The 71,856-nt window shown below is 45.8% G+C and overlaps 1 protein-coding gene across 3 annotated transcripts; it reads left to right on the top strand.

The window, feature by feature from the left end:
• The first annotated feature begins 24,410 nt into the window (after positions 1-24,410).
• Positions 24,411-66,973, top strand: Nab1 (NGFI-A binding protein 1). 3 transcript variants are annotated; one of them, XM_057758736.1, is made up of 8 exons: positions 24,411-24,670; positions 34,326-35,160; positions 45,399-45,532; positions 46,869-46,920; positions 56,063-56,152; positions 58,127-58,283; positions 60,856-60,972; positions 63,542-66,973. In XM_057758736.1, exons 2-8 carry the CDS (start codon positions 34,345-34,347, stop codon positions 63,628-63,630), a joined length of 1,455 nt encoding a protein of 484 aa, XP_057614719.1. In that variant the 5' UTR covers positions 24,411-24,670; positions 34,326-34,344; the 3' UTR covers positions 63,631-66,973. The 3 variants fall into 3 exon arrangements, with proteins under 3 accessions (XP_057614719.1, XP_057614716.1, XP_057614718.1); XM_057758733.1 differs by having other exon boundaries at positions 58,124-58,283; XM_057758735.1 differs by lacking the exon at positions 24,411-24,670 and adding an exon at positions 24,955-25,032 and having other exon boundaries at positions 58,124-58,283.
• Positions 66,974-71,856: the final 4,883 nt, after the last annotated feature.

Below are 71,856 nucleotides of genomic sequence, written 5' to 3'. Positions count from 1 at the left end.
TTTATTCTTTTTTAATTAAAATTTCCACCTGCTCCCCGTTTCCCATTTCCCTCCCCTCCTCCCAAATATTGCCCCCTCCCCCCACTCCCCTCCCCCTATCCCCACTCCTCTTCTCCTCCCCCCACACCATTCCCCCTCCCTCTCGATACTGAAGAGCAGTCCAAATTCTCTGCCCTGCGGGAAGACGAAGGTCTTCTATCTACGTCCAGGAAGGTGAGCTTCTAAACAGGCTAAGCTCCCACAAAGCCAGTTCATGTATTAGGATTGAAACCTAGTGCCATTGTCCTTGGCTTCTCATCAGTCTTCGTTGACCGCCATGCTCAGAGAGTCCGGAATCAACCCATGCTTATTCAGTCCCAGACCAGCTGGCCTTGGTGGGCTCCTAATAAATCAGTTCCACTGTCACAGTGGGTGGGTGCATCCCTCGTGGTCCTGATTTTTTGCTCTTGTTCTCCCTCCTTCTGCTCCTCATTTGGACCTTAAGAGCTCAGACCGTTGCTCCAAATTGAGACTCTGTCTCTACCTTGATCCATCGCCAGATGAAGGTTCTAAGGTGATATGCAAGATATTCATCAGTATAGGATAGGGTCATTTCAGGTTCCCTCTCCTTAGTTGCCCAAGGTACCAGCTGGGGACATATTCCTGGACACCTGCGAACCCCTCTAGAGTCAAGTCTCTTGCCAACCCTAAGATGGCTCCCTTAGATAGGATATATACTTCGCTGCTCCCGTATCCATCCTTCCTATATCCCAACCATCCCAATCCCCCGAGCTCCTCCCATCCTCCCCTTCTCATATTTCTCATCCCATTTCCCCTTTGCCCCATCATCCGCATGGAGAGGGGGAAGTAGACAAGATTGCAGGGCAAAAATTCTTAACACAAAACATTCAGGAAATCTGGGACACCATGAAAAGACCAAACCTAAGAATAATAGGGATAGAAGAAGGAGAAGTCCAACTCAAAGGCACAGAAAATATATTCAACAAAATCATAGAATAAATCTTTCCCAACCTAAGGAAGGATATCCCTATGAAGGTACATGAAGCTTACAGAACACCAAATAGACTGGATCTATATATATCAAAATGCAAAACATACAGAATAAAGAAATAATATTAAGAGCTGCAAAGGAAAAAGGTCAAGCAACATATAAAGGTAGACCTATCAGAATTACACCCTATTTCTAAAGGAAACCATGAAAGCCAGACGATCCTGCACAAATGTGCTGCAGACACTAAGAGACCACATATGCAAGCACAGATATCTATACACAGCAAACCTTTCAATCACCATCGACAGAGAAAACAAGATATTCCAGGACAAAACCAGATTTAAACAATATGTATCCACAAACCCAGCCCTACAGAAAGTACCAGAAGGAAAACCCCAACCCAAGGAAGCTAACTGCACCTACAAAAATACAGGCAACAGATGACCCGCCCCCCAGGAAACCCAAAGAAGAGAAACACCGAAACACTACTACTGAAAAGTACAGGGATTAATAACCACTGGTCATTAATATCTCTTAATACCAGTGAACTCAATTCACCTGTAAAAAGACACAGGCTAAGAGAATGGATATGAAAACAGGATCCAGCCTTCTGCTGTATACAAGAAACACACCTCAATCTCAAAGACAGACATTACCTCAGAGTAAAGGGTTGAAAAAAGATTTTCCAATCAAATTGACCTAAGAAACAAGCAGGTGTAGCTATCCTAATGCCTAACAAAATAGATTTCAAACTAAAATCAATCAGAAGGGATGGAGGACACTTTATACTCATTACAGAACAATCTATCAAGATAAAGTCTCAATCCTGAACATCTATGCCCCAAATACAAGAGCACCCACATATGTAAAAGAAACATTACTAAAACTTAAATCGCACGCCAAACCCCACACACTAATAGTAGGAGACTTGGTCAACAGAAAGAAACTTAACAGAGAAATAAGAGAACTAACAGATGTCATGAATCAAATGGTCTTAACAGACATCTATAGAACATTCTACCTAAACACAAAAGAATATACCTTCTTCTCAGCACCTCATGGAACCTTATCTAAAATGGCCCACATACTTGGTAACAAAGCAAACCTCCACAAATACAAATACAGATATATAAAAAAAATTGAAGTACCCCCCTGTGTCTTATCGGATTACCATGGGTTAAAGTTAGAATTTAACAACAAAACTATTCTCAGAAAGCCTACAAACTCGTGGAACTTGAACAGTGAACTGCTGAACCAACCCTGGGTCAAGGAAGAAATAAAGAAAGAAGTTAAAGGCTTCCTAGAATTCAATGAAAACAAAGGCACAGCATAGCCAAACTATGAGACACCATGAAAGCAGTGCTAAGAGGAAAGTTCACAGCACTGAGTGCCCACATAAAGAAAGTGGAGGAAGCTCACACCAGTGACTTAACAGCACATCTGAAAGCTCTAGAACAAAAAGAAGCAGACTCACCCAGGAGGAGTAGAAGACAGGAAATAATCAAATTGAGGGCTGAAATCAGCAAAACAGAAACAAAGAAACCAATACAAGGAATCAATGAAACAAAGAGATGGTTCTTTGAGAAAATCAACAAGACAAACAAACCCTTATCCAAACTAATCAAAAGGCAGAGAGAGAACATCCAAACTAACAAAATCAGAAATGAAAAGGGGGACATAATAACAGACACTGAGGAAATTCAGAGAATCATTAGATCATACTACAAAAACCTGTACTCCACAAGACTGGAAAATGTAAAAGAAGTGGACAATTTTCTGGATAGATACCATATACCAAAATTAAATTAAGACCAGGTGAGCAATTTAAATAGACCTATAAACTGCAAGGAAATAGAAGCTGTTGGCAAAAACCTTCCCCCCAAAAACAAGAAAACAAACAACCCAGGGCCAGATGGTTTTAGTGCAGAATTCTACCAGAACTTCCAAGAAGAGCTAATACCTATATTCTTCAAAGTGTTCCACATAATAGAAACAGAAGGGACATTGCCAAACTGTTTTTATGAGGCTACATTTACCCTGATACCAAAGCCATACAAAGACTCGACTAAGAAAGAGAATTACAGACTAATCTCACTCATGAATATGGATGCAAAAATACTCAATAAAATACTGGCAAACTGAATCCAAGAACACATGCTTGTCATAAATTAGCAGAGGTCTTCTAGACACCCAACACTTCTCTAATAAATCGTCCCTTAATTAGAGAGCTAATTAAAGCCTTAGTCCTTTTAAAAAACATCGTGATTCAGTGCACTTGGGCCACTACAAGAAAAATCCTGCAGGTTAGAGGTTTTAAAGAGCCGACACTCACTTCTCAAGGCCCTGGAAGCAGAGAAGCCCAAAAGCAAGAGGCAGAACAAGTGGATGAGGGCCCGCTTCTAATTCACACACTACAGTCTGCCCGCTGTGTCCTCCCTCTCTAGCTGACCAGGGTGAGGGCTGCCTGGAAATGTCCTGATTGAGAGTTCTGCCTTCAGGCTCCAACCATCTCCAGCAAGCCACACCTACTAATAGCACTATGCCATTGGGGGCGGGGACATCGAGTTTTAACAAATGAGATTCGGGAAGACACATTAGGTCCAGAGTCTTGCCATGCAATGAGCAAAGAGCTCCTAGGTTCCCTTCCTCACCCTGGAAATGATCGTTAATTTAAAAGTTAGTTAGGGCTAAAATGCAAAGAAACACGCTGAAATTGAAGTGAACTCTGGGAATGCCCTTTTCTAGTACCATGTTAGGAATGTTTAAAAAAAAAAAGCTGTATCTGTGGGTGTCTAATGATTTTGGCAGTTAAGTGGTGCCCTTCTTTTGAATTGTTCACAATGCTTTAGAGCATTTACTTCGGGAATTGTCACAACAGCCCTGTGGGTGGCAGGCATTGTGCCACCGCTCAGCACAGCCATAGGTCAGACAGGCAGGGTTGCAGCTCCCACAGGCGTATCTGCAGCATAGGTAGGTGTGGGGCACAGACGGTCCCCCTGATAACACTCCAGCAGCAGCTCCTGGAGTGGCTGGTTCCAGCGATCACCTCTCTGGCGTATATTAACGGCGCTCCCGTAATCACGGGTTTTCCCAGTGTGTCTGCCGTAGCCCACACAGATGGCCGCACCACACAACACAACTGTTTCAGATGGTGATAGGGAACGCGTGGCTAACACTTCCTGAGAAAACTGGATTAGACACTGAAAATTGAACCTCAGCTTTTGAAAAAAAAAAAATCGTACTTGGTTTCCTGCTTCATTTCCAGAAAAGCAAAGGGACACCGAGATGAATTTCTGAGATTTCCAAATTCATTTTGAGATGGATTCCTTCTGCATGCATTATGCCAGATGACTTGAGAACAAATAAGGACTTTATAGTAAGAAAGTATTACCTTTTCCAGAGAGTAAAACCAGAGACCAAAGGAAAAACTGGTTTATTTACATAATGGTACATGTCTGGCTTCTTTAATCTGAAGTAAATGTTCAGGAACTGGTGAGAACTCAGTTGCCACACAAGCACTAAGCCTGGATTAGATATTCAGAATACATGTAGAAAGAGAGTAGCTCATGTTTATGATCCCAGCAATACAGAGGCTTGATGGCCAGCCAGCCTAGCCTGCGTGGCGAGGTCCAGGCCACTGAGGGAGCCAATCTCCAAAGACAGTTAGATGGCTCCAACAGAGGGTGCCTCAGGTTGACCTCTGGCCTCTGATACCCCCCCCCACAAGCACAGGCACACACACATGACCCTAATGTGTACACAGAGAACAGGTGGTCAAGGCTGGAGAGATAGTTTGGTGGTGAAAACGCTTGCTGTCCCACCGTGAGGACTGAAGATGAGACACCCAGAACCCACAGAAATGCCAAGTAGGCAGAGATGGGGGCCCCAGAGTGCGCTGTCTTGCCCCATTATGGAGGTCAGATTTTCACAGCGCCCCTCAATGAATGAACAGTGGCAGAGTGATGAGGGACGATTTCTGACACCAAGTTTGGGGCTCCACCTGTCCACACACATGCATGGGCACCCACACCATGTGTGCTCACACACATGCATGGGCACCCATACCCACCTGTCCACACACATGCCTGGGCACCCATACCCACCTGTCCACACACATGCCTGGGCACCCATACCCACCTGTCCACACACATGCATGGGCACCCATACCCACCTGTCCACACACATGCATGGGCACCCATACCCACCTGTCCACACACATGCATGGGCACCCATACCCACCTGTCCACACACATGCATGGGCACCCATACCCATCTGTCCACACACATGCATGGGCACCCATACCCACCTGTACACACACATGCATGGGCACCCATACCCACCTGTACACACACATGCATGGGCACTCATACCCACCTGTACACACACACATGCATGGTTACCCATTCCCATGTATGCTTACACACAAGCAGACATGCATACACACGTGCACATACACACACACACACACACCACATACACACAATGGAGAAAGAATAAAAGTCCATACTAATAGATCTGTTGGGTAGTCTCACCTTTTATATTTTATATGCGATTCGATTTTCCCTGCTCAGCTCAGAGCGCGGGCAGGGACACTATGCAGCCGCAGGATCCATTTCTCCTCAGCTGGAGTGTGCTTCTGGGTACTAACGCAGAAACCGGCACATATTGTGTGCCCGGAAATATTTTTTTCAGCAAATGAATGTCACGGTATTTTGCTTTGTAAAATTGTCTTTGTCTGGTTCCATAGCTGAAGTTAAATTTATCATAACAACCCCACTCAGGAGTACAGTTGGCATATTGGTACCATCTTTTTGTTTGCCCAGATTTCTTCAATTTTTAATTTTCTCTCATTGGACATTCACAAACAGACATTAAGCTTTAAGATTTCCACACACCTCTGATGGGAGAACTTCTCGAAGTATTCATGTATTCCTTAACTGATTTTAAAAAGGCTATATTTATGTCTATTGTCATTTTGCATTTAACACATCCTAATGTTACAGCGAGACGTCATTGTTTTTTCTTAATTATTTTTTTGACTTAAGTTGCATTTTTGGACATCTTCCCTGATTTTATTTCCCACATCTCCACGTGAAAGTGCCGACAGTTCCTACCCTTGCCAGTGTTCTTCCCGCAGATTTAGAGGGGACAACCTATTTGTCCTTGATGCCGCCTTCCTCTCGAAGACTTCCCAGCAGAGCCGGGACTTTTTTAGAGCGAGCACACACAGGCTCTAAGGGCATCTGCCTCTGTCTTCAACTTTACAAAAATAAAATAATAAAGCGACTTATTTCCTTCGCACATTTAGAAGCCAGAAATAGATGGAGACGTACATTTTCAGACTCTGCGCCAGCCTAATGAGGGATCCGCAGACTGTGGGAAGCTGGCCAGCCTCGCCCTCGCACCCTGCTGTTCCAAGTTCCTGGTCCCTCGGTACCTGACCAGCCCAGGCCTAGATATCAACCTTAGCACCGAGGTGCTGTCCAGAGGCCCCGGATGACTCTGGCCTGGATCCTTTGCTCCACGGGTTTCTGCTGTTTCCCGTTTTGGATTCCCAGGCTGAGAGGAGAGGGCCCTGGGGTCAGACCCCTCTGTTGTACGGGCTTCTTAAAGCCAGGACCAGAAAGCAGCGTTTTTTCCGCTTCCAAGGAAGTGAACTGAGATCCAGGGGATACGGAGCCCACGTAACTGCACCAGCAGGGGCTGCGGCACCCCAAACCTGAAGGGGACCTCCCTGAAGTCACACAAAGAATACTGCAGCTCTGCGAAGCTTTCTCAACAGAAGTTATGAGCACCGAGCCCCGAGGGGGTTGATTGTGTGGTGGTGCTGGGGGTGGGGGTGTGATATGGGCACTCACTGGCCGAGTATGGTATTGGCTGGATGCCCCAGACTGTAGAGACAGGTCTGCAGATCTTGCTAGCAGCTAAGAGGAAAAGGGAAATTAGCTTTACAGGGAGAAAAACAGTACCCGGAAAGACCAAGCCTCCCCTTCCGCTGCTCCCATCCCTTCTACCCTGGCCTGGGAGAACACAGCAAGCTTACAGCCCTGTATTTGGATTTCTTTGAAATATCAAGATACTGAACTACAATCAAGTGGTGAGACAGAGTTATGGTCAACCGTCTGGTCTGTGCCAGGATGGTACAGTGCACACTTAAAAGCTTCACCTGACCCCACTGTCTCTGCCGAAGAGGCGAGAATTCTAATGTTCTCTATATGCTGAAATGGAAGCTTCCCAAGCCAGGGAAAATAGGTCCTGTCCATTGGGTGCTTTTAATATGGTGGGGAACCTAGAAAATTGGCCCTGTCCAGGGTGCTCTTAATATGGTGGGGAACCTAGGCAAGTTAAGGGTTCCTTGGGTCAAAGGATTGAGCCACCCTTAGTGCCGCTCTCCACCTAAACGGGGTTCGTTTGCAGACCGCATTTGTTCAGTAATCGAGGCCAACCGTCACCACCAGCTACAAAATCTCAAGAATTTCTATCACATGACGAGCCTGAATTCTTCTGAAGATGTTGGATGCGAGCCGCCTTTCGGGAGGAGCCAGAGAGAGTCTTCCAAGACGCTCGCAGATCCAAGCAGATGACAGATTGGAAAAGAGCGAGCCCAGCACACAGCCTCTCTGGCTCCGCTGCGGAACGGCTCCTACGGGATCCGATCCCGTCGAATGTTCGACCACACTGTTTGTGTTGACAGTACAGCAGAGTTCATCTGTCCAGGAAACAAACCCTAATTTAGGCAACACCGGACCCAGTTGGAAGGGGCTTTCTAAGATAAACGTAATCTTCATATATGAGTATTTCCTTACCAATGTGGATTATATCATAAAGATCATAAAACTAGACACCCTAAAATTAATTGGCTACTTATAATCAAGGGCATATTACATGCAAAGGTCTAAGGGCTATGTCGTTTCAAACAGCATTTACAATTAGAAGAAAATTGACACACAATTAATATAACAAATACCTATAAACTCACCATCCACACTACATCACCCATAGAATTAGACGTCTCCAACTGGAACAAACCCCTTCCCATCTCGACCACTTATCCAGCTCTTAAATTCTCTCCAAACGTTTATCATATTGCAAACGTGATTCACAGGTATTTATAATGTGTGTGAAGACTTCAGCTCTACTGTAGAAAATAAGAGAACTATAAATGAAGATAATGAAACTGCGAATTAAAGTAGCTTACATAAACAAAATTCATAACTGACTTCGAGTGTTAATGAGGCCTGTCACACGTAGTTAGAACGTAATCAGAATGGAGCAAGAGAAGCCAGGGCCCGCCAGCTGTGACCCATGAAATATGCAGGAGACCTGAATCATCCAGCGCTGGTAAGCACTGGAGATACTTGGGGTGCAGGAAGCATGTCATCCACAAGGCGTTGCCGGGCCTGCTACGGGCTCCTCACATCCTCTGTACGCGCGCGGAAATCATCATGGCTACTCCCAAGGCTGACTGGAAAGCTCTGCCAGCCAAGTGCCCTCCCACAGAAGACCGTAGAGCAAGTGGGGCTTTTAATTATAGGAACCCAAGTCTTCGGAGACGCTTGTTCAGCTCTGATCCTGTGAGCACACCCTCAGTGAGGAAGGCGAGTGTGGCAGAGGGGAAAGAGGCAGAACGAAGCACCGAGGGGTCATGTTTCCATTCAGCCAACGGAAGGTCTGAAACGCGCTGGCTTGCTCAGTATGCTCCTGTGGTGGACTTTAACCATGTTGGTCAGTGTGGGCTTGGAATGTCTTGCTTTGGTTGGCAAGATGATGGGGAAGCTCAGCCAATCACATTCTGTTTTGGGGGTGTCCCCCCCCAAGGTCAAGATACACAGATAAATCTTGTGGGTGCGCTCCCCGCTTCCTCTTTAGTTTCTTTGCGCTCCTGGCTTTCGCGGGATCTTTGGTCGTGTAAGTTTTCCCTCAATTATTAAAATCTTTTGAACTGAGCTGGTCTGGTTATTTATCAATCGACCACGCCCATCAGCAAGCCTCTCTGTTCTATGGTCTGTAGAGTGGCTTGCTGTCGGTGTGTTTGCAGACTACGGCAGCAAGGTAGTGTTGCATACCGTGGTCATTACGAGTTTTTTTGGGTTTTTTTTTTTTGGTTTTTCGAGACAGGGTTTCTCTGTGGCTTTGGAGCCTGTCCTGGAACTAGCTCTTGTAGACCAGGCTGGTCTCGAACTCCCAGAGATCCGCCTGCCTCTGCCTCCCGAGTGCTGGGATTAAAGGCGTGGCGCCACCCACCGCCCGGCTGATTACGAGTTTTTAACATGAGTGGAAATACATTCTGCACAGTCCCCTCCAACTTGCTGTTTTCATTCAATAATTTGTCTGTGAGATCTTTTTCCGTCTTCAGTTTCGTTCCTTTGTACACTGCACCCAGTGGGCATGTCACAGCTTACCTATGGATGTTTCTGTTGCATCCAAGTGGCTCCCGGTTTTGAAACGCTGTTCTCAGTGCTGCTTTGGATATTCTGGTCCCTGCTCCCCAGACACAAGAGAAGGCAGCGTCTCAAAGATTGTAAACACTTGAGTGCAATTTCTGGGTCAAAGAAATTATAAAAAAAAATACAGTCAACATGACTAAATAGTGCCAAATATGTATGCCAAAGCGTGGTATAAAACTTCTCCTTCCGGGATTGGTAGCGCTGTGCTCCTACTCCTGGGCCATCTTTGAGTTAGCAATCTTCATTCGCTGAGGTGCTGACTGAGTGCACTTGGCTCACACAAAACTTACAATTGTGACAATTGAAAAATCGCATGGCGTTTATCTTTCTTTTCGTTTCTTTTTTTTTTTTTCTTCCCAAGACAATTGCCGATTTCTTCCTAGGGATTATGACTTGGGAGAAAATACAATGTTAGATACTTTAGGATGCAAACAGGGGCACAGGCAAGTCCATCACCCCTGAGCCCATGGCCTGGAGACTGTGGCTCAATAGAGGTCTTACTCGCAGGCTGAGAATGCACTCACCTTAAATAAATAAATAAATAAATAAATAAATAAATAAATAAATAAATCTCGAAAGGTGCTTGGTGTCAGGGCATATCCACCGGCAGGGTTCCTTCCTTGCCCCAATTTGGTCCCTGGATATTTGTCAGGGTAAAGTATTTTCAGATTTAAGAAAATTCCAAAATGTAACTCAAAAAAAAAACAAACCCCACATTCAATATTTTAGGTCACTAGCGCCACAATTATCTTTTTCTAAAGCCCGAAGGGTACGGGTGAAAGTTGTGCAAAGCCTGCGTTTCTGGGAGTCCAGCGAGGCCCTTGAAGAGCACGGCCTAGCAACCTCATCTTCTACCCACTTTGCATCTTAAGTCCTTTAGAGCAAGGCTTTTTTTCGTTTGGCACTTGTCTCCCTAACTTAGTGCTTCCGTCCTTCCCTGCCTCTGCTCCTGTAGCTGCTGGGGACCGGGGATTCATCCTGCGTCTCTCAAGTCCATCCTTCAAGCCTGTGACCCTTCAGGCAAGGCTTGGATGATATTCCACGCTCCCCCACACCCAAGTTAGAACCATCGCTCTTTGATAAAGACAACTGTTTATTTGCTTGTCTGTTCCCTTTGTAGACCAGGGATTACAGAAGGTTTTTGTTTTTCTTCTTCAGTTCTCTTACACAGGTTTCCTGTGTCCCTTGGTTGATGGCCAAATACTGACCAAGTGAATAATCCCCAGAAGGAAACTTCTTTGGGAGACAGCACACGGCAACCTGGACCCCTCCAGGTATGTTTAGATCTGATCAGGCTCTTCCTTGTTAGGAAACAAACTTGGGATGGCAGGAGCTCAGGAGCGAGCCAGGTGCCTGAGATGAAGAGAAAGCCAGTGAAGGGCTTGACGCGGTGCAGAACGGGGCGGGGCGGTGGGCGGGGAGTAGCCGCGGATGCTGTCCAGATCACTGCCAGAGCCCAGCAGAGGAAAGACCAGCGGGAATGTTCTGGCAGTTCTACCCGTCTCTCCTTGCTCAGAGAGGACACTCCCTTGCGGACTCCTGAGCTGTGTGGGAAGCCTAGGGTATTCTCATGGCTTCCACGCTGCCCTGACTGCCCTCACGTGCCTCTGCTTGTCTGAATTCCCCTTCTTGCCTAAGAAGCGCCACCTCATAAGCCAGCGACAAGCCTGTTTCTTGATCCTAACATCAGAACTCCTACTCATCCACAGTATGTGTGAGGAGGAGTGTGGGTTGACAATGCACATACCGAGGGCCTTGTGCTGCGCCTGGTGTTCCTAGCATCAGGGGCAGAAGCGTCTGGGCAGCCTGCCACAGGAAACTTCGCACACCCTCTGCAGTCCTGACGCCAAGGGAAGTCTGCTGTTGGGTAGACCTTGAGGCTGGAGGGGCAACGCGAGGAAAATAGCCAGAAACAGACTCAAGTCAGGAAAGGTAACATCAACACCTAAATGCACCAGCCGCTAGTAAATTCACATCCTTCTACAGCACACGTCTGAAGGTCACAGCTGGTGAGCGTGGGGTAGTAGCTTAAGGTCTGCCGATAAGGCTTGGACCAGAGTTGTTTTTTTTTTTTTTTCAAGATAGGGTTTCCTGTGTAGTCTTGGCTGTCCTGAAATTCGCTCTGTAGACCAGGCTCACAAAGATCCACCTGCCTCTATCTCCCGAGTGCTGGGATTAAAGGCGTGGGCCACTACACCTCGCTCAGAGGTGGCATTTGTAGGAGGTAGGAGATGGTGTTGCACATGGAGTCAGGACCCCCAAAGATCATCATCATCATCATCTTCTTCTTCTTCTTCTTCTTCTTCTTCTTCTTCTTCTTCTTCTTCTTCTTCTTCTTCTTCTTCTTCTTCTTCTTCTTCTTCTTCTCCTCCTCCTCCTCCTTCCCCTCCCCCTCCTCCTCCTCCTCATTATTATTATTATTATTATTGTTATTCCCGCAAACTGGCGTCAACCATCCTACACAAAAGCAAAATGGCAACAATCCCAAGAGGGAGGTGGGGTCTTCTTTAAAGCCTTACTGAGGGGGCGTGTCTAAGGAAGTTAGGTCATACAGATATGATTCACTTAAGCAATTGGAAATCATATTAGGACCTTGTAATTGGCTACGGCTGGTCAGGGGGTTAGTCAGGGCTACACGGTGCCACTTTTGGACAGGCCTGTGCAAGTCCCAGGCCCTGTCCTCGAGCTGCTGTGGAGGTTGGAGATTCAGGCCTGGCCTGGCCCAGCACTGCATGAACCAGGCCTCCTCTTGCTGTCGGGGGTGTCGGAGATGGATGGTCCTTCATTCGTGGCTTTTCCTCAGAAGCTGCTCATTCAGTCTCAGGAAACTGAAATGGAGGCCTGATCTCTGAGGGAAGACTGAGCAGCCTGTTAGGCATTTGCGCGGTCCTTTCAATGGTTGATATAAAATGAAAGAATTGCTGAGACTGACAGCCTCAAAGGGAGCGGCTCTCGGGCGGCGTTCCCCAGAGAACCACGGTGACCTGTGGGTAGACCCTGTGGGGAACATGACTTACGGTATTGTCTGTCTTTCTGCAGGTAAACGGCCACTCAGCCTGCCCAGAGGTCACTCCTCTTGCTCAGCTCAGAAACATAGTGAATGACCAATCCTAAACAAAGACTACTTATGGCTTCAGATTAAAGCCATTCAAGCAAGTAGCCTCTGTGTGTGTGTGTGTGTGTGTGTGAGAGAGAGAGAGAGAGAGAGAGAGAGAGAGAGAGAGAGAGAGAGAACGTGGAGGGGTAGACTTTCAAAATAGTAGTTCTATGGGACTGATTACCTACAAACACTCAATATACATTTGTACCTACTAAGTGCTCAATATACATCTGTGCCTACTAAGTGTTCAATATACATCTGTGCCTACTAAGTGCTCGATACACATCTATGCCTACTAAGTGCTCGATACACTTCTGTGCCTACTAAGTGCTCAATACACATCAGTGCCTAGTAGGTGCTCAATACACATCTGTACCTACTAAGTGCTCAATATACACTTGTTGGAGAAACTCCTGACTTTCATCGCTCCCTTAAAACAGCTCATGAATATAAACAATCTTTCTTTTTCACTGTTAACTTTTGAAGCTGGATTGTAATTTAAAATTTTCTTTGCTTTTCAAATTAATGAATGTTTATTGTTAAGAACTGAAAAATTGAGAGACCCCATCAAATGGTCTATGATGCCGTCACACAGACTAGAGTTTCTAACATTTGGTAAATTCCTGCTGTCCGTAGTCAGAGTTACTATTGCCGTGAAGAAACACCATGACGAAAACCAAGTTTGGGAAGGATTTGTTTGGCTTACATATCCTCAATCATGGTCTGTGGAGGGAAGGAAGCCAATACAGGAATTCTAAACGAACTGGAACCTGGAGGCAGGAACTGATGCAGAGGCCATGGAGGGGTACTGCCTACTGGCTTGTTCCTCATGGCTTACCCAGCCTGCTTTCTTATAGAACCCAGGACCACCAGCCCAGGAATGACACCACCTATAATGAGCTGCCCCCCCCATCAATCACTAATTAAGGAAATACCCCACAGCCTTGCTGTCAGCCGTATCTTATGGAGGCATTTTCTCAACAGACGCTCCCTCCACTCCTGATGACTCTTGCTTGTGTCAAATTGACATAAACCAGCTAGCACATCCTCTCATGTTTTGGGGGTAGGGGGGTCATTTGTTGTTTTGCTATTCCACTTTTACCTTGAGCGATACATTCTGAGCATCTGATAGAATAATAGTGCATGTTAATTGAATAGTTATATTCAAGTATAATTACTGATATAACTGATTTAACCAGCTCAGTGTTTTGAATGCTTTTGTGTTCCCATTTTATAATGTGGTGATAAATATTCTATTCTTAAATATTTATAAAGTTGGGATAATATTCTAGAAGGCAGTATGCTGGATCAGATCTCATGGACACTTTGAAGCAGTTCACCTTGCCACATTGCCCTTCTAGGAGTCACTGAAAGTCCCCAAGCTGCCCAGGGTACCTGTGATATATTACTTAAGGAATGTGTTTGCCACTATTGGAGATTTGACTACAGCAGAAAGAAAACTATAACAATCACAGAAAATGACAAAATCAGAATCCTTAATGTTTTTTACTACAGGGAAGAGCGTGGTGGTGCCCACTCCAGTCCCGGCACTCCGGAGGCAAGGATAGGAAGGTCAGTGTCTTAGCACTCAAGAAGCAAGGACAGGAGGGTCAGCACAAACTGGAGATCAACTAGGTCTACATGGTGAGTTCCAGGCCAGCTAGGGCTACAGTGAGACCCTATCTCAACACACACACACACACACACACACACACACACACACACACATATATACACCACACACATCCATATGTATACCACAGACATACACACACACATATACACCACACACACACACATATACATCACACACACATACACATCCATATGTATGCCACATACATACACACACCACATACACACATCCACATATACACCACACACACATCCACACATATACCACACACATATACCACATACACACACATATACACCACACACACATCCACACACACACCACACACACACACACACATCCACACATATACCACACACATATACCACATACACACACATATACACCACACACACACATCCACACACACACCACACACACATCCACACATATACCACACACATATACCACATACACACATATATATATATACCACACACACATCCACACATCCACACACACACCACATACACACATATACACCACACACACACATCCACACATATACCACATACATACACACACATACATTCACACCATGCCACATAAATATACACATATACACTGACTCTCGCATATTACTGGCATATATTGTTATCAGCTAAACTTGGATCAGTACAAACTCTAAAACTGTAACCGCATAGCTATGTGACTAGAGTCACCCTCGGTGCCCCTTTTTAAGTATCTCAGGTCTATGTAGAATATGTCGCCTCCCAATTTGTTGCGGCAGCTAACCTGACTCATCGGCGTGAGCACTCAGTGTTTCGGTAGCTGCTTGGATGTTCAGTGATGCTAACCGAGCTAGTGTGGGCAAAGTAGTCAGTGCGTCTGACTAGGGCTTGACACCTTTGCTGTGTGTAGATGCACGTGTGGGTGTGCACCTCTCTGAGCGCACAGGTCAGAGGTCAGCATCATTCTCCGTCACAGTCTTTGAGATAAGGTCTGTCCTTGAACAGGGAGCTCACATGCTCCCTAGGCTGGCTGGCCTTTCCAGGGGTCCATCCTGCTTCTGCTTTCCCAGTGTGGGGGTACGTGTGTGTGTGTGTGCTGCAGGGGCTCTGAACTCAGGCTTCCTGCTTTCACAGCAGGGACCTTAGCGACTGAGCTGCCTCTCAAGTCCCTTTGCTTGCTCCTTACGTGTTTATAAGCATAGATATGATCCAGTAAAAACAGAGACCCCTCTCTCTGCGGTTCTCTGGTTAATCTAGTCACCCGGGGTTATTTGCTGTCTTGGCTCCACCCAATCTCTGCCCGGCCAGGAGCACCTTCCTGTTGCTCTCTCAGAAGGAACTGGTATTAGCAGGATTTAGTCTTTTCTGCAGTCTTGGCCACAGGAGCGCTGTACTTGGTACTTTCTCTTTGATTTTCCCCTCTTCCATGACAGCCATGCCCCATTCAAGCAGCTTCTTCTAAGCACATAGGTACCTTCGTCTATCCCTGCCCCTTCCCACCTCCCTCCAACTCTTGCCCACTTGCTTCATAAAAGCCTCTCTTCATTCCTCCCCTCTCCCCTTATTTCTTTGTTCCTTTTATGAAGCAGAAAGGGGGCTTTATTTTGACTGCTAAGTCAAGGAGAGAAACCTTTTGTCAAGGAGAGAAACCGAATTTCTCCCTGTCCGTACACGGAGCTCCTAACTGGGATCTGTGTCCTTTGGGAGTTCCAACCTCCTGATGGAGACAGCTCAGAGACCCATCCGGGAAAATGGGCAGAGGATGCTAATCTCAGCAACTCTAGCTAAGAGGAGCAACCTGGAGCAGTGAGGCACAAGAGGCCTAAGGCTGAAGGGCAAGGGAAAGATGTTAGAACACATCTCAGAGACTAGATTTGTTGAGTTACACATTTGCCGTCACTACTACCTAGGATTGTGTGTTCTGCCCTGCAGATTGGTGGCATATGCTGACATTTATTTCCGTAGCTAGAGGGATTAGCTGACTTCTAAGATCCTGTCTACTTCCCCAGATCACTGTAACAGAATAACTTCCCATGCCGGCCACAAGCCTCTGTAGCCAGTCCTAAGAGTTTCACCATTCCGTTTGCCTGCATGCTGCCTGGCATTGTGTCCAGAGCTCAATACTACCAATTTACAAAGAAACTAATGGAAGCCAAAATTACTTGAATACTTGCATTCTGCGAGGTATTTAAATACATTTTAAACATCCAAAGGAGGTTGAAGTAGGGGAACTTTATAACCTTTACCCCTTAAAATTCTATAGCACCTTTAATAAAATACAATGCATACTAATTTGTTTGGTTTTGTTTAGGAAAGAAGCTTAATTCGTGACTCTTAAGTTCATCAATTACTGTATTTACCTTTAATTTATGAAAGATAATAAATCTCTTAATTCAGCTTTTTATATCCTCCATATACTTGCAGAGCTTCAAGTTTTCAAAATAATTCTGTTTAATCTTCAATATACTTTCAAGGTTTTAAATTTCATATTGCAAAATAGGGGAAATTTGAATTCCATTTCCGATCATACGGATGATGAGCAGGATCAGCGCCACACAGAGTGGAAACTTCGTTAAGCGCAGAGCTGTTCTGAGACTGCCTCCCATCTTGCTGTAGGAACACTGGATTTACAAATGAGTGCTACTGTGCTTACCTTTTATGTGGGATCTTGGGGTTCAAACTCAGGCAGTCATAGCTGCCCAGTGTAACAGGTGGTACTATTCAGGTCAACAGAATCTAGACACACCAGAGAGGGATTTTCTGGGTTAGCCTCTGGGCTTGCCTGGGAGGATTCTCTTGATTAGTTAACTGTTGTAAGAAGGGCTAGCCTCAACCAGGAGGCAGCGGCGGAGTTGGTGATGCACACCTTTAATCCCAGCACTCATGAGGCAGAGGCAGGAGGATCTCTGAGTTCAAAGTCAGCCTTGTCTACAGAGTTAGTTCTAGGACAGCCAGGGCTATACAGAGAAACCCTGTCTTAAAGAAAGAGAGAGAAAGAGAGAGACATGAGAGAGATAGCTTTACTTTGAAACCGTGTCTTAAAGAAAGAGAGAGAAAGAGAGTGAAAGAGAGAGAGAGAGAGAGAGAGAGAGAGAGAGAGAGAGAGAGAGAGAGAGAGAGAAAGTGGATGGCACCATTTCCTATTTTCTGGGCTTGGGTCATGAACTGTACACAATGGAGAAAGAGAAATGAGTGCATTCATTATTTTCTGCCTCCCGGTTGTGGATATGATGTGACAAGCTGCTTCGAGCTCCAGAAGTTCTGACTTCCCAGCTACAATGGCCTCTATCCTTAAACTGGAAAAGCCAGAAAAGCCCTGTGTTAGTCAGGGTTTCTTCTACTGCTGTGACAAGACACCATGGCCATGGCAACCCCTAAAAGGAAAACATTTAATCAGGGTGGCTCACTTACAGTTTCAGAGGTTCAGTCCATTATTATCATGGCTGGACACGTCTGCATGCAGACAGACATGGTGCTGGAGAAAGAACTAAGGGTTCTACATCTTGATCTACAAACAACAACAGGAAGTGAACTGTGTTCCACACTGGGCATAGCTTGAGCATAGGAGACCCCCAGAGCCACCACACAATGAAACACTTCCTCCAACAAGGCCACACCTCCTAATAGTGCCACTCCCTTCGGGGGCTGTTTTCTTTCAAACCACCACACTCCACTCCCTAGCCCCCATAGGCCGGTAGCCATATCATAATGCAAAAACTGCATTCAGCACAACCTCAAAAATCCCCATAGTCTATAATAGCTTCAAACTTATTTAAAAGTCTAAAGCTCCAAGTCTGTTATGAGATTCATGTAATCTCTTAACTATAATCCCCTGTAAAATCAAAACCAAAAAGTAGATCCCGTACTTCCTACATATATCCATACAGGATATACATCACCATTCCAAAATGTAGGAAAGGGGGGGGGGGATAGTGAAGAAATATCGCACCAAAGCAAGACTGAAAGCCGGTTGGGCACACTCCAAATTCTACATCTCCATGTCCGATGCCAAAGCTCTTCAGATCGCCAACTCCCTTTCAGGTTGGTTGACTGACTACAATACGCTTCTTTCCCTTGGACCCGTTTCACTCTGTGTGACCAGCTCTCCCTGACAGGTATCCCACAACTCTGGAGTCTCCAACCTCCTGGGGTCTCCAAGGCAATCTGGGCTCCTTCTCCACAGCTTCATGCAATGGCCTCTCTGGACTTCCACTACGGGACACCCCTGATACAAGTTCGGCCTCAGCGGCTTTCCTTAGCGCTAGAGGAATATCCCATAGCTCATTTCTTCTATCCTTGCCTCTAAGACCAGAACCACATGGCTGAAGCTGCCAAGTTCTACCACTTGCTGGAGCTGGGACATGGCCCTCTCACTCAATTGCATCTTCACCAGCTTTCTGTGTTCAGTGGTTTATTTCACTGCCTAAACCGGGCTGTCCTAAAGCTGGATCTGTAGAGCAGGCTGGCCTCAGACTCAGAGATCTCCTGCCTCTGCCTCTGGAGTTCTGCAATCGAAGACGTGAGCTATCACATGGGGCTCTATGATTTTCTTTAGTTACTTCCTGCAGGTTGGAAACTTACCTGGGTGGGATCTTTCCCTGAGGACATCGCTGCCTTCACTCCATTTCTTAACCCGCTTTCTCCTTGAATGCAGGACTTAATCCCATTCCTGGCGCTCTTTGGCCCGACTTGCTCCTCTTCATGGTAAATCTTCATTCGTGTCAACAGAATCACATGACAGCTTATTTTGTTTTGAGATCTCCTCCTCTAATGGAATTAATCCAAATCTCTTCACTTTAGTCTCGGGCAGACTCTTTGGACAAGGGCAAAAAGTACCCACCCACATTCTTCACCAAAACATCACAAGAGTGATCTCTAGGCAATATACTAAGTTCTTCTCCTCTGAAATCTCTTGAGCCAGCCCCCCACAGTTCAAATAACCCTCAGCACCACTATCTTCCATGTTCCTACTAGGATGGCCCATAAAGTCCCACTTAAAGCATTCAAATTCTTTTCTAATCCATAATCCCAAAGCCCATACTCCTTCAAACAAAACCATGGTCTGGCCTATCACAACGAGACCCCACTTCTTGTACCAACTTGTGTTAGTTAGGGTTTCTGTTGCTGTGAAGAGACACCATGACCACAGCAATTCTCATAAAGGAAAACATTTAATTGGGGTGCCTTACCGTTTCAGAGGCCTAATCCATTATCATCACGGCGGGTCAAGGCAGAGCGCAGGAGACAGTGGTGTTGGAGAAAGAGTTGAGAGTTCTGCATCTTGATCTGCAAGCAACAGGAAGAGAACGGTGTTCCCACGCTGAAAATAACTTGTGAACGGAGACCTCAAAGCCCGCCCCCACAGTGACACACTTCCTGCAATGAGGCCACACCTCCTAAGAGTGCCACTCCCTTTGGGGGGGGCGTTTTCTGACAAACCATCACAAAGTCTTGTTTAAGTTGCGTTTGTTAGGGTACTCTATCACAGAAACAGGAAGGGAAATGTGGACACACAGCAAATACTTCGCCCATTAAGCCCTCTCTTCAGCCCCTCCAGTACGTTTGGATCCATACGCACTATGGATGGTCAAATCCAGCTAAGCGACGTACCTATTACTTCGCAGTCACCATTTTCGTGGCGGAAACATTTTCACGATTATATCATATTGCTAATTCTGTCACTAAGTTGTACAGTCAATCTCCCAGACTTACTCCCCTTTCCTCACCGAAGCCTGGTACATCCTTCAGCCAACCTCTCTGCACTCACCCCCAGCCACGCCAGCTCCCATTAACTATCCCCGTGTCTCTCCTTCTATGAGAGCTGCTTTCCTGGATTCCACAGGAATGAGATCATGAGGTTTTTGTCTTTCTGTGCTTGGCTTATTTTATTTAACATAACGTGTTCCAGGTTCACAAACATCACTGCAAACGACAGGGGTCTGTGCCCTGTGAAGACTGAATAGCATTGCATTGTGCATATACCATATGCACTAAATATACCATATACTTGGCTCATCCACTGATAAGAAACTTGTTGATCATACCTTGGCTGTCAAAGACATCTCTCTGACATTGACTTCAAGTTCCTTTCAATATATTTCCAGTAGCATATTCTGATTATTGACACATGATTTGGCAATTCTATTTCTGAATTTTAAGGAAACTTTATACCTCTTTTCATAATTTACCTTTCTTAATCACAAAGGTCACAACCTAGATCCCCTAGCAGTTTTCTTTTTTACAGTTGGGTTTCCTTTACTTAAGTACATCTATTTAAAAGATATTTTGGTATCTTTATTTCAGAGAATCTCATTTTCCTCCGTAGAGGACAACCTTAAAAGGGAAACAATGTTTTCAGATTCTAGCTACAGACTAAGGCCTGCCAGAGGCTCTGAAGAAAACCTGGTCTCTCTCTCTCTCTCTCTCTCTCTCTCTCTCTCTCTCTCTCTCTCTCTCTCTCTCTCTCTCTCTCTCTCTGGCAGAATTTAGTAAGTGTAAGAGGATTAGAGGCAGACAGGCACCAACTTGGATTTCTCCCTTCCAAGGACAGAAGGAGAAGAAACGCAAAGGGAATCATTTTCTCGGCATGTAATTTGCTGCTATCTGATGCACCATCTACCGCAGTCTTGATTCTCCTGGGCCAGCTTCCCATGCTAGGGAAGCCATTAGAAGACAGGGAAGGGGCGGCGTTCATTGGCTACATCCGGGCTGTTTTGAAAGGTGTGCCACGTGCATTCATTGTGACTTTTGGATGGCCCCCTGGATATTCGTTTATCATTCTGAATTCCCCATCCAGAAACTCTTCCAAAATTATAATTTCTAAACTCAGAAGAGAAAATTTGGCTCTCTTTCAGGATAAATATTAGACTTGACTATATGCTATGACACATCTCACATTGGCTAAAATTAGCAGTCGAGGGGAGAAAAAAAAAGCTCCCGAATCCATCTTTATCAGGGATGGATAAAAGCTAAGATAACAGTCTAGAAAAGAACTTTCAGATTTCATAGAAAAGTGTTTTCAAAACTTAGAACAATTTAGATTTGAGTCATGGGAAGTAGATCTGTCTATCCCTGCCTTTGCAGATAAGAGCTAACCCGGGGATATCTGCAGATGGTGTTCTGAGAATAAACACAACGTAAGAAGGGATGAGGGGCAATACTTCCTAGGCATCTTTCCAAACTGCTAAGGCTGAGCTCAGAACTTGGTGTATTTAACAACCTTGGCAATTTTTTTAAAATTATGCCTGAAAACGTAATATAAATTATTCCAACAGTCAGGCATTATTTCAGAACTTATTATATTGCAATTTATTGTAAACATATTCTCAACCTCAATGTTTTATTGCATGAGTTACGCATGCGCTCAGAAGTAGATAATACACATTTTAGATTCTTCTACTAGGAAATGAAATTCATGCTAAGACCATCTACAAAGTACACAAGAAATCATTTGCTAGTAAGTTCCTATTTTCTATTTCATTCAGTTTACTCAACAAATATTGACTGGTATGAGTCAGCCATTGTTTAGTGAGCGCGTGCGCATGCGCGCACCCCCACCCCCAGTTATAAACAAAAGACCAAGAGACAGAAACATCTGCCGATTAGAGATGACATCCCATTAACCTTTAGGCTCTTTCTGGGATATGAGACAGGATCCCCCCATTTTAAAGACCTTTGGTGGTATCTCACAGTGGCTTGTATTTAAAGTTGTGCCTCCGAGGATGCTGTTATTGTTAGCCCCCGCATCTGTGAGTCTATAGGAAATAAAAGGCTACAAAGAAACAGAGCGAGGTCCGCAGCTTGCTGGCTTTCCTTTGATCTCCTTATTTTTTTGCGGTTTTATAGAAAAGTCCTGGGAGTAGAACCGTGATTTAAACTGGTTATTCGCGTGCCAAGAACTCAAACCTTAAACTTGGTTCTTAATTAGCACTTAACAAGATGTCCTGGAGAACATGAGTAACTTCAGCATACAGGTATTTATGGGAAAATCAAAACAGATGAAACAAAGCCGCCACTGCAGGGAATAAATATCTTTATTTTTTAACAAAGATATCCAAATGGTCTCAAGAACCGTTTGTGTTGCCATGTTCTCTTAGAACTGCCTGGGACTGCCTCCAAGAAATTCTAAAACTGTCTAATGTCTCCCAGAGGACCTTCAGAGAACAACCCAGCTCCCTAATTGCTACCTCACAGAGTAGATTCCTTCTATCATTAACCAACCACTAGGGCACCAGGGGGGTGGGGTTTAGGGATGGGAGGGCTAGGCCCGACAGGAAATCAGGGTTGGCTCCTCCAGGTCGTGTCTCACATACAGGTGAGTACCTCAGCTCTTTCCCAGAAGTCTTGTCGACGCCAGTGTCGTCATACCGAACCGGATGCCTAAAAGCTTCAGATTTTCTCTTTTATTTTCTTTCCTCCCACCACCTCGCCCAGCACCATAGGGCATTTAAGCGAAGCAAAGTGGGCCCAGAATGCCATTCTTAATGTGGGAAGAACACACTATCTAATGTGCCCAGAAAACAAACAAGGAAGGACTTGAGTGTTTAGCTGGAGAAATAGCCTCGCTGCCAGTCAGACTCTCCGGCCCCACTTCTTCATCAACATCACCTTCAGCACGACAGACACCCGCTCTGGGAGAGCCTCGCAGGGAAGGTCATGGTGGTGGTGGTGGGGGGGGGGGGTGGAATCGGCCCATGACTCACTAACTATATCCTATTAAGCGCTCTCCTTACCGCCCCCCTCCCCCGTCACCTCCACCCCAGTTTTTCAGAACCAACAATGTTTGCAAACCATCAGGGTTCCAGCGAAGAATTAGAAGAATTTTGTGGATTTCATTGCCCAACCATCCTTTAACCTCTACCTTTCCACGCCAGCCAAGAAACTGCCTCGGTAGCCTTGACTGTACTGCAACCACCCAAATTAGCTTCCTCTTCGGAGAGCCGGGCCCCAGCTGCATAAACCCTGACATTTAGAGCGGTGGGGAGAAACTCCCAGCAGTGATTTCTTCTGAAGAATTTGAGGAACTAAGCATATTTATTTAAAATACCAATTATTCCAGATAGACCTTGTCACTAACAGGAAAGATATTTCAGTTTAAATATATATATATATATATTTGTGCATTTAACTATGTATTTATCTAAGTACATATTTATTTCATTGACGTCACTCATTTGTAGATCATGTTTTTACAAAAGGAAAGAAAAGATTTGTTTAATAAGGTCTTTTTCTTTCAATATTAGCATCCCATCCATTGTTGCAACATAAAGATGTGGTAGAAGAATTTCTCTTCTCAAAGAATGCCTTGTATCCCCTTCAACCAAGTAGGCACACTCTGGGAGGCCAGCCAGGAAGTGGGAACAGCCTCCTATATAAAACTGAGGTTTTATGTGTATATTAAAACAGGATTCTACCTGTATTGCAGAAGGGCACACCATTAAAGCTTGGATACATTTTTTTTTTTTGCAAAGGAAGGCAAAAACAGATTTATTTATTTTTTTTCTAATTTCTGGCAACAGTTTCAATTTTGAAGGTGCTTTAATGCTTTCTTTGGCTAGAAAAGTTTATGCAAACCAAGCTCAAAATTTCTACAGCGTGCCTCAAGAACTCTATTTTGACACACTGCAAGACAGTACCGGCTGTGTCATTTGCCTACAGGAAGCCAACAAGAGACCAGCCACAGGGTTTTCAGATGGTGAAAAGGGCGGCATTAAGTTACCAGGCCAGAGGGTTCCCTTTCCTCCCTTCTCAGCCCAGGCCTGGGCAAGGGTGGGGACAGGGTGGGGTGGGCGAGGCGGGAGTCCCGCCGCACCTGTGGGCGTGCTCGGTGCGCGGCCAACTCGCCCAGCACGGGTGGGGCGGCCCGGGCGCGCTCGGTTCCCAGTCCGCCGCTGTACCCCCCGGCGCACACACACACACACACACCCGGGCTGGCGGGGCGCGGGGCTCGGCCGGCCACGCTGTCTGCTCCACCGCGGCCGCTGCATCCTCTCGGGCCCGCGTCCCCCACGCGCGCCCACCCGCGCGCTCCCAGCTGCCGTGGGAATGGGCCACCCCCGGGACCGCGCCGAGCCCCAGCCCCGCCGGCCCCCACCCCCGCCCCGCGGCCGCCCACGCCGGGATCTGCGTCACTCGGCCGCGCGTGGGCGGGAGCCGGAGCGGCGAATGGAGCAAGAGCGGAATCTCCCGATGTGACAGCGCGCCGGGCGGGAGGGGGGGCGGGGGCGGCGGAGGTGGCGGGGGAGGGCGAGGCGGAGGGAGGGGCGGCGGGAGAGGCCGAGGGAGGGCGCCCGGGGCCGCCGCCGCCTCCCGCCTCCGCCTGAGCCTCCGCCCGCGCGAGCGCGCGCGCGCGGCCGACCGAGCGCCGTCGGGGCGGGCGGGGGACGGAGCGCGCGCCCACCGCGTCCCTGCCCCCCTCGATGGGCGCGGGGGCGTCCCGGCCGCTGCAGCCGCCGCAGGAGCCGGGCTGAGCCGTCGTCGCGGAGCGCGCTGCAGCCGCGGGCCGCGTAGGTACCGGGAGGGCCTGGGGCAGGAGCGGGGGGCGCGGGCGTGGGGCTCGGCGGGGACGGCCGCGGGCGGGGGTCGGTGTCGGGGGGCGCGGTGGTGGGGGGCGCGCGCCCGCCGCCCGCGTGGGGAGCCCGCGCCGCCGCGATCGGCGACTTCCTAAAAGTGCCGCTCCGTCTCCGTTTTCTTCCTGTTATCCGCCCCTTCCTACTGTAGTTCGGTTTTCAAAGCGGAAGGAGAGTTTTGCTTGGAAGTGGCTCGCAGAAACTTGGCACCCAGGTGCAGGGAAGCGAGAGTCGCCGAGCCTCTGAGGCTGAGTGGGGAGTGTGCAGACACGTGTAGGACATAGAAGCTTTGGATGCAGGTGTGTGGCCTTCTGGGGACAGACACCGAAGTCGGTCCAACCGGAGATGTGCAAAGAGGCTCCCGGGGGGTAGAGCTGCACTGTGCGTTCGTAGGTTGCGCAGACCAAGTTTTGCGGCGGGGGACCAGGAGGAACCATGCCCTGGCTCAGGGAGGCTTGGGAATTTTTGGCGTGTCTTGTTAATTTACAGTTTGATCCGAAAGAGCTGGTTTGGAGTAACTTGTCGCTACTGATTGGTTTGCCAGTGACGTGCCTGCCAACTTTACGGAGTGCAAAGATCAGATCTTTGAGGGAGATTTCTGGGATCTCGTTTAAAAATATTTTGGCAGTTTTAATAGGTAATATTAGACTGCAGAGGAGCCGGATTTAAAATAAATTAGTCACATCCGAAATGCCTCGCTGTTTTGTACACGCAGCGAATTACCCTTTTAAAATATTCACTTTTTGAAATTTCTTCCTTTGTATAATATATGTTATGATATTTATAGTTCTTGTTCCGGTTTTAGGAACAGATATTGGAGAGAGGATGTATAGGATGTTTTGGGTGGAGGCTATCTTCCTGAGTGTGAAAGAGCTGCCTCATGCCCTGCCTGTGTGCCAGGACAAGTGACTTTGATTGACGGTTTCTTCCTCTACCTTGCATCTTTTTGAGACTTTCAGTTCTGTTCTCTCATTGAGCGTAAGCCATAAAGATGCTGTTGAGCATTTGTAGATGGGCATCAGGGTCGGCTTTCTTCATCCCTATTGTTTCCAGTTTCGATATTGGAACGTTACATCTTGAAAGAAAATAACCTCAAGGAACGTTAGGGAGATTTTTGGTTGTGTGCTTTTACATTTTTGACCTGAACATTTTTGCTTAACCTGCCAATTCCACTACTGAGCACACTTTTTATCTCCTGACGCTGAGCCTCCAGCTGTGTGGGACTGTACCAGTAACAACTGTAAAGAAAAACTCCCGGGCATTGAACGTTTTATTTCATTCTGTCCCTTGAATGTGAGTGTATTTCAGATGGCAATACAGGAAATTTTAGTGAGCTATTACGTCTAATAAATTACATCAAGTAAGTAAACGAGTGTAATTGCATAATCTTAGCTAAACTACAAGTTTTCCCTTTGGGTTGCTGGTTAGTGGCAACCACTGCCCTATGGAAAGCCTAGCCTTGTTTCCTCTTTGTTATTTAGACCATCAGCTAAAGCACTTCATATTTTCTTTTGCTTCAACTGAAGGACAAAACGATTTATTAAAATTTGTATTGTAGATGCTTTGAAAGAAGAAATTCTAAAGAGAAGCAGAGATTGTTTCACGAACAAATTTTAGAGTCCAAAATGGTTGGATGGAAACAAGTGTGTTAGAATTTTGTGTTTGGCGACTTAGAATCTGCCCTAGAGTTAGGCCCTAACTTTCATTGTAATAAACCTGGTTTTGCTCCCCCCCCTTTTTTTTAAAGAAAAGCTCTGTATTTGACGTCATGTGAAGCTGTGTTCTAGATACCACAGGGCCACCATCTATTGGCTACTTCCCTGGAAGTGACCATTTTAAGATCATGCTCATGTTCAGCTCCTTTGTGTGTGCCTATTTCATTGTGGATTTTATCAACCATATTACAGAATAAAAGACAGTCCCTTGAGTATAACGTAAGCTCACCGGTTGCTTTGCTTGGGTCTCTCCTGTTTCACGTGCTACTTTTGATCCCTTGAGAGGTAGAAAGGAGTCTAGTGTGATTATTATAGTAAGTGCAAATTTCCTCTCTGGTCTGACATGTTCAATAACTCCTACAGTGGTAGAATATACTCTCTTGTCTTGGTAATGGAACAAGAGGGAAATTTCAGAAGTTGATGCTGGGGAAAAAGCACTAATGTTCATCTTGAGAATTCTCACAGCTAAAACGTATCATTAAGTTTTCAAATAATATGTCATTTTTCAACGCACTGTATTTAGGGGCTGTGTATTAATTTACATGGTATGTTAGTACTTCTCACAGAGGAACGTCTGAAGACCATCGGGTTTTTATGTGTTTACGTTTTGCTTGCGGTCTGCCCAGATTGTCTTAGTGGCTGTCGTGTGCCTTTCCTATTGCCTGAAGAATTCCCAGCCATCATATGAGATATTTGTGTTTGTCTGTTGATATTAATGTGTAGTTGTTGAGTAGCCACGTGACTCTGATTTATCTTTTTCTAATTTTCATCCTTGTGTTTTAACTTACCCTTCGATGGCTCGGGCTGAATTAAAAGGAATCTCTCGAAAACCTGCTCGCGGTTTTATTCAGATATGAGGGAAGAATCTATAGGGACAGACACTTTAATGTTCCCAAGTTAGCATGAATTCATAGCTTTGTGAGCAATAAGACCTGAAATTGACTTCAGAGCTACCGTTGTGGGCCTCAGAGTGTAGCTCATGGCAGGAGCGTGTGCATGGACGCTTCTGGCTGGCTGTCCAACCTCCAGCATCAGCAAAGCCCAGACAAGGCGAACACCCATCACCCCATGCTTCCTGGGAAGCACACGGGGACCTGATAAGTCTCCAGGAGAACTCTGCAGCCTTAGCCCACGAAAGGCAAGCAAACCACAGCTAACCACAGACAAGTTCTGGATTCCAGTACTGAAAATGAGAAAATGCCATCTCCTACCGGCTTCTCCTTTCCCAGGCCGAACTTTGGAGTCTCATCTTTGATTGTAGTTGCTGTTCCCTTCTCCCAGGCCTCTCTGCTTCCAAGCTACACTTTGAAACTTGCTGGGGCTTCAGAGGCTTTAAGGCCCGTGGGCCCTTCCTTTCTAAAATTTCACTAGTGAGGACAGAAGACCTCACTTAGGTGTTAAGAGATAAACAGTCTAGTGGGGTTAGTTCTTCTCTCTGTCAGTGACGCATGAGGTCTTCACTAAGGTGTTACATGATGTTTCCCAAGAGGTGGTTATTAACTCTGAAACCTTGAAGTGAAAATTCACGCTATATTGCATAAATAAGTCGGACCTACCAAGGCTTTGCTCTTGGTCCTGAGTCTCCTGGACCGCCACAGACTTCCAGAAAGCATATAGAGTGCTAAATGTGTATGTGCCAATCATTCTTACAGCACTGAGGGAAAATACTTAAGAATAGACATGAATCTGTTCAAGGCTAGCAATGATTTATGAGGCACTCGCTATTTATTTGAAACACGCCATATTGGATTTTTAAGAACACAGGCAACATGACCCAGAATCTCTCATGATTGAACTAAATTCTTTAAAAAAAATTATTAGATTTTTTTTTTAAAAAAATACCAATCCAAATTTCTATTTCCTCCCCTCCTCCCATCCCCTCCATATCCTCCCACCCCACCCCCATCTAATTCTAAGAGAGGGTAAGGCACATTGCTTTGTGGAAGGTTCAAGGCCCTCCCTACTATATTTAGGCTGAGCAAGGTATCCCTCCAAAGAGAATAGGATCTCAAAAAGCCAGTACATGCAGTAGAGATAAATCCCAGTGCCTTTGCCAGTGTCCCCTCAGACTGTCCCAGCCATGCAACTGTCAGTCACATTCAGAGGGACTAGTTTGGTCCTATGCTTGTTGAACTAAATTTTTAAAAACCGATCGATGACTTAGGGGGTGGCTTCATACACAGTGCGCGTTACAGTTCTGAGCATGTGCAGTTCCTCGGTGGCATTCATCCCTTGATCTCTTGGGTGAAGAGCCGGTCAGAGTCTGCAGCGTAGCCCCCCGTGAAAGCGAAATGTTGAGGATGAGTGAGTGAGGATGGCGGAGCAGGATGTAGAAGAACATGCTGCTGCTGGATTGGCCGTTTCCTGGGGCAGGCAGTAGTTGACTGAGGGTAGCCCTTGAAATACGAAAGAAGCTCAAACATTGGGCTTCACGCTACAGAAGTCTGGAAATAGTATTCCACATGGAACACTTTGCTGAGAATAAAGGCAGAGATGAACGAGACCCAGTTCCTACCCTCAGGGTGCCCGTAACCAGGTAGTACCTTGTTTTTAGAGCACCAAGTCCTTTGTTCCCGGCTCCTTTTGTGTAGTACTTATGGTGTACGATACTTTGTATCACATTTATCGCACTCAGACATGTGCTTCCGCTTAAGGCTTAACTGGTCCTTCATGAAGGAGCCATTCCTTGGTGTCCTGAGAACTGGTTCAGAGCGCCCATGTGGGAATAAGTAAAAAAAATAAAAAAAATAACTGGGGAGGATGTTGAACAGAAACAAAGGAAGACGTTACTGTGGGCAGCCTGAAACTCTGGAGAAAACGACAGCCAGGCTGTGTGTGAAAAGTTCTGTGGGAAAGGATAAAGAAAATGGAGGGCTGCCCAGCACAGGGCCACAGGAGACGGAAGGCAGGTTTAGGTGGGGTGCCCACATGAGTAGTTTAGATTGCTTGTCTTAGTGGGGAAACCTGGACTTGCGGTGAAGGGGCTGGGCAGCGGGCAAGAAGCAGTAAAAACCAGAATTGGTGCTTGGGGAAAAGAAAGGCTGGGGCTGATGGTATGGTCTAAGCTCACGCAGATCTGAAAAGAGAAATGGAGAAGACAAGGACGAAACATTTGTATTCATCTGAGATACAGGGAAGTTAGTGCATTGACAAAGACTGACGGGGTTGCAAAGAACTCATCTGGGAATCCGGGAGGCTGGAAGAAGATGAGGCCACACCCATTTGGGAGCACACTAGGCAAGGTTTGGCAGTCCTTGGGTGATGCCAAACTCCAATCCAGAGGCAACAATTCAGGTTCATCATCCTCAAGTATTTCCGACATGAGAATCGCTTTTGAATATAAAACCTGCACCCACTCAGGGTGAGTTTTAGTATTGTTCATTGACAATGTGCTGACCGTTCGTTCTCAAAGTTAAGACATTAAATCGGTCTGTATCTTACGAAATCAGGAAAGTGTTCTTTTATTTTCATTTATAACAAAAAAGCTTCATTTTTACTTTGAGATCTCTTTGTAGGGACTCCATATTCTACCCACGAATTACCCTCACCAAGCCACGGGTTATGAAAATACGGGTAATGACCCCGTGCGGGATCGTGTACTTCAGTGTGTGGGATGGTGAAGGTTTTGGCAGTAGTAAAGGTTTCTGAACTCAACAAGAATCCGATAAATAAAGATTTAGAATTGAAGGTGTTTCTGGCGGGGTGACCTGTATTGCCTCCTCCTTCTCTACAGAGGCCTTGGTTCCAAACACACAACACACACACACACACGTCACTCTGTCTAGCTTTCACTCCACGCACGGAGCACCCGCGAATGCACCTGGAAACCGCTTGACTCACACTCGAGACTATTATAGGTTATGAACTACATTGTTTTGACTGTACATAAAATGTTTTCTGCTTTTATGGAAATAGCTCGATGGAAGAAAACAAAGACTCTATTTTTCTGCCACCATTCTGTAGTGGGTTAGTATCTAATTAGAGCGTCTGTGGATTGATTATGTTTGGATGTTTGAGTTTAGAAGTCGCTGTTTTGAGTTGCTGACAAGTTTTACAAACACAAAACTTTATTAAATAAAATTTGGCTTAAGATTGGGGTAGAATTTCTCACAATGTCTGAAGTGGCCCTGAATGCTGCCATTTCCTTTTACATATTTATGCGAAAGCCTCATACACAGCATGGACGATTATGAAATAAAAATATTGATCAGCTTAGAAAAATAGTGCAGATGCTGTGTGTCCTGCCGCTTCGCACGCTCAGACAAAGCTTCACTCTTCATGTAAAGACAAGCACAGTCCCCTCCTTAGCATGTAAGTTTGCTTTCATCTTAAATAAATGTAAAACTGCATGTTTACTAAAGAACTGTTTAAAGGCTTGCTTATGATTTTATTATCAGAAAGTGCTCAGTTTGTATACTCTTTTATATCTGTACACTGGTGTCTCTTTCACTATTCTGCGTGAAGGCGTTGCAAATAGAAGAGGCTGAAGAAATTCTGGTCAAACCACGGGCACAGATTTGGTGACTGCCCGCAATAACAGTTGACCGTCCGGTGTCGGACAGATAGATCAGCAAGGCACGCCACGGCAGCCTGGAAAAGAGGTGCAGTTCAGAGCTCTCAGAGACGGTTGTGGTGCCCCACACCTGATGACATCTCAGCACTAACTAGGGAGGCTGAGGCAGGGGACCACCTGAGACTAGTCTAGCCATCATAGTAAATTCCACTGCATGCCAACATCTTCAAAGAGTGTTTGAACTTAGGATATAGTAAGAGAAGACGGGAGAGGAAATCCGCACGCTGTCACCAGAGTCAAATGAAAACATCTCAGGGCATGGCAAGCCACTGGGAGATGGCAGGAAGGCCCTGGTGAAAAGTCAGAAGTCCCCTGAGATTTTTGGGTAATCCAGTGGGTCCTGATGCCGTGGACTGGATGACCACAAAAGGCCTCTCTCTTACCCTGAGTTGTCAGCCCCAGGCCTGGAAGATCCTGTTCCCCTGGCAGACAGAATAAGAGGTGATCTGCGACCAGACGGCTGCTCATGTCTCTCAGCGCAGCCTGAGCCAGGCAGATGACCCGTGCTACTCAGGGATGGGGCATGGTGGAAAACGTTCTGTGAGGTTACCGTTCAGTGAGCAGTAAGTGGTCTAGAACTAATTCTGAATTATTTTTTCCTGTTTTTAAAATTCCTCTTTCTGATGCTGCGGTTCTTTTCACTGACTGGGGTGAAGGATCGCTGCTTTGCAGGGCAGTAGGGTCTGGGTTACCTCTGGGAGACAGCAGGAATGATGAGTCAATGCTTTCTTTAAGCCGCAGAGGCTCCATTGGCGCTCATGGTGCCAGGTAATGTGGCTTTTAGCTGGGTGGATATATTGTATCATCAACTGCCTGTATGTATCGCTGTGTTAGGCCCCTTGATACCCAGCTCAGAGAGACCCAGGCAAAGTTTATTTTTGGCTAATTTGACCTTCATCGGATGGTTACCAATGTCGTGGAAACAGAAAGTCTCATAGGAGTTTTAAATCGAATCAAGTAACTATATGAAGTCGTGGGCGTTTAAATGATCGCAGTGGGCTTTGACGGAGACTGACGCAGCCTTCCAGCAGGAAAGCTCAGGGAGAAACCTCTTCTCCCCGCTGTGGGTGTAGGTCTCTGGAAAGCCTCCTGGGATTCTGAGCAGTATGTCCGTCTTTCGTCTGTTAGTTTGGCTTTGGAAGTGTACACTTGTCCCCGTCCTCCTTTCCATTGTTGAACTGCTTTCCCCAGTCCACAAGGACTTTCTCTCAAGAGCCAGGAGGCTTGGTAAAGTACAGGAGAAAGAGTAAGACTTGAAAACTGCTGGTTTGTTAAACCATTGCCTCAGAAGACTACAATCTAGGTCCAAGTCTTTTGGGTCCCAAGATCCTTTTGTGTTTTTATATTTGTCTAACAAATATTCATTTTTCTCATTGCTATAAAAGGACTGAAACGTTCTGTTCACCTTAATGTTATCGTGAACTGTTTTCTTTCCTATATCCCATGATCTGGGAAAGAAATGGCATGAGTTAGCATAGCACTCAGTAGACCTTGTGAAGCTACCTGCCTCTTATGGAAGAGACTGTGTGTACATGCTTTTATGTGTGGACATTTTTCTCCGCCACCCAGCTAGCTTACACCCGAAATAACCACTCAGAAACTATATTAATTAAATCACTGCTTGGCCCGTTAGCTCTAGCTTCTTATTGGCTAGCTCTTATATTAATTTAACCCATTTCTATTCATCTGTGTATCGTCACGTGGCAGTGGCTTACCGACAAAGATTCTGCATGTCTGACTCTGCCGGCTCCTTGGCGTCTCTTTGACTCCACCCTTCTTTTGCCCAGCATTCAGTCCAGTCCTCTCCGTCTACCTAAGCTCTGCCCTATCAACAGGCAGGGCAGTTTCTTTATTCATTAATGGCAATCACAGCACAGAGGGGACTCCCACATCGCTTTTTCCCCCACATAGTGTGAAAGCACGCAGTGCAGCTGCCCTAGGTAAACAATGAGGTAGTTCATTTCTTTGTTTCTACCCTAGACAATGCAGAAGACCTTCTGTGTGCTACAGTGTACTTGTAATGCACGCTCAAACTTGGTCTAGCTCTCAAGGCTGTGTTTGGGGGGCCAGTGTCCAGTTAGGTGGTGGACCCTGCTCACGTGGGTCCTCACTGAGGTGATTAGGAAGACAGAGCATTTTCCTGGGAGGACTGAGATGGTGTGCGTGTTTGGTGCCTAGATGTAGAGACCTAGCGTCTTGTAAGCTTGCATCGCTTGCCAAATCCAGAGCTCACACAATAGAGTGGAGGGACTGAGGAAGTGTTTTTCAAATGCATACTGCATGTGTCTCCTCTCAGCAGAAGCCCCTGAACAGTCCTTGATAGTTTTTTTAATCTGTGGGGAATTCATGAGACTATGCTGATACTAATCCATGGAAATAAGAGAGCTGTGGAGTCGAAGGAGGTTGGTAGTTGATCAAAATGTGGGTTTCAGAGGTCCCAGGAGATATGGCTGAGCAGGTAGTTCTTAGAGTAATAGAGAGAGTCCTTTATTGGTGGTTGAGATTATAATTCCTATAGTGTTCTAGTCAGTGGCTTTTGAAACAGGTCTGGGCATGGTGACTTGCTGTTTCCCAGCTCGGCTTCAGTTGTCTCCGGTGAGCTGTCCTCTGTGGTAGAATTGGTCTTCCATTCCCCCCCCCCCACGGTGTGAAGGTGTCTTTCAATCCATGGGTGTCTTGGTTACAAGCTTGCTTTGCCTCATGGAAGTACTTGCTATCTCTCCTTTCTGAACTCACGGAACGTGTTGATAGTGATAACTCTGTCCTCTTTGCTGCCTGTTTTCCTACCTTCAGTTCATACTGAAATATGTCTCTTTCCCTGGCTGATTATAGACTGAGATGCATAGTATGTCTCAGGGGGTTTACCTGAAGATTAGACATAATATGATAGCCTTTATCACACACACACACACACACAAAAGAGTTAAGCAAGTGGTATTGTGATGGTTTCCTCCTTCCTGCTAATTTTTATTCATCTTCGCCACCATGTCCACACCGTGAAGGGAGGAAAACGTAAAGCTGAGAACGTAGGCTAAACCTGGCAAGCTTTGGTCTGAGTTCCCAATCCGTGTTTTATCGCCGTTTCCTTTGAGAGCATAGGTCAGTTCAGCAACTGTCTATCTGAGCTGAGTGCAGGGTTGGATAAAGTAGGCATGTCAGGAGATAGCATCCTTAACTATCAACCGCTTTGCGGAAGGGTCGCGTCTTTTTCCGCCTGCGTTGCCTATCTCAATCTCGCAATGTCTCAGCTCGATGATGGAGCTCCAAGCGAGTGTGCTGAGCCTTCTCTCCCTTCTTTTTGTAGGTTAAGCCCATCCACAGTGATGGCCACAGCCTTACCCAGGACCCTGGGGGAGCTGCAGCTGTACAGAATATTGCAGAAGGCGAACCTGCTTTCCTACTTCGATGCCTTCATCCAACAAGGTGGCGATGACGTCCAGCAACTTTGTGAAGCTGGAGAAGAGGAATTTTTGGAAATCATGGCGCTCGTGGGCATGGCAAGCAAGCCCCTTCACGTTAGAAGGCTGCAGAAGGCTTTGAGAGACTGGGTTACAAACCCTGGCCTTTTCAATCAGCCACTGACTTCCCTTCCGGTCAGTAGCATACCCATCTATAAATTACCAGAGGGATCACCAACCTGGCTCGGCATATCCTGCAATAGTTACGAAAGGAACAGCAGTGCGCGGGAACCCCATCTAAAGATCCCTAAGTGCGCCGCCACCACGTGTGTGCAGAGCTTGAGTCAGGGCAAGTCGGAGGTGGGAAGTTTGGCGCTGCAGAGTGTCAGCGAGTCCAGGCTCTGGCAAGGACACCACGCCAGTGAGAGCGAGCACAGTCTCTCCCCAGCCGACCTGGGCTCCCCGGCTTCCCCGAAGGAGAGCAGCGAGGCTCTGGATGCTGCCGCTGCGCTCTCTGTGGCCGAGTGTGTGGAGCGGATGGCTTCCACGCTGCCCAAAAGTGACTTGAACGAAGTGAAAGAGCTGCTCAAGAACAATAAGAAGTTGGCCAAAATGATTGGTCACATCTTCGAGATGAGCGATGATGACCCACACAAAGAAGAGGAGATTCGAAAGTACAGCGCCATCTATGGGCGGTTCGACTCCAAGAGAAAGGATGGCAAACACCTCACATTGCATGAGGTAAGGAACGTGGTGGGTGGTTGTGGGTGAGCCTGTGTGTGTGTGTGCGCGTGCGTGCGTGCATGCATGCTGCTGTTTCCTGCAGGGAGTTTGCTTATGGTTTTCAGGGGAGGAGCAGCCCTGAAAATACCAAAGTGTGACATCTAGTGTTATATAGTGAGACCCAATCTCACACCAAACCAAGATTGATGAAAACTTCATATATTTTATGAACATAAGCCCTTGTCTTATATAATATTGTTTCCCATACGGCCATTCTTTCTTTGGCATTCGCTCTTTTACTTAGCTGTATCTGTTGATCTGGTCCTGTTTGGCCGAATTGAGTTTGGTGTCCCTCAGCGGCATGGGCTGTATAAACTGGATAGCCCTACGATGCTGTCTGACACACGGAAAAACAAGTACCTCTGTCCTCTTGTGTTACAGCTTTTCTGGGTTTGGTTTGGTTTCTAAGGTTTTGGTAATTTTACACATGTTTCCTTCTAAACAAAATTCTAGATACATTTTATCAAGTTCCTTTTTTAAAAAATGTGTTATTTTGATTTAAAATGTTTTGCTGTGTAGTTGACTTGATAATAGTTGGCATATTTATAGTAATGGGACTTATGTGTGGGTACAGTATATGGTTTTCCCTATTTTGATAGATCTTTTACATTCCTCAGTAAGAAATTTTGTGATTCTTTTATTCATATGTATTTATTTTCTTGTTCGGTCAAATTCTATGTGTGTTGAATATCTTTATTGCATTTATTTAATTTTCTTCTCTGCTTTAATAGTATGAATAGATGAAAAGGGTATGAGAATTTTTTTCCCTTCACTACCCTTTTAATGGCTATCACTGGTTGATTTTTTTATGTTAATCTTGTTTTCAGCAGTTTCACCCTCTGGTGAAGTTTATGATTGTAGAGTTGGTTGGCGAGAACGGCTGATCTGAATGGTCTCTTTTGGAATTAGCATAAACAATTATTGGGTGTCACCTTGTCTCCTGGTTCACAGGCACCCATGCGCCGGAGGGTTTGGGTGCTCTTCAGTGCCTTTTTAAATCACCTGTCAATGAATAAAGGTATCCAGCTAGAAAGCCGTAATTATCAGGGAAAAGGTGAAACGTGCTGGGGATTTCAGCTTCGCACTTTAACCTAATCTTTTATATAATGTTTAAAGTTTTACGGGTGAAGCACAAAGCTGAGTAAAAATCCCACACTTTCCTCAATGTCAAAGTAACTTTTACAAGATTACTTTAATAACCCTAACCAATTTCACGATGAAAACCACCCTTCCTTAAATTAAACAATTCGAGAGAATCATGTTTTTGCTAGGCCTTTGCTGCAAAGGCCTTTGTTTTTGCTTGCTCTTTGCTTCATAGGTGTAGATGGTATGTAAGACCTGAGGCCCTCCTAAGCTGCAGATGAGCAGTGGGTGCTGGGAGATGAGGGCGGAGCTTTGGGAAAGTCAAATGCTGGATGATGGGAGATGGGGCCGAGCTTTGGTGCTGGGAGATGGGGGCGGAGCTTTGGGAAAGTCAAGTGTTGTGTGATGGGAGATGAGGGCGGAGCTTTGGGAAAGTCAAGTGCTGAATGATGGGAGATGGGGCGGAGCTTTGGGAAAGTCAAGTGCTTGGTACTGGGAGACAGGGGCGGAGCTTTGGGAAAGTCAAGTGCTGGATTATGGGAGATGGGGGTGGAGCTTTGGGAAAGTCCTCTGGCCTCAGAATTTCCCTTGGACAGCTCTTGTTACTTGGGACTCAAGTGTCTGCATTTATCAGAACACTGTAGATAGGGGTAGAAGTTAACAAACCCAGCTTTCTCCAACTCTCCGACTCTCTCAGACCTTGGAGGGCACTGGAAGTCTGAAATTAATGAGAGACTAGAAGGTAGAAGCGCTGTTGTGGCCTTCCAGGCATTATGAAAATATTAGCTATATAAATCAGAGAAAGATCTTTTAATATTTATAGATATTTAGAATGAAAGAATGCCACCCATTTAACTTCAGTTTCCCCATCAGGAAATATGTGACTTCCTTGGCTCCATCTGACTGTTCTGAAAGCTTTCTTTGAAAAAAAAAAAAAAAACTTTTGATGCTTTTGTTTACATTTTTAGTTAGTAGTGGTTAAAAACTACCATCTCCTATGCCAGAGGGGAAATGTCAACCCCAACAAGTCCATAGAATTCTTTTTTTCTTGTAAACATGTTTGTATTCTTCCAAAGCACTGTGTCCTATACAGTGAAGAATTATACAATAGAGCATTGTTCTGTAGCTTTAAAGTTACAGAGTAGGTAGTTAATGTACACGTGTACCACGTATGCACACACACATGTGCGCGCACACACACACACAAACACAGTGCTGGGCAATGGCAACACTTACAACCACTCACATTCTTGGTATAGGAAGGGGACAATCCCAGGTATGGCTCAAGGGATTTCAGCAGGCGGAAGTTATTGTCTGTCCAGAGCTATAGTAGGAGACATGAGGGGATAAAGAAGGCGGGTGGTGTGCTTCGGATCTTGAGTCAACAGATGATGAGAAATAAACTGGAAACTGGAAATGACAAGACAGGAGAGCATGCAGGACTTAGAGCGCCGTGAGCTCATTTGCGGCTCCCCTGCCCAGCGTTTGTCGCTGGTCCAGGAACTGAGAGCTGCCGGGTGGAAAAGCTTGTAGATTACAGTTCCGTCAAAACTGTGGAGACCGGGCTGCTAAGAAGTCACCAAGATCAAGCCCCAGGCCCATAACAGTGAGGCCAGCTTCAGTCAGGGGCCAGCACAGTGTAAGAAGCCAGAGCAGAGAGGCTTCAGAATTCCAACAGCCTCGGTTTGGAGCCGGTGCCCTCCGAGACAAGAGCGTGCTGTGCACAGAGATGCTTTTCCTCCATGCTTCCACTCAGAGGACGTGGTTTGCAGCACCTGACACTTGAAAAGAGCTGTTGGGTTTTCCTTGGGTGGCTTTAAGAAGTTAGTTGTAGGACTATTAAGGTCGTCTGTTTCTTCTTGAATCATTTGGTGAGTTTACGTTTTTCTTAAACATGTCGATTCAGGTCATCTTCCAACACTGGTACGTAGTTATTTGTAATTTTTACCTAACCTAGTCTATACGGTCTCTCCCCCACCTACCACCCTTGCCCAGAAATTCGACAGTTTTTCTCTGAGAACTGCGCGAAAGGGTCAGTGGGCCAGGCCTACCTGCCTCCTGTTTTTGTGAACAAACAATCGCAACAGCCCGTGCTTTTTTTGTGCAATGTCAGTGGTTGTCTTTAAGCTACAATGACAGAGTTGAACAGCCGAACAGCGTCCGGCCTATGAACCCTAAAATGTCCCTCTGTGTTTTCCAGAAAGAGCTTATTTGATTTGAAGAAGAACTTGTTATCTTAGTGGAGGTTTGGGTTGGGTTGTGTCTGCAGTCTCCTCTAAATTAAACTGGGTTGGGGTCCTTAGTGTTCGTTATTCTTATATTTCCGATGTAACCCGTGGTGACTCTGTGTTTTCGCCATGCATAGATTCATTAAGTTTTTGATATTTTTTTATTGTTTTCTTTCTTTAAGATTTGACTCATGAGTTATTTAGAATTTGCTGTTGTTTCTAAACATGAGTGAATCCCCCCCCCCCCACTGTCATTTTTTTCTAAGGGTTCCTGTCTAAATTACATGGTGGTTGGTTCTCCCCACTGTGAAAATCCTGGAGTTTGCACTGAGTCAAGAAGACTTGGTGCAGCTCTTCACCCTCTGGACCATCTCACTGGCCCGTTTGTGATGTCTAATTTCTTTGACTGAACTGATATTCCTAAGACCTTTTAGAAGCCCCTGGAAGGAAGCAGCTCTCCAGAGCGGTTGTTTGGTTTTGCTTCTACGAGTTAACAGAAACCTGGGAATAAGATCTCAGCCCATGAGACCCATAGTGTGAGTGAATTATGGCTGGAGGCCTGCGTGAGAACCAAGAAACTTGCCTGCTGTCTTCCACATGGCTCTGAGGCTCAAGGCAGGCCATTTTCCATATATGTCCCCGGGTAACAGCTGACTTTCTAATGCCAATGTTTGGAGCTTTATGGAAGAACACACCTTAGAACTCCTCACTCTGGGGAGCACCAAGCTTCACCCCTTGGTCCTTCTCATCCAGTCTGGACACTGCATCCTAATTTACTTGCTCTTTGAAGTACCGCTGTCTTCGGTTTGTGCTCACATGCCTTGCTCTTTTTCTGGCCCATGAAACATTTCAGGTAATGTCCCTGCCGTCCTGCCTCCTCCCCTCTCTGCTTGCTTTACTCAGCATTTTTGTTTATTTATTGGTTTGTTTTGGGTTTCACTTGCATCTTATCCTGACAAAAGCAACCTCAGAAGAGTTTGGTTTGGCTCGTGGTCCATGAGTGGGAGTCATGTCGGGGAGTCAAGGCAGCGGGCACATACACAGCCGGTCACATTGCATTTACATCAGGAGATTGCCTTTACTGTACAGAGCAGTGTACAGTCTCGGGCAGTGGTCCTCAACCCTCCAAATGCCACGACCCTTTAATACAGTTCCTTATGTTGTGGTGACCCCCAACCATAAAATTATTTCATTACTACTTTATAATTGTAATGTTGCTACTGTTATGAATTGTAGTATAAATATTTTTGGAGAGAGAGGTTTGGCAGAGAGGTGATGACCCACAGGTTGAGAACTGCTGATCTAGAATCTCAGCCCAGAGAATGGTGCCCCCCCTCCCCACAGTAAGCGTGCCTTCTAACTGTCGTAGGGGAAGACAATCCCTTATAGACACACCCGGAAGCCCATTTCCCAGATCTTGTCATGCTGACAGTTGAGATTAATCATCAAAGTTTGTTTTGTTTGGGGGGAGGGGTCAGTCATGGCCTTTGTACTCTTGAAATTCAGAAGACAAGTCCAGTTGCCTTTTGAGCCTCTCTGTCACCCAGCATTTGCCAAGTGTTTTTATGTCAACTATGCTTCATTGATAGTTGTAATGGTCTGCTCTGTCCCTTTAAGAGACAAGCCACGCCCACTCCCCACCCCAGTCCGCAGAGGCAAGCTGATCTTTAGCTTCCAAGAGGCAGCTTCTGTTTCTCACTTCTCCCCTCCCCTTCTGTTTCTCTCTCTCTCTGCTCTTCTCCCCTTCTTCCCTTTCCCTTCCATAACCCACTAAATAAATATCCAACCTCATTTTGCATGGTGTGCCTATCCATGTCTCCCTGCCCTGAACCAGCCACCTTTGGAGATCTGTGGTGGTCTCGTGGCATGCCCATCTGTCTGTCTCTCCTCATGGGACTGGCTGCCCCATCGAGATCTCTCACCCACCATCCAGCTCCCTGCCTGGGACTCATGGCCTGCTGTAGCCACTCAGGGACCTGCAGCATTTGACTTTACTTTTACCATTACAACAGTTAAATAATTCGGTCACTAGTGATAAACATGTTAACTGCAGTGAGAGGAACAGTCACAGAATTGGTGAACCACCTTTTTCTGAAGACAAAGATGACTGAGTTGTTTCCGGTTCAGCTATAAATGACTAAGAGCTCATCTTCGAGGCGAAGATAGGAATGGAATCTTAGGATGTGGGGCTATGGAAACAGGAAGCGGGAGAGATGCATGAGCCTGTTCGAAGAGCACAGCCCTGACTGTTACTCTGGAAAAGCTGCAGTGGTGGCGCTCAGCTGCAGCCAGCAGTGCCCGAGACAGCAATTGCAGTCTTCTTTAAAAGTATTAGTCACAGATGTGCTGTGTTATGCCCAGTCCGTGGGGACCCCAAAAGGCCACCAGGGAGACAGACTCACGGAAATGCAAAAGCAAGTTTTTTTTTGTGTGCGCCTCACAAGTTAGCAGGGACCTTGTCAGCCATCAGTGGCAAGAGGAGGTACCCAGCCCTTCTGAGGGCATTATTTAAAGACAAACCAGAAAAGTTACATTAGCAGGGTGTGGGGTGATGGGTAAAATTCTGATTGGTTGACATTTGTCTAGGGGTGTCCTGGTGAAAGGCGATGGGTGTGTGCTGGCAGGTGATTCTGTCTACAATGACTGGAACGTTAGGAATTCCTTTGGATGGTCTGTTCCTGGGTGGTGCCTGGGTGATCTCCATTCATGGTCTTTTTCATGGTAAACTACTGAGACTCAGGCCTCTATTGAGCTTGTCATGGCTGGGTCCTACACTAGCTATTGCCAAGTAGAGGCAATGGAATCTGGGGAACACTGACAGACAGGCTGAAGGGGGAAACTGTGACTTAGCTTCTTGCTCCAGTCTCTTGCCAGCAGGGTCCTCTAGAGCAGGGAAAGTTCCATCCTCTTTTCCAGTCCATCGGCGTTGAAATTCCGTGACCACATATGTGTTAACGTTGTTTGTCCTGTAAGTTTGCAGAAGGCACATAAAACAGTTTTCGGTTTATGTTGAAAAATCGTTTTCTGTGGTTGGATCTAAACTAGTAGTTCTGCACGTGAGTAACCCAGCTATCTCACTGGTAACCAAGGGCTTTTCTTAGTCATTAGATTTACAAGTATAAAAAACAGCTACCCAGAAAGCACTTAGAGAAGGGTCCTGTTGTTCACTGTAGCGGCGGGCATGCTGGGCCTGCAGGTCACATGGTGTCATTCTGTAGGGTGTAGTTCCCTTTAACCTTGAAAAGCAGGGGCCACACGTAGTGGCTCCCGCCTGTGATCCAGTGCGGTGGTGGAAAAGGAGGAGCAGGAGTTCGAGGCCAGCCTGGGCTACACAAAACCCTCAAAAATAAGACAGAGGAAACGTTTGAGGACGCAGCTGGTCCTTGATGCTGTGTTAGGAATAGGAAGGGACAGTTCTCCTGCCAGTTCCCCACAGGACATTCAGCCTTGCAGTCAGCAGGAAAGCCCACGCTCAGAACTTGTCCTGCAGTGCAGTGGGAACTCCAGGGAGGGTGGTGGTAGACATACCAAACATGATGTTAGACATTTGTGCCATGTTAGATACCATATCACATGATGTCAGACGTCTGTGACATGCTACATACCATAACACATGATGTCAGACGTCTGTGGCATGCTATATACCAAACACATGATGTCAGACACTGTGTATACTACATACCGTAACACATGATGTCAGACACTGTGTATACTACATACCGTAACACATGATGTCAGACACTCGTGTCATGCTACATACCATTAAACATGATATCAGACAGTCGTGTATACTATACACCATAACACATGATGTCAGACACTCATGTCATACTACATACCATAACACATGATGTTAGACACTCGTGTCATACTACACACCATAACACATGATGTTAGACACTCGTGTCATACTACACACCATAACACATGATGTCAAACACTTGTGTATACTACATACCGTAACACATGATGTCAGACACCTGTGTCATACTAACACACTGGATTAAATGCTAACGTGGGAAATGTAAGGTGGGCTTAGAGGAACCTTGAAGTGTTTCTAGGGAAGGAAGAGTTTCCATGCGTGACACCTGTGGTGGTTTTTGTAAGAATGGCTCCCATAGGCTTCTACCGGTGTGGCCTTGTTGGAGGAAGTGTGTCACTGGGGTGAGCTTTCAGGTTTCAGAGGCCATGCCAGGCCCAGGTGCGCTTCTCCCTCCCTCCGTCCCTCCCTGTCTCTCTCTCTCCTCCCCCCTCCTCTTTCTCCCCCTCTTCTCTCTCCCTTACCTTTGTTCCCTCCCTCCTCTCTCCTCCCTCCCTCTCTCCCCTCCCTCCCTCTCTCCCCCTCCCTCCCTCTCTCCCCCTCCCTCCCTCTCTCTCCCCCTCCTTCCCTCTCTCCCCCTCTCCTCTCCCTCTCTCCCTCTCCACCTCTCTGCCCTTTGTTCAGGATATAGCTCTCAGCTACTGCTCCGGGTACCTTTGAGTGCCGCCATGGCCCTGCCATGATGTTAATGGACTAAACCTCTGTGCTGGCTGACTTTATGTCAGCTTGACACAGGCTAGAGTCATCCGAAAGGAAACCTTAAATGAAAAACCCCTCCATAGGGTCAGGTTGTAGGCAAGCCTGTAGGGCATTTTCTTAATTAGTGGTTGATATCGGAGGGCCCAGCCCATTGTGGGTGGAACCATCCCTGGCCTGGTGGTCCTGGGTGCTCTAAGAAGGCAGACTGAGCAAGCCATGAGGAGCAAGCCAGTAAGCAGCTCCCCTCCATAGCCTCTGCATCAGCTCCTGCCTCAGGGTTCCTGCCCTGTGTGAGTTCCTGCCCTGACTTCCATCAGGGATGAACTGTTACCTGGAAGGAAATGTAAGTGGAATTAACCCTTTCCAGGGTTGCTTTGGTCATGCTGTTTTATCCCTGACTGAGATACCCTCTGAAGTTGTAAGCAGTTAAATGCCTTTTTTTTCCCCTATAAGAGTTGCCTTGGACATGGTGTTTCTTCACAGCAGGACTAAGACAGCATCCAAAGGGAAAACTATAAGGCTGTTGAAAAACATAAGAAAAGAGACCTGCACCACATATGATTCAAAATTAATTCTCAACTTCCTAAAGTCCATAGGAAAACAAAACACCGCAATAGAAGAAACTGGCGTGGTGCTTCTAGCTGCAGATCTCAGAAATAGACGTAGGAAAGGATTGATTTCTAGTCAGATAAATGAAAACTGAACCAAATTCCAGTTACATACATGAAGTAGGTAAAGTTTTCTGTTGTTGTTGTTGTTGTTTTTGTTTGTTTTTTTTTAAAGGGAAGCAACACGGGGCAGGACTCTAGGCATAGTCTCCCTGCGAGTGCCCATGGTATCACTTAGAGAAGTTTATCTAAAGAGAAACTGTGGGACATAAGAAGTTAGTAGGGGCTGGCACTGTGGCTCAGTGTCTTGAGAGTAGCTTCTCTTGGAGCGCCTGAGTCTAGTTCCCAGCACCCATGTCTGGCAGCTCTCAACTTCAGGGGACCTTACACCCTCTTTTGGCTTCTTCGGGCCTCTGCACACATGTGACGTACACTCAAGACAGGCACATATAAATTAAAATCAAACTTAGTATGCTCTATGATCCAACAAGTCCATTTGTTGGAGTTTATGCCAAGTAAACTATTAGATATGCATGCAAAGACGAACATTTATGAATGTGTTTTTCTGCTGTAATACGTGAGGGACTGGGATTGTCTAGGTGAGGCTGGGCTAAAGAATATATTGCCCTTTCCTGGAATGGCTTGGATATATGTAGCAAAAATAACATAAAGGATTTTAAAATGCAGTGATGAGTCAACAATATTCCCTGTGCATAGAACCCATATCAGGTGCCGATGTAAGCATGCCAACTTTTCATCATAAACCATGGAAAAACATAAAAGGTACAGATTTGCATAAATGGAAAAGGACTCTAAAGGTTTTAGTGCAGAGAAATAAGAGAAGTTATTAGTAATGAGGGTGAGATGCCAGGGGAGAGAGAAAAGGTGAATGCCTGAACTTTCTAATTAAAGCAAAAATGAGAACCAAACACCTCTCAAACCTCCTGTGAGAGCCTTTGAGGGGTGCTGTCTCCCCAAGGCTGGAGACAGAGCCTTTTGTTGTCCAGATGCACCGGCCATGAGTGGTGGGTGGCACAGAATTAATGCCAGGTCTGGCCAGCGCCAAGCCCTCCTTCCTGCCACTGCCCACACTGTGATGGAGGACGTCTCTTGCTTTCTGGAAGAAGTGTGGCTTCTCCGCCAGTAGCTCCCTGGCAGAACTCTGGAGGACATGCAGATTTGTTAGCGAGTTCCTGTGCCGTTTGAAGTTCCAGCACAGGTGTCTGACCAGCCAGCGATGATGCCGGCAGTATTTGAAGAATTACTGAATCGAGTCGCTATAGAAAGTTAGTCTCTGCGGTGCCCCTTCTCCAGTGCCACACTGACTCGTCACTGCGGTGCTGTTGAAGTTAATCTGATGAGTGCTGCGTTAGGAGTTTTCATGTCCACTCAGGTGAGAAATTCAGCCAGACGCGTATAGTCACGTTTAACTAAGAAAGATTGTCACCATTTCAAAAATCAATTTTCTAGGGTTTCTTCCATAAGAGAAATGAGATGTAGAATATTTCTTTATCATTCATAAGCTGCCTAGTCAAAAATACAGAATATGTAAATGCAAGTAGGTAAAAACATGATAATTATGTTGAATTGGTTGGTCTCCAGAAGACAAAGTCAGCAGTCTGACATGGGGATAATGGAGCTCTCTGAGTTACTTCTTCCCGTAATGATGTGAATTTTTCACATTAAGTGAAGAATTCTATTATCTAATGAGATAGACACGTCTATTTATTTATTATTTATTTATTTTTGGATGCTCAGCTCACTGTTAACGAAGCAGCCGCCCAGCTTTGTGTGAAGGACAACGCCCTGCTGACGAGAAGAGATGAACTTTTCGCCCTGGCCAGACAGGTTTCTCGAGAAGTCACCTACAAATACACTTACAGGACCACTAGGTACGTCGGGGATTGCACACTGGGTAGAAACAGAGTTTGAAACATTGTTTACGGTTAACATATGAGTGTTCCAGAAAAGGTAAGATACGATTAATACAGAATTAAACAGTGCTAAGTAAAACAGTGTTCAAAGAAATTTCTTCATCAAATTATTTTTAACTGGCTCTTAAAAATATAAAAAGTATCTGTATCAATGGGTACCATTTGGTATCGGAATACATGCATGCATTGTATGACGTTGAAATCGGTTGTTAAATCTACTCGTTCAAGCACTGATCGTGTGTTCTTAATGAAGACATCCCGAAACCTTGCTCTGGGTTTTGAGATAAATAAACTATATGTAATGTGTCCACAGCAGCCCACTACGTGGTGGCCACTGGGCCTTCTGATCTTAACAGCAGGTTTTGATTTTGTATAATCCTCCTCTGTGTCCCCATGTCTGAAAGATTCGGTCTCTAAGGCTGTAGTGTTCTGGCCACGGGTACACATTCTCTCACACAGACCGTAGCTTTGAGTGTGAAGCTGAGGACACATGGACACACTCACAGACAGCCGGCCTTGGCGGTGGCCGTGAGGAAGCTGGTTCCTTTGCTGGTTGTGTAAGAAGATGAGATCTCCCTGGCACAGTCCCCTTCTTGGGTGGATTCCTGTTTGTAATGGTTGGTTATTGGAAATAATGCCACAATAAGTAAACTTGTGTTTTTCCTATTCCAAGATACACTTTTTACATTTTAGGGGATTTTTTTTTGATAGTGACATATAAGTTAGATTGACTTCTCGTAATTTAGTTGGCTAGAATACATCAAGGTAGACATGGGATGCCCTGGTACTGACAGGTGCTATGGCCTAGGTATGCTAGTGTGACCCTGGGATAGCTCCCAGAAGGGAGACCGAGTCAGGCAAGAATGTCCGGAGTGTCGAGAGACAGGCATAGCCCGTCTTATTTCATACACCTCACAGCCTTTGTTTCAAATGACCATTTTTATCATGTTACCTTAAATGGTTCCTGCTGAACTCTTAGACACATCCCTTGAATATTTTTTCCTTTTTCTTTGTTTTTTGTTTTTTTTTTGTTGTTGTTGTTGTTATATTATCATGAAATACTGCTTTCTCTGGTAGAGTTCTCGAGTTTACAGTATTTAATATTACTTAGATATCCCCTAATATTGACTTGGAAACGATGAGATGTCTCTTTGATTATGTAAATGGTTACTGTATGTCATTTCTCATGTTGTGGTTTCAGAAGTAAATACTCCTAGGGAGCATTTCAGACTGAGCTCATTCGGGAATGAAGTTTGCTGCTGTCTCAAGCTTTTTCTTTCTCCCTTCCCTGCAGGCTAAAATGTGGCGATCGAGAAGAATTGTCTCCGAAGAGAATTAAAGTGGAGGTATGGCTGCATGGAGTCTATATGTGTGTGCTAATAAGCTTTGCTTCATGTATAAGATCATCAAAAATAATGTAAGATTTTCTTAGTTCAGACAAAAAAGAGTGGCCCTACCATTTAGTAAACAAAAAATAAATAAATAAAAAATTACAGAATCTTAAAAGCAATATAGAATTTTGTTACCCTGAAGTACCTGTGGTAATCTCAGTGAGCAAACCAAGAAGATTGTTTTTTAAAAATGTTTTTTAGATTCTATTATTTCTGTTTAGGTGTGTGGGTGGTTTTTCTGCATGTGTGTCTGTACATCACATGTGTGCAGTGCTCATGCAGGCCACAGAAGGGCCACTGGACCCCTAGCGCTGAAGAGCTGTGAGCTACCACGTGGTTGCTGGGAACTGATCCCAGGTCTTTAAGAGCAGCGAGTGTGCTCAGCCACTGAGCCATCTGTCCAGTCTCTCCCTGCTCCCCCAGGAGATTCTTAAAAGGAAACTGTTATTGACTAGATTGACAGCTGGTTTATCAGTGGTTGGTTTAGTGATCAGTGTCTTATGGACTTGTAAGTCTTCACTGGTCAAATGGCTTTTCTTACCATCTTGCTGCAAGTCGCTCAGGAGCCGAATGCAGCACTTTGTATTTTCTGAGGGAACTGACAATTGTGGAAACATCACTGTGCTTCAAATGTTTCTCAAGGGACCCTGGTTGAGACTGTTATTGTAATTCTAACTTGTAAATGGTAAGGTGGAAATTGAGCAAGAAAAACATAGCTCTCTTCGGATATTTGAAAGCAGACTTTCCATCACTGTGTCATCCTTGCCTGGTGTCTGTGTGGCAGAGTCCCTTATTGCTACCAAGCCAGAATTATCTTGTGAAAACATAATTTTTAATTGCTTAAACCCTCCCAGATCTGGCATGGGAGGTCCTTCTGTCTATGTGTTGCTTTTATTGGTTAATGAATAAAGAAACTGCCTTGGCCTATTGATAGGGCAGAACTTAGGTAGGCAGGGAAAACCAGACTGAATGCTGGGAGGAAGAAGGCAGAGGCAGGGGGAAGCCATGGATCCTCCGCCAGAGTCAGACATGCTGAAACTTTGCCGGTAAACCACTGCCACATGGTGATACACAGATTAATAGAAATGGGTTAAATTAAGATGTAAGAGTTAGCCAATAGGAAGCTAGAGCTAATGGGCCAAGCAGTGTTTTAATCAATACAGTTTCTGTGTGATTATTTTGGGTCTAAGCTACCCAGGCGCCCTGGAACCAAACAAGCGACCTCCTTACTACACAGATCTGTGACCCTCATAATTGGGCTTCTGCTCTTTGCTGCTTCCGGTTGCTCCTCCCACTCTTCCCCTGCACAGACTGACAAAGGCCATGGCTGGTGCTGACCAGGCTCCCTGTGCGCGGTGGCGTTTGCTGCCCGTCTCTGGCTTATGCCTGAGCTTTCTGACTCTCTCACCTCCAGTTTGGGGGTGGGGCTTGTGTACCCTAAATCACGCTCTGACCGTTGGCCAGCTTTTTTCATAGTACTTACGATTACTTGGAATTCTAGGATGTTTATGTTTAATTCGAGGCCAGTCTGCCCTGCTGGAGACGAGCAGGGTTCTTGCCTGCGGGACAGGCATGATCAGCAGTTGTCGGATAAAACAGTGAGTGGCTGTGGAGAAGTAGTTTGATTTCTCAAAGCTTTGCCCTCAAGGAAAAGTTCTCAGAGGAGTCTTCTGTTCCCAGGGGACAGTTCTCTTTTAAGTTTCTCTTTCAAGTCTTGCTCCTGTTTGTCGTCTTGGCCTCGTGTTCACTGTAGAGAACTCTTAGAGATGGGCTAGCCTCGAGAACCACTCAGGCGGTCTGTTGACATTGTCTAACGGGCTGTGTCGAAAGGTGGTGAGACCGTTTAATCATACCACACACCAAGGTAAGGGCCTGGAGAAGATCCTTGTAGATTTGGCTTGCCGCTGCTACTGAGGGGGAACAGGTGAATACAGACGCTGCCCAGCCTGTGCTGTTGGCCGTTCACCCTAGCCATGGCTGCTGCGGGGAGAGAAGCCTACCCATGTCTCCTTTCAGCACGGGACCTCGATGTGGTCATGACTTGGTGTTCTCTTCATGTCAGCCCAACTGTTCCACGCTGAAATGTGCACTCATGGCTGATTGGAGCTGCCGCTGTTTCTTGACCCTCACAGTGTCCCTGAGCTGAAACTTTTTCCTACAGTTTATCATGAGAGACTCAAGTGTTGGGTAATTGTATTATCTGTGAAATTTCAATTCCTTGAAAGACATCTCACTGGAGATAATTTAGCTGGATAGTTCTGTATGGTGGGCTCATCATTGTTTTAGGATCACAAAGCCACTTGACTAGTTTTCTGTTCAGGCTTAAAATGATCAGTATTGCCTTTTCCTGTGAAAGTTCTGATCCTTCCCAATAAGCCCAGTGACTAACTAGCTCAACTCTCTTTAGAGCTCGCGTGAACGCTAGACTCCTAATTTGTTCCTAGAACCAAGTGGAGACCTTAGCTTAAATTTAGGACGGTGATTCACTTTTTACCGTTTCTCGTTGTCGTTCGTTTTGCTTAGTTTTGTAAAGGCACCTAGGAATTGTCGTCAGCCTCTTCACGGCGTGTCCTGCGCACACACGGTGTGTGTCGTGACGTGTTTCACAGTCTGTGGTCCGGCATTGTCCTCTCCTGGTTCTGCTCTGAGTCATGGTTAGGTGATGTCTCTGCCTCTGTGCTTCTGGAAGCTGCTCCTGGGGTGGGGAGGACTGACTGTCATGGATCTGCTTCCTGTAACGCCTCACCGAGTAGCGGTGCCTTGGGAGAACCTGTCTTCCACAGGCAACTCGGAGAGGGAGGCTGTGGCATAGGATAACATGTGAGTGGGGCTGCCTGGGGGGGGTGTCATCTGAGCTGGGTTTTAAAGAAGGTGGGAATGCCAGTGGGTATTCAGGGTGGCATCGTAAAGACCAACCGGCATGGGGGAGACAGGCTCAGGAAAACAATAGATAGAATTGTCTAGAGGCATGGCTGATGCAGGGGACCTCATAGTTAAACCTGAAACCAGAGAGGCTTTAGATCTCTTGGAGCCTCTTTCACCTTCACGTTAGCCAACTTCTTTGTGCTTCTCGATTTATTCCTTATTTGAAGATAGTATCATAAAAATAGACATGGACAGAGTCCTAGTTGCTTAAGCCAAAAGTAATGCAGCAGCTACCTCTCTCCCTCTCTCTGTTCCAAAATCTCCTCCAGCCGCCAGGAAGCGCACGTGCAAGTTGTTCCTTCGTTCCTGTGTTTAACAGACTTATTTCTGCAGTGAACGACAAAGGCAAAAGTGTGTCCGGCAAATAAAAGTGACGTCAGAGGAATTTGACATGCTAAGGGAGGAAACGGTTCTGCTGTCGTTATCAGTGTCTCGGGGTGCACATCAGACGGCGCTGTGTCCAGGCGCAGTCAGATCCGTACGTGGCTGCTGGGTCCTGATCTGCACGTGAAGGGTCAGGTGGAATAAATCTTAAATAACTCGTAGCCTGACTTTCCTCCCCGGAGAACATAGTGTCCCGTAACAAAAGCCATAATTAGATTTTTCTCAGGCGTCAACATACACTCTGTAGACATTATCTCTTGTCCTTCACCGCCTTACAAGGTATGTGAGACATGAGACATTAAAATATGTAGAGTTTGAGTATTATTTCTTCAATTTTGAGATTAAATGAGATAATTACAGAGAGAGACCCCTCCCGCCTAGGTGAGCCTGGGGGAGGCAGCAGGGAAGTGGGCCTCCAGGGAAAAGCCCCTCCCCAAGCCCTGCGTGTTAGAAAATCAGGCTCGGAAACACCTGCGCCAGTCAACAGCTGCATGAAGCCAGCCCACCTTTAGCTAAACCGAGAATGAATTGTGTGTTCGTTTTCTTATTTTCCACTAGGGACCCCGGAGCACCTAGCTGCGGGACAGTTGTAACAATGATGGTTTTCTAACTCAGGCTGTCTTATACCAGTCACTGCCTGACATCTGTGACAAACCTTCTTGTGTGCACTTATGACGTCTGCTTGACAGCCACTGCGAACCCAGAGTTGCCACGTTGCTGTTCAGGGGCCAGCGTCAGGGTTTCCAGCCTGTGTCTTACGCCTGAGCTTCAGGCAGTACCTTTCTGAGTGGCTATGAGCCCTTTGTAGAACACCTCATCGGCTCAGGAAAGCTCCGTTGGGCTTAGAACCGCCTGCTCCCTGTTTGCAAAAGGAACATGTACGGAACTGGTGGTCTCTAAAGAAGAGGAACGGCAGTTACTGTTTCCTAGTCCAAGGATGACTGGGAAACAGCTGTAACTTTTCGATAGAAAATGGTGACTGCAATGGTAGCCACAGAATATATTTATATCAAAGGGAGCACCGTGTAATACTCCGCCTGCTTAGAATGAGGTTAGAAGGTATGTTGGGGAGATAGAGTATACCTATAAAAGTCACTCTGACTGCCGGGCGGTGGTGGCGCACGCCTTTAATCCCAGCACTCGGGAGACAGAGGCAGGCGGATCTCTGTGAGTTCGAGGCCAGCCTGGTCTACAAGAGCTAGTTCCAGGACAGGCTCCAAAGCCACAGAGAAACCCTGTCTCGAAAAACAAAAAAACAAAAAAACAAACAAACAAAAAAAAAGAACACGTGAGGTTCCTTGGACAAACTGTCATTATCTCCAGTAATGACAGAGTCACGGGAGCTTCTTAGAAAGGGAGGCGGAGCAAAGTCCCCACCTCTGATGGCCGCCGACTACGTGGATGGACTCTCGTTAGTTTTCTTCCACCAGAGCTGCTAGGAACAGGGCAGAGATGCCCCGCCCCTGTGGAGGAGAGTACAGAAGCAGCTGAGTAGAATGAATTTGAATTTCGTAGTGGAGCCCAGAAAGTCAGAGAACTGGGTCTGGAAACAGCTGCCCGCCGCTCCAGGGGGCGGGGCCGGGCCGGGCGGGGCGGGGTCAGCATGCCCACCTACACGGTGGCCGCGCTTCTGGAAAGAAAGCTGGCGAGCCTGAAGTAGGCAGAAGCCATGCAATCTGCTCTTCGTCCAGGAAGCGTGAATAGAGAAAAGGGGGAAACACGCGGGGTTAGGAACATCTGCTGCTCCGCGTCACTCCAAGACAGCTGGGCAGTGCCGCTGGTGCTTGGCGGGAGAGATGGAGACCAGTGAGGGCGGCGACCCAAGGAGTGAGACTAATTAGGGCAGGAACAGCCTCCAAACGTATATCTTATTCTCTCAGTGCTGAGGCCCAGAGTCTCATCACCAAGGGAACGCTGTGAATTATGGCAGCAGCCAGCAGTGTGACATGGAGATAAATTGCTCATAGCATGGTACAGCTGGTGCCTGGAAAGACAGCTGTAGAGACCCAGAGGAAGTCCTGTGCCAAATCCAGAGAAGGAGACCAAGCCTCCTCTACCAGTGCACCAGTGTCGGCGGAGAGGGGGAGAGTTCTCCCTTTCATTTCTCCTCACATATTCCAGATAGCTTCCTTCTTATTGTTAAGGACAAAGCACTACCCACTTTCCAGAAAGCTCTCTCGTGCAGTTTGGAGGGCCCCTCCCCAGCGTTGCGGTATTCTCATGGCTGAACAGTCCTGACCATGATGTCGCTCTCTGCCAAGATTTGCCATCTGCATTAGTTCATTAAATGCCCACAGCTCTTCCCCCTGGGCCCGCCAAGCAGGTAATGTAATTTCTGTGGAAAAATTGGGAACGCCAAGAATAATGAGGTTGACTTGCTGAGACCGCACATCTGGTCCTAGCAGAGGACCGGCTAGCTTCTTCCTCCTTCACAAGCCTCCTCCAACAGTGTTTGAGATATGGGGGCGTCTGGGGCGTGAGCAGCTCCACCCACTGCCTGCCACTGAGCTGGTACCTGCTTGGAGTCTCCAGTCCCGACCTCACCCCTTTGTTGAGACCCCCTATGCCTGGTTTGTGTGCAGGAAGTCTTGCCTCTTGACTGAAACCAACCAATCTCTAGTTCTCTCTTAAGCGATGCCTGGCCCTGCAGCCTTGCTTGAAGCGGAAGTTCACGTAGTGCCAGACCTCTGCGCTGTCTTCAGCATAGGCATCAGCTAATCTCAGCTGTGCCTCGTGTGGCCTTAATCAGGTCTTCGGGGAGTGTCTGTCGGTGGCTTCTCTATACGAAGGAGAATATTTGCTCCATTTGAGATGAGGTTCAGATGTTGCTCGGGCCCCACAGAATCCAGCTGTGCATTTCTAGCCTGCCTGCCGCTCTCTTCCTTACGGCTTGTCTTACAGAAGCCACAGTAAACCGGTGCTGTGCAGCCTGGCAGGTTCGCCTTCATGTCTCTATGCGAGTCACCATCTTTTCCTGAAGCGCTCATCCCTCAAGCACCATGCCCTCCAGGGAGCCTCCTTGGTGTTCTGGGTCTCTGTCCAATAGGTGCTTCTGGATTTCCCCTGGGTTTTCCACCAGCGTGCACCCCTGCCCACACCCAGGACTTGCTGGTTATAGAGTTAAGTTTGTAGTCCCCACTTGTTGCAAGGAGCCGCTCACTGCTTGTTGGTTCCCGACCGCCTGGCTAGCTTCGACCCCAAATAATCTCACAGAAACCATATTATTTAAATCATTGCTTGGCCCATTAGCTCTAGCTTCTTATTGGCCAACTTTTGCATATTAATTTAACCCATTTCTATTAATCTGTATATCACCATGTGGCTGTGGCTTACTGGGTAAAGTTTTCAGCTTCTGTCTCCGATGGTGGCTCCATGGCTTCTTTCTGATTCTGCTCTTCTTTCTCCCAGCATTCAGCTTAGTTTTCCCTGCCTACCTAAGTTCTACCTTGCTATAGGTCCAAAGCAGTTTCTTTATTCATTAATGGTAATCACAGCACACAGAGGGGACTCCCACATCACCCACTCACCCTCACATAGCTATACTGTGTAAATATCTCTAAAACATGGGTTTTTCCCCCCTCTATATAACTGGAATGGTATGTCACCTACATTGGGCTGTTTTATTTTGATTAAGCCCGGTGGCTTTTTAGTTTGTCTAAATAGCAAAAGTATTTTTCATATGTAATTCCTATGTGCCAAGCACTGACCTGAGTATTTTCTATGCCTTTTGTTCCTCTGAAAATGATGATATAAATTAGCCTCACGACTGCTGGAATGTCCCTCCTACAGATGGAGCAGTATACCCGGGGCAAAATGGTCTGCTTTGCATAGCCACAAAAACAATAGGATTAGATTTCGAACCTGTAACGATGGTGTTTCCGAGATGTCTTCCTGTGAGGAACGTATGGGTTGAGCCTAGGCTCGGAGCTGGTGTCTGCAGCTGTGGACTGCAGGAAACCAAGCATCGTTTGTGAGGCTAAGTTTGTGAGGCTAAGTAGAAAATGCTGTGAACCAAGAACTTTTACAGTCTGGGCTCCTGCAAGCCAGCAGGCTTTGGCTGCGGCCTCTCCTCGATGCTTGTTTCAAGTCCACTAGCTTGAGCTTAAAGAAAGGTTCGTTCATGCTGAGGCTGGAGTTTTAGGAGCCAAACAATTCTTAAGAGAAAAATGGAATAACTGTGAAAACGATACATGTTCATGGTCTTTTTTCAGAGGGTCAGAGTTACTCACTTTTTTACCACCAATCAAGTTACTTCATGTCTAACGTAAAACAGGTAATTCGCTCCTTGTGGTTGTCCCAGCCCGCAGGAGCCAAGACAGAAAGGGTATAAGTTTAAGGCCAGCCTGAGCTACATTGTGAGCTCTGAGCCAGTCTGGGCACTAGGATGAGATGTCTCACAATAATAAAATCATTTAAAATTAAAAAAATAAAATTGTTATTTAGGGAATTAATTTGGTAGATTAAATATTTGAAAGCGTAGCATATAATGGGGAAATGTCTTGAGCCAATATGTTTTATTTCAAAGTAAAGTATTTTATTACATTGCAGCATCTTTTTCTACTTGGTTATTGGGGAAAAAAATAGTTTTTAACGATTAACCCTGTGTTAGAAGTATATAGCTTATCCAACCAAGGGGAAGCTGCCTTGGTTTCTGTAAGGAGAGTCTTCGTGGTCTTCCTTAATGTTGCTAAAGTCCTCGTGGCTGCCCGTAGCTTTTATATTCTTGTAGAACAGCAGACAGGCAGGTAAAAGAAACTTGACAGAAATGGTGGGAAGGTTCACCCAGACATACGCGACCTGCCCCGCTGTAGCTGAAGGGTTGCCCAGGCATAAAATGACCTCAGAAAAGACCGTGCAAAAGGCACGATCTCATGGCCTCTTCCCACTGGTCAGCAGCTCTGACAGTTTCTCTTGTCTTCACCTCCCCACAAGGAGACCTGACCCAGAAGGGCAGGTTCTGGAGTTCTTTACAGTTCCATGGCCATCATCATAAAGGGACCCACTGGACAGTCCTGGGAAATCCAAGTTGGCAATTTCAATTTTTTCTTTTACTTTAGGCCTTTATCACATGATACATAACTGAGGTTTAGATGGATTGCAAATAAACAGCTGGGGGAAAAAAAACTTTGGAACAACTGGCAGTTTGGCCATTTATTGAATTCCTAAAACTGCCTTTTGAACTTTAGTGCAGTAGAAGTCACGGAAACACAGAAGCTTGTGCAACGATAAGGCTGCTGAGGGAGGGGGACGTGATTGGGGGAGGGGGAGGGAAATGGGAGGCGGTGGCGGGGAGGAGGCAGAAATCTTTAATAATTAAAAAAAAAGAAAGAAAACAGATACTTACATTATGATTCGCAGCAGTAGTAAAATTACAGCTATGAAGTAGCCATATGGTTGGGAGTCACTACAACGTGAGGAATCGCGTTAAAGGGTCGCAGTATTAGGAAAGTTTGGAATCACCGCAAATGTCGGCAGAGGATGTCCTGGTGGAGGATTCTTTCTTCCTCATGATGGTTTTCCTACCGGCTCGTTGAACCCATAGGGAAGTGCTGTTTCCATGGAAATAGTTCCCAGCTCTTCATAAAACCAGAGTCCCCTTGGCAGTGCTGGTGGCGGTGATGATGGTGTTTCCTGTCCTGTTCACTCATGGCTGACTGTAGCGAGTGAGGCGTGGTAGCCAATGACCCACGCGCTCTACAGCCCCAGCAGATTGTTTACTACTGCAGTGTTATTTTTCTTTGTGTGCTAACAAAGTCTAAACACCCAGGCCCTGTGATCTGCCCTGCAGGACGGATTTCCAGATTTCCAGGAATCTGTGCAGACGCTCTTCCAGCAGGCCAGAGCCAAGAGTGAGGAGCTTGCGGCGCTCACTTCTCAGGTAACCCCACAGTGGACGCCTTGGGGAGATGGCTGTAGGCTGAAAGAGAGGGGGCCTCTTCAGCCGGCTTCACATTGAGGTTTTAGAGGGTTGAGTTTGTTTCTGGTTATTGTTAAAATGTCTTCCCCACAGCCATCTCGGTAAGGTGGCGTAAACAGCTTGGTTTCGTTTGGTTCATGAACAAAGTCTGGTAAAATATTCCTTACTTAGGGGAAATGAGACATTCTTTTAACATTGGGGGCAAGCAGTCAGTTTCACCATGACCGTGGACAGCACAATTCTGAGGTGAAATAGCACAAGATCTCAATAACATATTGTCAACATTGTGACTCTTCCTCATTTCAAGCCTTACTGAAGAATTGTTAAATTAGCGGGGTAGCTTACTAATTTCTGTATATATGTGAGGGGTGCATGTTTGTGTGCACACCTGTCTGTAGAGGCCACAGGAAAGCCGTGAGTGTCCTTCCTCGGGATCCACCCACCTTGGTTTTTTGAGATAGGATCTTTTTTTTTTTTTTTTTTTTTTTGGTTTTTTGAGACAGGGTTTCTCTGTGGTTTTGGAGCCTGTCCTGGAACTAGCTCTTGTAGACCAGGCTGGTCTCGAACTCATAGAGATCCGCCTGCCTCTGCCTCCCGAGTGCTGGGATTAAAGGCGTGCGCCACCACTGCCCGGCTTGAGATAGGATCTTGATTACTGCCTGCTAAGCCCCAGAGATCCACCCGTCTCTGCCTCCCCAGTGCTGGGATCGCACTGCATGCCCAGGTTTGAACATGGCTTCTCAGGCTTGTTCAGCCAGCGCTGTGCTGCACGAACCCTCCCCCTGCTCCCAAATTCTAGTAAATTTTTAACTCTGTATGTACTCAGAAACGGGTATTTCCAAAGTCCGTGTGTGACTGCCCCTTGTAGACGCTGGGGATGTTTGTATCCCTGTAGTATTGCCAAACCTGTCCCGGGGAGACAGAGAGGTCCCTGCCTCTTCCTGCACGGAGCTACGTGCCGAAATGTCAGACGTTCACCGGCTGACATCGCAAGTGAAATGAAGTTATTGTTACCTTCGACTTGGTTTGTGCACATTTAGAAAAGCGTGGACATTCTTCCTGGTTACCTAATTCATTATGTGCTCCAGCTATTGATTTTTAAAATTGTGAATCATGGCTTTGGTAACCAATTTTATATAGCAGAATCCTTATAGTACTTTATGTAACATGGTAATGAATCACTTCTGCATTTTGGCTATGGCTTCCTTGGCAAATGTCATAGATACACTACTTTGAATATCACACGCAAGTCAATTAGAACAGTGCCTAAGAAGGGGGCTTTGAAACTCATGCGGATATGACTTTCTGTGTCACACAGCGGCCTTGTGTTTTAAACATGTCCCTTTGTGCTGGCTGGGGCGATGCTGCTTCTGTCTGGGCGGAGGCAGAGAGCCTTGCTGGCAAGGAGGCCTCTCTGCATAATCTGCATTGTTTAATTTTGGTGGGAGGTGTGTCTGTCTTGTTCTTCTAGACAGGCGTTTTACACCTTCTCTCCTCCAAGCAGGCTGTCATCATAGCAGAGTCTGGGTAGCGCCAAATCCTAAAATAAAATGCCAGGATTTCACCCTGTGTTCAAAGTAGGTGATAGCAGATGTTGCTGGTGCTCTTGGGTAATTTTTTTTTTTTTTGAAGGAAGGGAAATCCTTTAAAAGACCCAGGACCTTGGAAAACCAAGTGAAGGGTGAAGGTTCTATTGTTTCTGAGCTTACATGGGACTCTCTTTATGGGAAAGAAAAGAAACCTTTTGAAACTCAATAGCTCACAGGACAGAGACATTTATTCCTATTTAGGGAGAGAAGCATACCATAGAAAGTGTGATCTCATTTTAATAAATACTAAATACATTTGCTGGTGTCTCAAATTGGCGTCTTTAAACCGTTACGAAATCTAGAACGCTGCAGTTACTGGTTTTGTTTCGGTTTTACTTTCTAGCAGGCTGAAAAGGGCATGGCCAAGCAGATGGAACTCCTGTGTGCCCAGGCTGGCTACGAGAGGCTGCAGCAAGAGAGGAGACTGGCGGCAGGGCTCTACAGGCAGAGCTCCGGAGAGCACAGCCCAGACGGTCTGCCCTCTGATGGCTCCGATGGACAAGGTGGGCCTCGGTGGTGACCTGGCCTCTAGAGCCAGCGCCATGCACCTTTCCAAGAGAAAGGGGGAGGATGGATTAGAGCTAAATCAATATTGTGAGGGGATTACTTTATCTCTGTGAAAATCTGTTTTAGCTAGTTCCTTTTGAAAGGAAATTATTCATCCTGTTTATCTTCGTTTCTGAAGTCCTTATTATTCCTGTATTATAGTTTGCACGTGTGTCTTGGAGAGGCTTGGTCAGGATGCAGATGCGAACAATTAGGCCACTTCTCAAACAGTTCCCATCAAAGACCATTCTTAGATGGACTCTGTTCCCTTGTTTTGCCAGGCATTGAATCTAGGACCTTCCACTGAGGTACACCCTCGCCTTTTCAAAACTATCAAAACATCTTTCTTTAAATTTCAAAAACCAATTTATCCAAAATATATAGTATTTATTTCCTAAGAGGATTTGGTTATTTCTAAAACATGAAGAACACAAGTCTGTGTCAGAGAGCTCAGTGGGCCGTATTTTCATGGTGAAAATTCTTTTACTTTTCTCATGTCTCCAGCATGAAGAAAATCCCAAGTCATTGTTACCCACTTGTTCAGAGGATTGTTTTTTTTTTTTTTTTGAAGTGGTTTTCTGTATGCCAGACATGCCTCTAAACCCAGAAGGCATAGCAACTCAAAAGATATCCTTGTTCATGTGTAGCTTAGCGTCAGGTAGAGAGGCGTGCCATGTCAACCTGTAAGTAGGTCCTGCATTTTCAAATATCACCATATAGGATGTTGAAGGAAAACGTCTTTCCAAGTTGTCTTGTTTTATGTGGTGTTCACTTTCTAGCAAGTGGTTACCACTATTGGCAACTCCTCTTCCCATGTAAGAACCCACCTTTTAAAAGATGGTTCAAGTTCATATAAAGGAACAGGTTTTGGATGAGGCATTTTGGGAAGATGATGTTCTTATTTACCCTATTCCCCCAGTGTCTTCCTGCCTCCCACACCCCCTTTCATGTCACGTGTATCGCATTACCCTCGTCTCCCCTCCCCCTTTCCTAAAATCCCTTCTTCCCAGCTCATTGTCCCCTTTCTAGTCTTTCTAGTTTCAACACACACACACGTCCATCTAGGTTCAACGTACAAAAGAAAACGTCTTTCTGAATGTGGCTTATTTCATTTATCATACTATATAATGATTCCCATTCTGTCTGCATTCCCGTTATCATTTCACTCTTCTTTCCATCTGAACACAACTCCCGTGTGCATCTGTGCCTCGTGGTCCTTACCGTTAATCCGCTGGTGGACATCTGGGCCCAGCTGATGCCTTAGCTATTACAAGCAGTGCAGCAATAGCCAAGCGTGTGCATATCTCTGTGGCAGAATTTCTGGCATCCTGCAGGCATATACACAGGAGTGGTATAGCTAGATTATGTGGCCGTCCTGTTGGTTTTTGAGATTCCCCCATGCTGGCTTCCGTTGGTGTGGCAGGTACCAGTGTAGGCTCTCGCCAGGCAGGAGCAGGGATCTTCTTGCCCCCCATCCCCTCTGGCATTGGTTGGCTTCTGTTTTCTCAATGTTAGCCATTTTAACTGGGGTGAAGAGAATATCAAAGCAATTTTAATTTTAGTATGTTTTTATGTGATAGCCGAGAATGTTGGGCAGGTTTTCAAATATTTGGGGAGCATGCATGTGTATTTTTTTTTCAGAGTTATCTTAATCATTTCATTAATACAGTTACTAATTGGAAGGTTAGCGGTTTTGGTGACTAATTTCTGCACTCCCTTACACGTCCTAGATATTAATCCCTTGTATGATGTGTCTTGCCAAGGATTTTTTTCCCATCCAAACAAGAATAGCATGTTAGCAAGCGTTCTCTAGCGATGGGATGAAATATTGCCCCCAGATCGTGACACAAGATAAAAAGAAAGATTTTCTTTCTAAAACATGACAAAAACGTGTTGGTTGAGGTCTTCTTTAACTTCTCTGACCCTTCTTAGGAGCTAAGAACTAACAGTTAAGCAAACACAATTAAGAAAGATTTGATGGAGCTCAATTTATGACAATAAAGTAGCTTACAGCGGGATATCAATTTTCTGTGATGGATAGCGTAATAATTTATAAAGCATTTCGCTAATTATTTTTTTCATGGAGTGTGCTTAAAACAAAACCATAATTGGCCTGAGGCCGTCTCTGGCTCTCTTCTTACCTGTGTGGTTTGGTGACAGCAATGCTGGGTACATGGTCCCAGCGTTCAGGAAAATGGCTCACGAGGGAGCTGTGTAAATACAGTGCTTGAGGGTGTCTGGAAATGTCCATCTCCTGTTAGATTCATCTTAGCTCTACATACCCCAATGGTTGTACACTTCGGGTGCTAGCATTCAGGTTTTGCCATTTTCCTCAGAAGTGGGTATTTCGATGTCTCTTCCCAGTTAGCCTAAGTGCTTCAGTGTCTTGTGACACCCGTTCCTTTCTTCGTAAGGTCTGCTCCGGCAATTTGTGAGCCGTTATCTACAAAGTCAACAGAAAATGAACCAAACCCACTGGGAATGTTTTAATCGTTGCTTCGTTTCCCTTTCCTTTCTTCCTTCCGTTAGGGGAAAGACCTTTGAATCTCCGAATGCCTAACGTACAGAACCGACAGCCGCATCATTTTGTGGTCGATGGGGAGCTGAGCAGACTTTACTCCAGCGAGGGGAAGCCCCACTCGTCAGGTGAGAATGCGGTCTGCCGTCAGAGAAAGCCTGGATGGCGTTCCCTTAGCTCTGCTCTCCCCGTCCTGTCCCCGCTGAACACGTCAGTCCCCCATGGAAATTACAGATTGCCAGAATATTAGCCAGCCTCTTTGAGAATTACGGTGTTTATAAGGGATGACAGGGAAGAGTCGTAGAGTTGAGGCTACTGGGCTAGCCTCTGTGGGTGGCAACTTGGAGGCAGTCTAAGCTGGGTGACAATGGTTACAATGAGTTGGACTGGCTCTATTGGCTCAGAATTGTAGGGATAAGCCCCACCCATTGGGGGCGTGTTCGCCTCGGGCTAATGTTTACTGATAAATCTGCCAGGCGTGATCCCAGCAGAGAATTCTGTGATGTGACACAGGTGGGCTCCGCGTCTGTTCTCGGGCCGAACCTGACTTTTGGTGCAGACGCATTTTAGGGTGAAGGTTTCTGGTATTTATGCAAGTAAAATGAATCTCACAGCGTCTATTAGTCAATGCCAGCACCATGTAGGAGAATCTGGTATCATTTAGTCTTTGAATAAAAGTAACATTAGGGATCAGTTGAGCGCAGTTACTGATTTTAGGGACGGGGAAGCTGAGAGCGGATGGACAGTTAAGTCTGCGAGAACACGGCTTTAGAGCTGACGGTGGATTAAGGATTGTCTAGGAAGTCTGTCGAGAGTCTGCGTCTTCCTGTTCATGTGCCTGGGAGCAGAGGCTTCCAGAAAAGCCTGACGTCTAGATACTGGTCTGTACCTTATGCCCGTCAGTCCTTGCTTCACCCTGACTGTCAAAGATGGCAAGTGAAACCCTCCCAAAATGACAGCAAATTGGTCTCCTCATCGCTATGAAAAACCAACTCTTCTTTCAAGTCCTTAACAAACTAACATGTTTTCTACAAAGTCATATTGCTTCTTCAAAGACCCTCCGTAAAAGACATGCTGCAATTACATTGATCATACGTGTCTCACCACGACGACACATTAGTGTCTCTGCTCTATGAAGATTTAGTGAAGCTGGGATTTTACATAGAACAGAACAAAGCAATACCTAAAAAAAGAGTTGTTGCTTTTTTTAAGATTTAAATTTAGTCTTAATTTTTTTATTTTTTTGAGAATTTCATAAAATATATTGACCATACCTTTCCCCTCCCACAATTTCTTCCATTTTGTCCCCACCTCATTACTCAGCCAACTTCATGGTTTTTATATTAAAAAGAAAACCTCCTCCCACTCCTACGCACTCACACAACAACAACAAAAACCATGGAGTCTGATTCATGTTGGCCAATGACTCCTGAACATGGAACCTGTCCCCGAGTGTGGTTCATATGCACCGCGTGTCAGTCCGTCAAGGAATCTTTTCCTTAGGGAAAATGAGCAGAAATGACACACATTCCCTGTGACCCAGAGTTTGTTCTCCCTGCTTCTCATGAGTTTGCCTGTAAAGTGGGTATCCACAGGATCATTGTAAGCCATGACCAATAGCGTGTGAGCCGTCCCGCTGGTAAAAATCAAAGGACCGTGGCTGTTCTTCCTTCCCCTCAGTGCAAGTTAAATCCCTTTCTGTGTAGAGAGGCTTGCAGACAGTGAGTTATCTACCTGTGTTCACATGGCGTAGGTGTGTTGGTTCCCTTTGTATAGCCCTCTCAAGGGATGTGTGTGTGTGTGCTTTATGTATGTGTGTATTAGTACACATGTTTGCACATATGTAATGTATATATGTGTGTGCTTTATGTATGTGTGTTAGTCCACATGTTTGCACATATGTAATGTATATATGTGTGTGTGCTTTATGCATGTATTAGTCTACATGTTTACACATATGTGTGTGCTGTGTGTGTATCTCCAAGTATTAGTACATTATGTAAAGATTGCACTTCACATTTAGTGATCTCCATTGTTAAAATAACTATTAATAAAACTCCATGGAATCTTTGCTGAGGAAAGTGAACTTTTCATTCTTTATTCCCATTGGTTCCCCAGTTTAGAATACCATTGGACGTCTAGATGTAGTTTTGTGTTTAAAATTGAAGATGTATTTCGACGACAATTTGTGTGTGACCTCTTTGATTCTATGTACTGACCACAGTGCAGTGAGCATTTCAGAAGGGTCTGTTTATTCATATACATTTCGTGGTTACCCCTCCTGCTCTGTGGCAGTACTGTGCTCATTTTATATGTAAGGACATGAAGGTTCACCCGGTAACTCACTGATTAAGCTAGCAGTTGATGTAGTTGGGGGTTAAATGGAGCTGTGGTTTGTTTTCGTTTGCTTTGTTTTTTGTTTGTTCTCCCTAAGTCAGGGTCTAGTTTTGTGGTCCTGGCTCCCTGGCTGCTCTCCATGTAGCCCAAGCTAACTTGAAATTTAAAGCAGTCCACCTGCCTCAGCCTCCTAAGTCCTGGGAATACATCACTACCATGTTAAGCCAAAACCCATGCTTTTAACCACGAGTCTGTAAATAAAATTCCATGTAGAATTTCACAATTATTATTAGTCAGTACTATTTGCTGTGAGATGCGGGGCTTTAATAACCTGACTCTTTCTGGTTCTGTTTGATGCAGAGAGCCTTGGCATCTTAAAAGACTACCCTCACTCTGCTTTCCCCTTGGAAAAGAAAACTATTAAGACGGAGCCCGAAGACCCAAGATAGCTGAGATTCTCCCACTGCTCTCTGCAAACGGCAGCGGATTCAAGGATAATGCTCCATCATAGAATAAGCCTTAATAACCACTGTTGCCTCATTCAGCTCAAACAGATCACAGCCAAAGCATAAGAACTCACACAGTCTGTGGAAACCAGGACAAAGCAACAGCCACAGAGGAGGAAATCAAGAGAGCGTTGCGATGTAATAAACACTGACCGTTACCTTTCTCTGTAAGTTGTTTGTACGGAGAGGCTCAATATTGTAAGCATCCGCTATTTAAGAGTGTACAACGTGTCTGTGTAATTTATAGAAGCAAATCTAGGTGTTGAAACCTTTTGTCTAAACCTTAGGTCTAATAGATGTGGGTACCCATTCTTTTTACTTGAAATTCTGTCTAAACGTATTTACGGTAAATGTCACCATGAACATTTAGGACTCGTGCAGTCATACAGAGAAAGCCTAAGCAACGTAGCGATGGGCACGGTGGCAGTGATGGGAGAAAGATGGAAGGCAACTACTCGGTTTACACCAAGGAAGAGGCTGTGTACTGACTACTTGATTAAAATTGATGTTGGTTCGTGGGAAATGTGTAGCCGGTTTATGACAGCCGCTCGAGATGTGAGAAAGTAGGGCAGACAACTTGAAATAAATGAGCTAACTCTGCGAGCCCTGACGTAAACATTGGTATTTCCGAATACGTTGAGTAAATTAAGGCATAGTAAGTTAACCCTTCATGTGATAAAGACGACGACCTGGATGAATCGGCATGGCGTATGTGTCTCGTTTTTAGTTCTGTGGTAGATCACGGCTGTAATAAACACTGGTCCTCACTCCGCTCTACGGAACTCCGCTGACCGCGTGTCCTGTGAGATGGCTGCACCCCAGTCTCTAACCATTGTCACCTCCACTTTCCCTTGTGACCCGTAGAAGAGGGTCACAGTAGAGATGCCAGGAAGCAGCTTTCGGGCCTTCAGATGGCTTCTCTCCCTTTCTGCGGGTTCCCACGGGACCAGGGCGTTTTGCCTACTGCAGAAGTCTCTTAATGGACCTCGGTCTCTGTGCTGATTGTCGTGGTTTTCCCCGCACACTTTGTGGAGAGCGAGCGTGAGAGCAGATGAATAGAATGTTCAGGTTTTAATATTAGCCACCGCATTGGCCAGTAGTAGCCCAGTACTTTCATGAACCACTTCCTGTATTCTGTAATCTATTTTGAGAAATGTATGGGGTCCTCTTTTTTTAAAAAAAAAAAAGCAAACAAAAAACAAAAAACTTGTGTCTTACATTTCAGGATTGTAGATTTTAACATGCAGGTTTTAGGAGATGGAATCTTCCAGCTGGTATTGGTCTGTCTCTCCGAGGCCTAGACCCTGCATCTTTGGCTCTAGAAGTAGGTTTCCTTGAGTAATGTCCTTTTCTGACTTCCAAGCTTAGAGATAAAGAAGCACAAAAATAAAAAAGTTCAGTAGATTACAGTTTTTATTTTATAAACACTAATGTATTAAACTTGCTATACATTAAAGCAAATAATATATATTTTTATTTGAACGGTGTATATAAATTAGATGTTATAACTAGTGATTTTTTTTTCATTTGGTTTAAGATATTTTCACTGAACAAGGTCAATTGGTTACCTCAGTATTACAGCCAATATAACCCCAGGGACCATTTCTCCCCAGGTCTGTATTATCTTTCTTGTGTGAATTCTGAATTTTTTGTGATTCTTAAAACTGTTGACGAGAAGAGATGAGTGCACTTTGCTTCCTGTGGCAATAAAGACTTCTGTGCCTCACGGGTCTATGCTTAGAGCCTTTCAACTACCGTGACGCTGCCCGCTCGCCTCGCCTACAGCGTGTCAGGGCATAAGATGACATCTTTTTTCTTCCCGTGACACTGGGGGCTGAACACGCAGGCCTCCCACATGGACCAGGGTTCTACTATTGACTGATAGTCTCAGCACTCGTTCTTCTGAGACAGGATTATTAACTTGCCTGAGTGGGCCTTGAGTTCGCTCTGTAGACCGGAGAGGTCGTGGTTACCTTGGGAGGCCCTTCCTTGTGGCTCACACATCTCGCACTGGAGATGGCTAAGTATTATTGGTCCAGCACCATTTTGTTTATGGCTTTGATACTGTTTTGAATCTTCTAAAGAAAACTAAAGAGACAGGTAGGGGCTCCTGCTCACTGCAGTGATGTGTGTTTGGTTTCCTTTTGAAGATTCAGAATGCGAGGAGATATGATAGCAAATATTTAAAATCATTAAACCCCACTTCTGGCCAAGCTGTGTGCGAGTGTCGTTTCAGGGAAATTTAAGCCTGTTAACTTGCTCTTAACCGTGGGCTTCTCAGGAATGAGAATCTCCAGCGGGCTTCACCTTAACCAAGCATCCTGACATTGCTGTTGAAACCCCAAATTGATCTCAGAAACCTTGGTGATAGCTGACTCCGTAGTGACCTTTCAAGACAAACTTTTACAACACCTAAATGATAATATGCTAACACTGTGGTAGCATTTTTATTTCTGAATGAGCGATGGTTCAATCTTCCAAAATGCCATGGATTCAGGTTCTGCTGATTATGAAAATGAAGAAAAACAACCACTATTTCTTATCAGAAAATATGAACAAGATGTTTGAGTTCTTAATGTTTTTAAGTTTTACATTTGCTTTACATGTGTTCTGTCTGTTTAGTGCGTTTTTACCACGGTTTTTAAAAGAATCATAAATGAGAGCTGGTTTCATTATAAATTGAGTTGTTAGAACTCTTTCATTCCCTCCCTCCCTCCCTTCCTCCCTCCTCTCCTTCCTCCCTCCCTCCCTCCCTCCCTCCCTCCCTCCCTCCCTCCCTCCCTCCCTCCCTCCCTCCCTCCTTCCCTTCCTATTTTCCCATCTGTTAGGCCACATGATTCTCAGGCATTACAACAGTGTCCTTGTGAAGTCTGGTCTCCTGGAAGTCCGATTCTGGTCACAATTTCCACGATCGTTCTTCCGATAGCTCCGCTTACACGCAAGCCTCACCATAGAAGATTTGGAAGGCTACTTTCTGCCAATTCATCTTCAACCAAAGAATCTGAGATGTTTGTAGCAATTCAGTATGACCTTCAAAGAGAAACATTTGAAATATATCCCATAACATTAATCTTAGGGTTTCTCTCTGCATTCATGTAAAATGTTAGCTACTATTATTTTTTCCTTTTTTTACTTTTAAAATATTTGATTGGGCCAGTAGAAGGCCAGGCTTTAGGCGGTCCTTAAAGGCTGAGGCGAAGATCACTGTGAGTTTGAGTTCGGCCTACACAGAGAGACTGTCTTGAAAGGAAAAACACGCATCAGTAAATAAAGAGTGTATATATTCGAGTGATCCAAACGACCATTAATTTTTTTTGAAAATGTGCCTATCGTGTGTGCATGATATGTGAGTGGCAGGTCAGTGAGAGACTCTGTCTAAGGGAGGGGGGGAGGGAGGAAGGGAGGGAAAGGAAGGGAAGGGAGAGGAGAAAGAGAAGGAAAGGAAGGGAGAGGAGAAAGAAAGAAAGAAAGAAAGAAAGAAAGAAAGAAAGAAAGAAAGAAAGAAAGAAAGAGAAAGAAAGAAAGAAAGAGAGAGAAGAGAAAGAAGAAAGAGAAAGGAAAGGAAAGAAAGAGAAAAGGAAGGAAGGAAGGAAGGAAGGAAAGAAGGACGGACTACGTGGGAGGGAACAAGACAGGCTGTTGTCTTCTGGCCCCCACATGCATCAACACACAAAACCCTCAGGAACCCTGTGATGAGAGGCTGAGGTGTGCTTTATGTGTTCTTTATGGACCGCGAGAGGTGGTGGGTTCAAAAGTGGCGGCCAGTTAGTTGTATTTCAGACCGCAGTTCATTTTAACCTCATTTGCATCTGTAAATTACAATGAGGAAGGGCTAATTGACTATCCTGAACTCTGTCTTCCTGCACCCAGTGAGAAATTTCTAGAAGTTCATTCATTGGCTTAAAGCTTGCGAGGTGAACATTATCGCCACAGTTGTGACCTAAAGCTTACAAGCCAGTAGATCTGGTGCTGGCATCCTTACGTGATGAAAGGAAAAACCACCAAGAAATTCCAGAACCCATTGATACTGAGAGGAGGAATCCATTTTCATGCTGTGTGTTGCTTTTGTCCTGCTTGCTTTCTGTAATGAGGAAGGAAACACAAACTGTTTAAAAGCCATAAGTCACCTCTCCAGGGCCCCGTGGCCAGCGTGAGGGTCCCTGCGACCTGGCTGTGCAGAAACTGAGAGGAAACGGTGTGGATAATTTAAGATAACTTCAAGCCCAAATAGAAATGTCATTTCTTACCCTGGTTATGCTCATTAAAGGCCTTTATGATGAAAGAAAATATTTTCTTTTTAAACTCAAAGGCATGCCAAACGGAGTGGCCCTCATCTTTAATCCCAGTACTTGGGAGGCAGAGGTAGGCAGATTTTCAGTGAAATCAAGGCCAGCCTGGTCTACTTAGTGAGTTCCAGGACAGCCAGAGCTAGTGAGACCCTGTCTTGAAAAATAACAACAAAACTAAAAACCTCAGAAGCTCCTTAAATACAAGAAACCAGTGTCCAAGCTTGTGAGACTCACCTGGTGAGAACACCAGAAATGTTTATGATTGAGTACAGAGAACATTGTGGGAATGCTGGGAATAAGCAGGAATTACCAACTATACCTAACGCACAGGCCCATCCTTTGCCTTGATTCATGGATGTGATCCCGGGAGATGGGTCACACTGGAGGTCATCCTGGCCGTCTTACAGAGCCGTGCAGGTAAGCTTTGTTTGGAACACGCTGCAATCTCAGAGCTAGTTAAGATCGTGTGGAGACAAAAGATTGGAGTTCAGATCAAAAATCTCTTCTGCTCGTGAGCCATCAGAGTTTCCCTAAAGCAGCTGAAGCCAGGGCATCAAATGAGATTACCAGCAACGAAGAAGGTGGCTATGGATAAGACTTGGAAATACTTGGTCATTTGGTATAATACTCGTTGTTTAGAATGACAAGAGCCAACGAAGAACTAAGCAGCCAGTGAGGTGAGGTAACAACTAAAGGAAGGGGCATTGTGGAAGCCAGGCAGGAAGAAACTCCAGAATAAAGAGCATCAGTCATAGGAGCCAAGGAAGATGAGTTGACTCGAGGAGATCTATATAACAGTTTGGCAAGTGGTACCAATATTGGAATTGTTTAATGGAATACGAGCAAATAGAACACTTCCATAAAAAGTAATCTATATAAGCATTAACGATGGGCTTGATATAAGGTGTCTTTGCATGTCTGATAATTATTGATTTACTGATAAATATCCCGCATGCCAAGCTCTTGCCCATTGCCATGTCCCCAGCCCCCAAGTTCTGTCTTTAAGTGTGTAAGTAATCACTAGCATGTATTGAAACAAGAGTTCTTGGTATCCACAAATGTTCTCTTTCCACTGAAGAGAAGGGTTTGTTGATTTGCCGCCTTCTTGTCTGTGGGGGCTTCATTTAAGCTTGCAGAAGGGCTGTGATGCAGTAGGAGAAAATTTGGGTAATTCCCAGCACCTGGATTCTGCCACTGTATTCGTGGGTTACTTAACAAATCTTACTTATTTAGGTTTTCAGAGACAGAATGTTGCTGTGTAGCCCACGTTGGTCTTGAATTCACATTTTCTGGCCTCTGCCTTCCGAGTTTTGAGATTACAGGCACAGGCCACTATGCCCAGCCCCTACATCATGACTTTTTGCTAGATCTCATTTTCCTTTTGTGAAAGGGGTTTAAGCAGGCATAGGGGGTTTCCTGAAGCCCCGCTGGCCAGCTAGTCTAGTCAAGTCAGCAAGTTTCAGGTTCCGTGAGAGATCTTGTCTCTAACCACAAGGTGGAGAGAGATGGAGAAAGGCAGCCATTATCACCCTCTAGCCTTCACATGCGTGGGTTCCAGGAGGTCAGCAGGCCCTGATCTGGTTGGCCTTCACACGCATGGATACCAGGTCAGCAGGCCCTGATCTGGTTGGCCTTCATACATGGGTACCAGGAGGTCAGCAAGCTCAGTCTGGTTCATCTCCTCTAACTGTGTCTGGGAATATGACACCCAAGTTACCTCTGACTGGGACAGGCGGCATTACATGTTCAGCTGGCTTTTTCATTCAGTAAAATGCAACTAAAATCAGACGTAGGGAGCTGAGCTAATCCTGAGTTCACCCCACAAGTAGAATCTGTGGAGAAATGGATGGGGTGGCTACGGGACTGTCTAGAGTGAGCACTGAGAAGCTGTCGCTCTGCCTTGATGCGAGATCGTTCTTTGGATGTCACATCTAGGCCTGTAACTAAAATCACAATGCTACTTTGGACATTCCGGAATCTGAGGACGTATTAAACACGAATGCCAAGAAGCTGAAACGCCCTTCCTTGTTCTGATGCCGTGCATGGGCAGAGAGGAGACAAACTTGGGCTGTGCTATTTTTCTTGATTTACCTGTTTTGAGTATCAGGTAATGGGGCAACAGGCCAACTCTATCAATCCCTTGCCTATAGAGACCTACAGGATACATTCTGGTACATTCAGACCTGAGAGAGGGGCATTTAAGGAGGAATACACAAAGATCCTAGGGAATCTGAGCACAGAGTTCAACCCAGCCTCAAGGGCATCTGGAACCCAGGATGCTGGGGCCTGCGAGGCCGTGGCTCTCATCTCCCCCTCTCTTAGAGGGTGTCTTGTCTCCTCACCCCGCTTCCTTCTGCACAGTTGCTTTACCTCAATAAAGTATCTGCTTCAGGGTGTCCCTGGCTGTCCTGCTCAGACCAGCGATGCCTTTCTGACCAGACCCTCACAACACTCACCAAAGTCTCTACAAATGATTTCAAATCCCCACAGGGAGAACGTGATTGCTCCCACGATGGCCGTGAACGTGACCCAGTGAGTCACAAGAAGCTGGCGTGCACAACTGCCTGATTAGTACGAGATACGGAGCAAACTCTCCAAGAAGGGACCTTACCCGGTTCCCCACTGATCAGTTTCAGGTCAGAGTGAAAACCGTAAGGAGAGAACGCATCTCTACTGAGAGGCATGCCTGGAATCCAGACAAGCAGATCACCGTGTTGGCAGTCGGGGCAATAGCTAGCTAGCATGGGCACCACACTTGTACCCTGTATTGCACTTAGAGGGAGGGGGGAGTCTACTGCCTTGGTCCTACGTCTTCCAGATGATTCCAGCCCTGAAGACCTGAGGTTGCCACGGCAATCTGAACTCTTCACCTGGGACGGATGAAAGACAGCGGCAATGAATAATTCAGACTTGGCCCATAGAGCTGCCTGCAATGTTCATCTCTATAGTGGTTTTTTTTTTTTTTTAGACAGTCGGGGAAATGTGGCTTAGCTTTGAAACTATAAAACCCTATTAATAAGCACTGTCTTGGTTGTTAAAAATAGAAGCTGACTTGAGCTAGCTTAAGGAAAATCTCAAATTTAGTTTGTACGAATACAAGGATGGTGGGATGGAAAGGTGGCTCAGGGGTTAAGAGTACTTGCTGCTCTTCCACAGGACTTGCATTCAGTTCCCAGTCCCCACATCAGGCAATTCACAGCCCCTCTAACTCCAGCTTCAGGGGATCCAAAGCCCTTTCCTGGGCTCCCTGGTTACAGGCACACAGGTGTCAGACACATAAACACACATACACACGTTTAGAAAGAAGAAGAGGGGTGTTTAAGGATGAAAGGGCATCTTCAGTGGAGGGATGGAGTGGGTTGAGACCTCAACCATGCCAGCAACTTAAGCATCCCTGTCACCACCAGCTTCCCTAACCGTCGCCGTGATTTCCACACATTTTCATTTCTGTAAGCACGTTCATCAGCTCCCTAGTTCTCAGGGAAGATGTGACTTGAAGGACAACGAGCCCACCCATTCTCAGGGTGATTTTCTTGAGAGAGTAATTTGTGTGTTCGTGTGTGTGTTTGCATGTTGTTTGCATGTGAGGGTGATTTGTGTGTTTGTGCACATATGCTTGCAAACCTTTGCATGTGTATTTGTCTGTCAGTGTGTATTTGTATGTTTGACATGTGTTTTGTGCATGCAATGGCTAATGTTGGCTGTTAACGTCACACACACAGGAAGGGAGAACCTCAGTTGAAGAATTGTCTCCAACAGATTGGCCTGTGAGCAGTCTACAGGGCATTTTCTTGCTTATATACTATGTTGGAGGACCCAGCCCACTGTGGGCAGTGCCAACCCAGGGTACACAGGCCTGTGATGTACAGGAAAGCTAGTT

Source organism: Chionomys nivalis, chromosome 26, assembly GCF_950005125.1.
Source record: "Chionomys nivalis chromosome 26, mChiNiv1.1, whole genome shotgun sequence".
NCBI classification, from domain to species: domain Eukaryota; kingdom Metazoa; phylum Chordata; class Mammalia; order Rodentia; family Cricetidae; genus Chionomys; species Chionomys nivalis.
Note: the sequence above shows the minus strand (reverse complement) of the source record. Positions and strands in the feature narration are given on the sequence as shown.

Excerpts from the sequence above, each read along its gene's own strand:
- Nab1 (XM_057758733.1), top strand. The coding sequence starts at position 34,345 with ATGGCCACAGCCTTACCCAGGACCCTGGGGGAGCTGCAGCTGTACAGA. Across the intron at positions 35,161-45,398 it reads AACACCTCACATTGCATGAG|CTCACTGTTAACGAAGCAGC; the intron begins GTAAGGAACGTG and ends TTGGATGCTCAG. Across the intron at positions 60,973-63,541 it reads GGGGAAGCCCCACTCGTCAG|AGAGCCTTGGCATCTTAAAA; the intron begins GTGAGAATGCGG and ends TGTTTGATGCAG.